Source organism: Salvelinus fontinalis, chromosome 38 (assembly GCF_029448725.1).
Source record: "Salvelinus fontinalis isolate EN_2023a chromosome 38, ASM2944872v1, whole genome shotgun sequence".
Taxonomy (NCBI): Eukaryota; Metazoa; Chordata; class Actinopteri; order Salmoniformes; family Salmonidae; genus Salvelinus; species Salvelinus fontinalis.
The window spans coordinates 10858877-10924496 of record NC_074702.1 but is presented as its reverse complement, the minus strand read 5'-3'; the positions used below and the strand labels follow the sequence as shown (position 1 = coordinate 10924496).

General features: G+C 43.8%; 2 protein-coding genes across 5 annotated transcripts; both read right to left on the bottom strand.

Moving 5' to 3' along the window:
* Positions 1-4984: 4984 nt before the first annotated feature.
* On the bottom strand, positions 4985-42951 carry LOC129837913 (multiple epidermal growth factor-like domains protein 8). Of its 2 annotated transcripts, none has more exons than XM_055904436.1 (43): positions 42406-42951; positions 41065-41307; positions 40707-40870; positions 40216-40425; positions 39665-39845; positions 39160-39248; positions 37987-38200; positions 32374-32557; positions 31944-32089; positions 31558-31668; positions 31298-31461; positions 30742-30843; positions 30450-30597; positions 29612-29775; positions 28424-28627; positions 28095-28298; positions 27701-27946; positions 27468-27586; positions 27219-27350; positions 26836-27033; positions 26358-26597; positions 26011-26195; positions 24135-24348; positions 23654-23897; positions 23404-23536; positions 23023-23273; positions 22749-22859; positions 22551-22669; positions 22145-22382; positions 21788-21959; positions 21350-21513; positions 20148-20283; positions 19823-20054; positions 19518-19644; positions 19229-19445; positions 18890-19104; positions 18550-18745; positions 18142-18310; positions 16856-17048; positions 16473-16643; positions 15993-16123; positions 8260-8392; positions 4985-8067 (listed from the first exon to the last, which is right to left on the bottom strand). In XM_055904436.1, exons 2-43 carry the CDS (start codon positions 41237-41239, stop codon positions 6571-6573), a joined length of 8643 nt encoding a protein of 2880 aa, XP_055760411.1. In that variant the 5' UTR covers positions 41240-41307; positions 42406-42951; the 3' UTR covers positions 4985-6570. The 2 variants fall into 2 exon arrangements, with proteins under 2 accessions (XP_055760411.1, XP_055760412.1); XM_055904437.1 differs by having other exon boundaries at positions 31310-31461; positions 42406-42950.
* Positions 42952-44836: 1885 nt separating this feature from the next.
* On the bottom strand, positions 44837-52570 carry LOC129837914 (zinc-binding protein A33-like). Of its 3 annotated transcripts, none has more exons than XM_055904439.1 (7): positions 51873-52570; positions 49135-49230; positions 48220-48450; positions 48049-48071; positions 47840-47958; positions 47149-47666; positions 44837-46008 (listed from the first exon to the last, which is right to left on the bottom strand). In XM_055904439.1, exons 1-7 carry the CDS (start codon positions 52299-52301, stop codon positions 45850-45852), a joined length of 1575 nt encoding a protein of 524 aa, XP_055760414.1. In that variant the 5' UTR covers positions 52302-52570; the 3' UTR covers positions 44837-45849. The 3 variants fall into 3 exon arrangements, with proteins under 3 accessions (XP_055760414.1, XP_055760413.1, XP_055760416.1); XM_055904438.1 differs by having other exon boundaries at positions 44837-45971; XM_055904441.1 differs by lacking the exon at positions 44837-46008 and having other exon boundaries at positions 46630-47666; positions 51873-52569.
* Positions 52571-65620: the final 13050 nt, after the last annotated feature.

Here is a 65620-nt window from a genome sequence, read left to right as displayed (position 1 = left end):
GGATTGTCTGAGACAAGCTACCGGACAGCTAATGAAACTATGTGTTTGCGCAACCAAAGAAATTCTACACAAATTGTCAGAAACTGTCTCAGGGAAGTGCAACTGCTTGCTTGTTGTCCTCATCAGGGTCTTGACCTGACTGCAGTTGGGCATCGTAACCGACTTCTGTGGGCAACTGCTCACCTTCGATGGCTACTGGCACGCAGGAGAAGTGTGCTCTTTACAGATGAATTCCAGTTTCAACTGGACCAGGTAGATGGCAGACAGCGTTTATCCTTGTCAACATGCCCCATGGTGGAGGTGGGGTTATGGTATGGACAGGCATAAACTACAGACAACGAACAGAATTACATTTTATCGATGGCAATTTGAATGCACAGCGATACCGTGAGGAAATCCTGAGGCCCCTTGTCGTGCCATTCATCCGCCACCTTCACCTCATGTTTCCGCACAGCCCCACGACGTAAGGATCGGTACACAATTCCTAGAAGCTGAAAATGTCCCAGTTCTTCCATGGCCTGCATACGCACTAGATATGTCACCAATTGAGCATGTTTGGAATGCTCTGGATTGTTGTGCACGACAGGGTGTTTCTGTTCCCACCAGGATCCAGCAACTTCGCACAGACATTGAAGAGGAGTGAGAAAACATTCCACAGGCCACAATCAACAGCCTATATGAAGATGTGTCACACTGCATGAGGCAAATGGTGGTCACACCAAATACAGACTGGTTTTTTGATCCACACCCTTACCTTTGGTATGTATATTATAAGGGATTTGGATCAATTCAAATCTGGTATCATACCAAAATGTGGTTCAGAGTCACCGAATATACTTTAAGTATTTTTATTAAACTCAAGCGATAAATGGTAAATGCAATTTTCATATATACGGGTTCTCTGTATCACCTCACAGGGCAGAACAGAGAACTCGCAGGATGTAAGTAAACAGCTGTTCTTATACGGTGACAGACGTAGTTCCAACCCGTCTGTTGGCCTATCACCGTAGAGGCTGAGCATGGTTTAAACTTTGCTCAGCCTATCGCCGGCGCTCAGGCTAGTCCCAGCCTCTTTGCGCTCTTTGGTGTCCCGGCGCTGTTGCTGTGTAGATTACGCTCCCTCACCCCAGAGGCTGAGGTCAGACAGCTCTGCAACATTGTCTGAGCTATTTGCACCTGCATACAAAGCACACTGTTCTCGCTCAAGGCTAACCACAGCTTCCCAGCACACTTATCTGGGGCTAACTGTTACTTCCAGCACAGACACCCAGATTACCAGGCCAACAGTTGCTAATATTCAATCACGTGATGTAGTATTGGGTTATAGTGCAATAAACACAAATCCTAACAATTCCCCATTTTTACACGTGTAAATTTAAACAGAAACCATCAAGTTCAATGATCGATACAGACATACCAGGTTGTTGATAAACCCAGGAACTTTAGACCTTTAATGACCATTCAGAACACGTTCTCAGTACCCTAGTAACGTATTAGATAACTTTGGGATTTTTAGGAGTCCCCCTTTTAACACCCCTAGGGTGTCACTCATTATCCTTTACTTCAGCAGTCACAGTGTAGTAATATGTTAATAGTATTTCATGAAAATAGTAAAAAGTTTATTATTAATTAATTCATTTTATTATTATAATATTTTTAATCAACAAAGAAAAAAATCAACATTTCGACTCCTCCTTTTGACACCCTTTTAGGGTGTCACACTCAAGAATAAAAAGATTAAAAGAAACAGGTGGAGTGCTCAACGATGAGCGTAAACATTTGTTTTTTAAGCAAAGCGTTTACGGACAGAAGTCAAAATAACTTAATTTACCTTCGATTCAAACCAAACACAGTGACCGGAAGAACTCTGTTTGCACATCTTTGGCATGGGTGTAACTTGCCCAATTAGGTATTCATGTAGAAATATTTAGTCTGCTGATTGATTATGATTTTAAAAGGAATACTCGCGGAAAAGTGTGGGTACCTACTGACCTTAAACTTCTTATGGCTGCAAGCCCGGTGTCGGTACACATATGACAACAGCCAGTCCAAGTGCAGGGCGCCAAATTCAAAATATATTTTTTTAGAAATATTATTCTTTCACACATTAACAAGTCCAAAACAGCAAATGAAAGATAAACATCTTGTGAATCCAGCCAACATGTCCGATTTTTTTAAATGTTTTACAGCGAAAACACCACGTATATTTATGTTAGCTCACCACCAAATACAAAAAAACACAGACATTTCTTTCACAGCACAGGTAGCTTGCACAAAACCGACCAAATAGAGATAGAATTAGTCACTAACCAAGAAACAACTTCATCAGATGACAGTCTTATAACATGTTATACAATAAATCTATGTTTTGTTCGAAAAATGTGCATATTTCAGGTATAAATCATAGTTTTACATTGCAGCTGCAATCACAAATAGCACCGAAGCAGCTAGAACAATTACAGAGACCAAATTGAAATACCTAAATACTCATAAAACATTTATGAAAAATACATGGTGTACAGCAAATGAAAGACAAACATCTTGTGAATCCAGCCAATATTTCCGATTCTTTAAGTGTTTTACAGCGAAAACACAATATAGCATTATATTAGCTTACTACAATAGCCAACCGCACAACAGCATTGATTCAAGGCAACAGTAGCGATAGCGACAAAACCAGCAAAATATATTAATTATTTCATTAACCTTCATAAACTTCATCAGATGACAGTCCTATAACATCATATTACACAATACATATATGGTTTGTTCGAAAATGTGCATATTTAGAGCTGAAATCCGTGGTTATACATTGTGAAAACGTAGCAACTATTTTCCAGAATCTCCGGATATATTTCTGACACTCACCTATTCTGACCAAATAACTAATCATAAACGTTACTAAAAAATACTAGTTGTACAGCAAATGATAGATACACTAGTTCTTAATGCAATCGCTGTGTTAGAATTCTAAAAATAACTTTAGTACGACATGCAGCTTACGTTATAGCGAGAGAGCGCCCAAAATCTGGGCGGAAACTAATAGTAAACATTTGACAGAAATATGAAATAACATCATAAATGGGTCCTACTTTTGTTGAGCTTCCATCAGAATCTTGCACAAGGGGTCCTTTGTCCAGAACAATCGTTGTTTGGTTTTAGAATGTCCTTTTTCCTTCTCGAATTAGCAAGCAAAACTTGCCAAGTGGCGCGAAGCTGTCCATCGTGAACAAACGCAGAGAACGGAACACGGCAAAACTCCCGAAAAAATTTCAAGAATCTGATTAAACTATATTGAAAAAACATACTTTACGATGATATTGCCACATTTATCAAATAAAATCAAAGCAGGAGATATTAGCCGTCTATAACAAAAGCTTTTCAGAAGCCAATGCTGATGTACTTCCTGCGCCTTCCTGAACAAAGGAAATTGGGGTCCTGTCATTCCAAGACCTCTCTTTTGACCATAGAAATAGCTATACACTCCATTTCACATCTCACAGCCTATTGACATCTAGTGGAAGGCGTATGAAGTGCATGTATACTAATAGATTTCAAGCAAATGATTTGGGAGGCCCTGGAACAGAGCCTCGATTTCAGATGTTTCACTTTCTGACAGGAAGTTTGCTGCAAAATGAGTTCTGTTTTACTCAGATATAATTCAAACGGTTTTAGAAACTTGAGTGTTTTCTATCAAATAGTAATAATAATATGCATATTGTACGAGCAAGATTTGAGTACGAGGCCGTTTGAAATGGGCACCTTTCATCCAAGCTACTCAATACTGCCCCTGCAGCCATAAAAAGTTAACCTAACCCCATTTTGAAATGAAATAGCCTATCGGTTTGCGGGCCAGGACTGTCCATTGTAGCGTGCGTTCGTAAATTCACCCTGGAGTGCCAATGAGTGTGCTCTGTGCGTTAATAAATTCGGAGCGTTTAGAGCGCACCCTGGACGCTCTGGCCGAGGAGTAGGGTTGATCCGAGCCTTCTGACCTCACAACCGCAGTCAAACACCCAAGCTAACTGGCTAAAGTTAGCTAGCTTGCTAGTTACTTCCAGACATAAATGAGAGAACACCGCACTCTGACCATTTTACTTGACCTAGCAGAGCTGGTTATGCAGTTTTCATGTTATCCAGAGCGTTGGCGACTGTAACTGTGCTGCTGGAAACAACCTAATTAAATGTTTTTGCCGATGTTTACTGATGTAACAGTATAACTTTAAACCGTCCCCTCGCCCCGACCCGGGCGCGAACCAGGGACCCTCTGCACACATCGACAACAGTCACCCACGAAGCAGCGTTACCCATCGCTCCACAAAAGCCACGGCCCTTGCAAAGCAAGGGGCAACACTACTTAAGTCTCAGAGCAAGTGACGTAACTGATTGAAATGCTACTAGCGCGCACCCGCTAACTAGCTAGCCATTTCACATCCGTTACACTGACACCGGCCATTTTCAACAGGTGTTGAGCGTTCGTAAATGCATCAGTTATTCTGGGCTCTGGCACACACACCGCTCGCGTCCCAAAATACATGTATACATACATGTTATTCAATCATTGCATCCGATCGCCAGAGCGAATTTACGAACGCCTATAGTCTTCCCCTACTGATGACGTAACAGGATAAAATGTTCTTCAACCAAGGAGTTTGCCACCATTTAAATGTTGTGTTGGACTGACATGAATAGGGGTGGCAGGGAGCCTAGTGGTTAGGGCCAGTAACCAAAATGTTGATAGATCGAATTCCCGATCTGAAGAAGGCACTGTTCCTAGGCCGTCATTGTAAATAAGAATTTGTTCTTAACTGACTTGCCTAGTTAAATTTAAAAAAGAGAATATAACTAGTCGATCTCAACTGTCGCCTTCCTTCCACTAAAAAATAAAACATGCACAAGAAGAGGTGTGTCATCTTTCTTGAACTTTTAATATTGGCACCTACTCATCACCAGGGCAGTTTTCCCTTAAAAAAACAAGAGCAAATGAATTTTATTTTTATTTTTTAAAGTGTTAAACACGTAAACAAACTAATACAAGACAAGCACAATGTAACCAGTCTAATAATGCTTGTGACCGGACTCAAGCGTAGCTGAAGATAGTGTTGCAATGCTACTAAACAAGAAAGCTGTTATTTTTTATATATTCGATTAAATACATGTAAATGTGAACGACTAATCATTTTATAGCCTAATGGTTGTTTTTTGTAGTGTATCCATTAGCACCACTTAGATTAACTTGGGGAGATGCATCTTGTATTGATTCATAAGAGAATAATGCAAAAACAGTAACAAAAAAATGGAACACACCCTCCTTGAAAATAACACTTTTTTTCCATTCATGTTATCTTTCACTAGGAAGATGCAGCTTTGCACATATTTTGTCCCTTTCCTTGTCTCCATGACATATAATTTCCATAAAAAATGTTGTTCCACATACTAATTGTTTTCTTGTTCCATTTGTCACAAGACAAATCCAAAAAGTTAATTAAGATCTAATCATAGCTCTCATTGGCTGATACCATCATCCAATCGAGAGAGCCAAAAACAAAACCATATAATTTAACATACAGTTCATATCAAAGAACTGAAATAAAATCCTTAGAAACTAAACAATACATAGTGTGTTACATTATCCACTCATAAAATGGCTACAGGGACAGAAGTTTGATAACAACCAAGTTAAATTCTTCATTTGTAACAAAATCAATTGAAACAGATATTAAATGTGTCAAAAGTGTTGCTTTGCTTAAAATGTTCTCCATAAGCCTCACAATAGGAAACAATACACAACAGGATTGTTAGTTGTAGGCCTGGGAGTTCAAAGGCAGAAAAAACGGAGGCAGATGAGCAGAGAAACAAATACAACAGCAACCGATAAAGAACCAAGTAACAGGTCCTGTGAATGGACATGCACAAATATATACTTAGGGTTTTGAGTTAATAAACAGACACGTAGTTTAATATATTAAGTTACAATTAATATTACTCATCATTACTACCATGATATAAAAAACATCTGACAACAAGCATCACTTTAGAATTTTTCCTATCATGTCAATTCAATGTTGCACATCCTGGCGGACTGCGCCTTCTGTCTCTTGTTTTTAATGGCAATGTTTGATTGTCACCTTTTGGGGTATAAAGCACATGTTGGTTCCAACACCAGTAGTTATCATCCCTACTTTTATTGGTCATTCCAAAAAACGACAGTGCAGCAAAAGTCTCTGGTTGTCGACTGCACTCATACCTCGATAGCGGACGCAGACAGGATGCAATTGAATGGTTGAGCTGATATAACGTGTAGTTGTAGTGCATTTTAGAGATAGCTGGCTTGGTCATGTGAAGCGTTTGAAATATAGCGATACATAACGGAATAAAAGACAATCAATATTGAAACAGTGTAAATACAGGTATGATCCTATCAACTTCAACAGGCTCTTACATAACTTTCTCCTGTATGGCCTTTTTCACTTAACTCCCCATCTCTCTTCTAACCTCTTAACATGTTACTACCACCCCACCACATACCCCTCTCTCTCTTATCCACTTTCTATTCTCCCCTTCTCTTCTCTACATAGCCATGGTGGTGAGGTGCTGATGCCCTAACAGGCCTTTGCGCCCCCCTCCCACCCCGGGATGTCCCCCTCCATTGCCGTGACCACAGTACTCCTGGAGATTCTGCCGTAGTGTGACCAGGGCGGACCCTAGGCAGGCGCGGTTAGGGGCCAGGATGCCCCCCGGCAGCTGGATGAGGACGGTTGCCACCCCGGCCATGCCGTCGTCCGTGGGCTCCAGAGTGATGGGCCCCACCTTGAAGGTGGAGTAGGAGAAGCCCATGAGCTGGGACAAAAAGGGGTCGGAGCGGCAGAAGTGTTGGTAGCCGCTGTGGGAGGACGGGTGGTGGTGGTGCGAGGCCGTGGTGTTGGCGGTGGTGGGGACATAGTGGTGGGTGTTGAGGTAATGCAGGGGCAGGTGCTGCCCACTGTTGCCGCCTCCGCCCAGGGTAAGGTGGTGGTGGACGGTGGGGCCGGAGCCTGGCTCGTGTTTGTAGGAGATGGCTCCAGCTCGCCCCCTTTGGCCAACTACAATGCCCCCCAGCTTGCCTGTGCGTGCATGGGCCAGGGACACGGCACTGCCCCCCACCCCTCCGCCCCCTGTGGAGGGCAGGTAGATGAGCTGGGTCTCCTCTGGCTCCAAATAGACAGTGAGCTTGGCGAAGGGCCTGGACGCCATCTTGGTCATTTCCTGGATATGACGCCTCTGCTCTCGGCGGAAGTCCATGAACTGCTTGATCTTCCAGAGGAGGACGCAGACGGAGAGGAAGAGGAAGAAGCAGGAGAAGAAAACAGAGAAGAAGACGAACAGGTCGATGTGGGCCTGGTCCTGGCGGAGGAAGAGCAGGCCCTGGGACTCGCCCTGTCTCTCCTCGGTGCCTACACCGCGCAGGGCGATATAGAAGCGGCTGGACTTCAGGGAGTGGACCTCATGGGGGAAGGTGATGACCACGCGGTCACGGACACCTCGAACAATCAGTACCGTCTGGGGCTTCCACACCGTGATGTAGGAGATGAGCCCCTCCGTCTTGGCCTCCCGTACCTCCCTGTCCGCCCCCTGGGGCTTGGCGTGGAGCTGCAGGGGGGTGTTGGGGGACATGGGCCCAGCCAGGCTGGATGAGGAGTTGGCATACACCTTCATAGGTGATGGAGGCGTCTCCTTATCCCCCCCGCCCGTCCCACCGCGGGCCGCCGACTCGTCCTCGATCTTGATGGCGTGGATGCCTGTGTGGCGGTCCACTTCTACGATGAAGGTGTCGTGGGAGTTGGAAACGTACACCTCCACCTCCCCGAAGGTCACGTCGATGGTGACCCGGATGTCCACGTTGGTGAACTTTGGCTGGGCAGCGAAGAAGACGGTGCGTCCCTTGGGCAGATTGCGGATGGTGGGGTCGTGGAAGCAATTTGTCTGAGAGGTGGGGTCGAAGCAGCACTCATTGTCCACGTTGAACTGCCGGTAGCACTGGCGCCCGTTTACCGGTGTGCCGTTGAAGGAGTCTTTGCACTTGGCGCACTGCATGGAGGATTCCAGATAGGGAGAAGAAACAAGAAATACAAGTGCATGTAAGTACTGTGCTTATTGTCTGTATATGGATGTGATCTCTACAACCAGGAATATCAAGGTATCCTTATTCATTACTCCCCCTGCTGTATCAGTATACCTGCTTGTAAACTGTGTCTAGTGCCTGCACCATCCTATCCATACCTGTGTTCTGTAGCAGTCCTTCCTGTCGCTCTGCGGGCTGCTGAGGCAGGAAGAGGTCTCTGTGTTGTTCTGACATGGGCAACCTGTGCCGTCATGTTCATTACACGTGTCTGCATGGCCGTTACACTGACACCTGCAGGTGGGAAGAACAAAGAGTATTTCAGCTTTCTGTGGGATTCAGCCCTTCAAAGTGATTTTTACAGAATCACACCTTCATCAAGAACACTCTTCTGAAGTGCACAGTCTGGAAAAGTGAAGATGGCGCCGGAAGAAAAATGGCGGCGGAAGAAATGGCAGCAGTTTTACGGGTGCCCAACCAATTGTGCAATTAAGTGATTTTGTGTGTTATTTATAACTTAATTTGTACATAATGTTTCTGCCACCGTATCTTACGGTAAAAAAGAGCTTCTGGATATCAGGACAGCGATCACTCACCTTGGATTAGACAAAGACAGGACATACTCCGAACACCTGACAAGGCCAACATCCCAGTTATTGGCAAGAGGAAGAGACGCAGGTACAGAGGGCACAGAGCGGGGTGCCTCGTAAGGATCCGCAGAAAGTGAGTGGGAAAGCTGCCGTTACCATCAATATTACTCACCAACGTGCAATCATTGGACAAAAATTAGACGAGGTACGATCACGAATATCCTACCAACGGGACATCAAAAACTGTAATATCTTATGTTTCACGGAATCGTGGCTGAATGATAACATGGACATTCAGCTAGCGGGATATATGCTGCACCGGCAAGATAGGGGCGGTCTGTGCATATTTGTAAACAACAGCTGGTGCACGAAATCTAAGGAAGTCTCTAGATTTTGCTCGCTTGAAGTAGAGTATCTTATGATAAATTGCAGACCACACCATTTGCCAAGAGAGTTTTCAGCTCTACTTTTCGTGGCTGTTTATTTACCACCACAGACGGATGCTGGCACTAAGACCGCACTCAATGAGCTGTATAAGGAAATAAGCAAACAGGAAACCACTCACCCAGAAGCGGCGCTCCTAGTGGCCGGCGACTTTAATGCAGGGAAACTTAAATTAGTTCCACCTAATTTCTATCAACATGTTAAATGTGCAACCAGAGGAAAAAAAAATCTAGATCACCTGTACTCCACACACAGAGAAGCGTAAAAAGCTCTCCCTTGCCCTCCAATTGGTAAATCTGACAACAATTCTATCCTCCTGATTCCTGCTTACAAGCAGAAATTAAAGCAGGAAGCACCAGTGACTCGGTCTATAAAAAAGTGGTCAGATGAAGCAGATGCTAAACTACAGGACTGTTTTGCTATCACAGACTGGAACATGTTCCGGAATTCTTCCGATGGCATTGAGGAGTACACCACATCAGTCACTGGCTTTATCAATAACTGCATCGAGGACGTCGTCCCCACAGTGACTGTACGTACATACTAGAGGTCGACCGATTATGATTTTTCAACGCCGATACCGATTATTGGAGGACCAAAAAAAGCCGATACCGATTAATCGGACGATTTGTTTTATATTTTATTTGTTATAATGACAATTACAACAATACTGAATGAACACTTATTTTAACTTAATATAATACACCAAAAAAATCTATTTAGCCTCAAATAAATAATGAAACATGTTCAATTTGGTTTAAATAATGCAAAAACAAAGTGTTGGAGAAGAAAGTAAAAGTGCAATATTTGCCATGTAAAAAAGCCAACGTTTAAGTTCCTTGCTCAGAACATGAGAACATATGAAAGCTGGTGGTTCCTTTTAACATGAGTCTTCAATATTCTCAGGTAAAAAGTTTTAGGTTGTAGTTATTATAGGAATTATAGGACTATTTCTCTCTATACGATTTGTATTTCATATACCTTTGACTATTGGATGTTCTTATAGGCACTTTAGTATTGCCAGTGTAACAGTATAGCTTCCGTCCTCCTCCTCGCCCCTACCTGGGCTCGAACCAGGAACACATCGACAACAGCCACCCTCGAAGCAGCGTTACCCATGCAGAGCAAGGGGAACAACTACTCCAAGTCTCAGAGCGAGTGATGTTTGAAACGCTATTACCGCGCACCCCGCTAACTAGCTAGCCATTTCACATCGTTTACACCAGCCTAATCTCGAGAGTTGATAGGCTTGAAGTCATAAACAGCTCAATGCTTGAAGCATTGCGAAAAGCTGCTGGCAAAACGCACGAAAGTGCTGTTTGAATGAATGCTTACGAGCCTGCTGGTGCCTACCATCGCTCAGTCAGACTGCTCTATCAAATCATAGATTTAATGATAACATAATAACACACAGAAATACAAGCCTTTGGTCATTAAAATGGTCAAATCCGGAAACTATCATTTCGAAAACAAAACGTTTATTCTTTCAGTGAAATACGGAACCGTTCCGTATTTTATCTAACGGGTGGCAACCCTAAGTCTAAATATTGCTGTTACATTGTACAACCTTCAATGTTATGTCATAATTATGTACAATTCTGGCAAATTAATTACGGCCTTTGTTAGGAATAAATGGACTTCACACAGTTCGCAATGAGCCAGGCGGCCCAAACTGCTGCATATACTCTGACTGCTTGCACGGAACGCAAGAGAAATTACACAATTTCCCTAGTTAAAAGAAATTCATGTTAGCAGGCAATATTAACTAAATATGCAGGTTTAAAAATCTATACTTGTGTATTGTAATAAATACCATTTTAAATAACACAAGCATATTGCTATTACATTGTTATAACTAACTTCTTTCTTAAACAAGGTTCTCTCACATACTCATAAGCAGAAACTGAGACCCCCACACACACCCAGAGACAGATGGCTGACACAGAACATTCATAAACACTGATAAGGCAGGAAAGGCCTTGAGCAAGAGTGCTTGGGTCTGCATCTCACGAGATAATGAGACACACACATAACCAAGGGCAAAAGGCTGACATAAACCTTTCATAAACATCGATTAAATAAGAACATCTGCGCACACACCTAATCTCCTGTTTTAGCTGAACATTTGGTAACAAAGAACTTTTGATACAAGACTCAGAAGGATGACGCACAGCTCATCCGGACCAATCTGAGAAGACAACAACCTGATCAGGACCAACCAGAAAACCAGATCTACCAGACTCAACCTACTTTCTGTCCTGTATAAAATGACTATGTATTTCTGTTATCTGGGCTCTGTCTGCAGGTTCCTTACGAGCTGAATGAACGAGTCCATGCATGTTTGTATCAGATATCTTTACCTCTGAATAAAACTGCTTTTTATTATACGAATATCCACCCTGTCCAGAGTCTCTACTTCGTCTCAGTTCTCCAGTAAACTTGTGTCATCAACAGTATTGATTTTAAAGAAACGCATTGATGTTTATGGTTAGGTACATTGGTGCAACGACAGTGCTTTTTTCTGCAAATGCGCTTGTTAAATCATCCCCCGTTTGTCGAAGTAGGCTGTGATTCAATGAGAAATTAACAGGCACCGCATCGATTATACGCAACGCAGGACACGCTAGATAAACTAGTAATATCATCAACCATGTGTAGTTAACTAGTGATTATGTTAAGATTTATTGTTTTTTATAAGATAAGTTTAATGCTAGCTAGCAACTTACCTTGGCTTCTTGCTGCCCTCGCGTAACACGTAGTCAGCCTGCCACACAGGCTCCTCGTGGAGTGCAATGTAAGGCAGGTGGTTAGAGCGTTGGACTAGTAACCGGAAGGTTGCAAAAACGAATCCCCGAGCTGACAAGGTAAAAATCTGTTGTTCTGCCCCTGAACAAGGCAGTTAACCCACCGTTCCTAGGCCGTCATTGAAAATAAGAATGTGTTCTTAACTGACTTGCCTAGTTAAATAAAGGTGTAAAAAAAATATATACACTGCTCAAAAAAATAAAGGGAACACTTAAACAACACAATGTAACTCCAAGTCAATCACACTTCTGTGAAATCAAACTGTCCACTTAGGAAGCAACACTGATTGACAATACATTTCACATGCTGTTGTGCAAATGGAATAGACAACAGGTGGAAATTATAGGCAATTAGCAAGACACCCCCAATAAAGGAGTGGTTCTGCAGGTGGTGACCACAGACCACTTCTCAGTTCCTATGCCTCCTGGCTGATGTTTTGATCACTTTTGAATGCTGGCGGTGCTTTCACTCTAGTGGTAGCATGAGATGGAGTCTACAACCCACACAAGTGGCTCAGGTAGTGCAGCTCATCCAGGATGGCACATCAATGCGAGCTGTGGCAAGAAGGTTTGCTGTGTCTGTCAGCGTAGTGTCCAGAGCATGGAGGCGCTACCAGGAGACAGACCAGTACATCAGGAGACGTGGAGGAGGCCGTGGGAGGGCAACAACCCAGCAGCAGAACCGCTACCTCTGCCTTTGTGCAAGGAAGAGCAGCAGGAGCACTGCCAGAGCCCTGCAAAATGGCCTCCAGCAGGCCACAAATGTGCATGTGTCTGCTCAAACGGTCAGAAACAGACTCCATGAGGGTGGTATGAGGGCCTGACGTCCACAGGTGGGGGTTGTGCTTACAGCCCAACACCGTGCAGGACGTTTGGCATTTGCCAGAGAACACCAAGAGTGGCAAATTCGCCACTGGCGCCCTGTGCTCTTCACAGATGAAAGCAGGTTCACACTGAGCACATGAGCACGTGACAGACATGACAGAGTCTGGAGACGCCGTGGAGAACGTTCTACTGCCTGCAACATCCTCCAGCATGACCGGTTTGGCGGTGAGTCAGTCATGGTGTGGGGTGGCATTTCTTTGGGGGGCCGCACAGCCCTCTATGTGCTCGCCAGAGGTAGCCTGACTGCCATTAGGTACCGAGATGAGATCCTCAGACCCCTTGTGAGACCATATGCTGGTGCAGTTGGTCCTGGGTTCCTCCTAATGCAAGACAATGCTAGACCTCATGTGGCTGGAGTGTGTCAGCAGTTCCTGCAAGAGGAAGGCATTGATGCTATGGACTGGCTCGCCCGTTCCCCAGACCTGAATCCAATTGAGCACATCTGGGACATCATGTCTCGCTCCATCCACCAACGCCACGTTGCACCACAGACTGTCCAGGAGTTGGCGGATGCTTTAGTCCAGGTCTGGGAGGAGATCCCTCAGGAGACCATCCGCCACCTCATCAGGAGCATGCCCAGGCGTTGTAGGGAGGTCATACAGGCCCGTGGAGGCCACACACACTACTGAGCCTCATTTTGACTTGTTTTAAGGACATTAAATCAAAGTTGGATCAGCCTGGAGTGTGGTTTTCCACTTTAATTTTGAGTGTGACTCCAAATCCAGACCCCCATGGGTTGATAAATTTGATTTCCATTGATAATTTGTGTGATTTTGTTGTCAGCACATTCAACTATGTAAAGAAAAAAGCATTTAATAAGAATATTTAATTCATTCAGATCTAGGATGTGTTATTTTAGTGTTCCCTTTATTTTTTTGAGCAGTGTATTATAATTAAGTCTATGATTTGATATTTGATAGAGCAGTCTGACTGAGCGGTGGTAGGCAGGAGCAGGCTCGTAAGCATTCATTCAAACAGCACATTCCTGCATTTGCAACCAGCTCTTCGCTGTTCTTCAAGCATTGCGCTGTTTATGACTTCAAGCCTATCAACTCCCGAGATTAGGCTGGCAATACTATAGTGCCTATAAGAACATCCAATAGTCAAAGGTATATGAAATACAAATGGTATAGAGAGAAATAGTCCTATAATTCCTATAATAACTACAACCTCAAACTTCTTACCTGGGAATATTGAAGACTCATGTTAAAAGGAACCACCAGCTTTCATATGTTCTCATGTTCTGAGCAAGGAACTTAAACGTTAGCTTTTTTACATGGCAAATATTGCACTTTTACTTTCTTCTCCAACACTTTGTTTTTGCCTGTTTTAAACCAAATTGAACATGTTTCATTATTTATTTGAGACTAAATTGATTTTTATTGATGTATTATATTAAATTAAAATAAAAGTGTTCATTCAGTATTGTTGTAATTGTCATTATTACATTATATATATATATATATAAAATTAAAATAAATAAAAAAAATCTGCAGATTAATCATATTTTTTGGTTCTCCAATAATCGGTATCGGCGTTGAAAAATCATAATCGGTCGACCTCTAGCCCAAACACACCAAGACAATCGTGAAGAGGGCACGACAAAGCCTATTCCCCCCCAGGAAACTAAAAAGATTTGTCATGGGTCCTCAGATCCTCAAAAGGTTCTACAGCTTCAACATCGAGAGCATCCTGATTGGTTGCATCACTGCCTGGTACTGCAACTGCTCGGCCTCCGACCGCAAGGTACTACAGGGTAGTGCGTACGGCCCAGTACATCACTGGAGCTAAGCTGCCTGCCATCCAGGACCTCTACACCAGGCGGTGTCAGAGGAAGGCCCTAGAAATTGTCAAAGACACCAGCCACCCCCCAGTCATAGACAGACTGTTCTCTCTACTACCGCATGGCAAGCGGTACCGGAGTGCCAAGTCTAGGACCAAAAGACTTCTCAACAGTTTTTTACCCCCAATCCATAAGACTCCTGAACAGGTAATCAAATGGCTACCCGGACTATTTGCATATTGTGCCACTCCCCAACCCCTCTTTTACGCTGCTGCTACTCTCTGTTTATCATATATGCATAGTCACTTTAACTATACATTAATGTACATACTACCTCAATCAGCCCAACTAACCGGTGCCCCCGCACATTGGCTACCCGGACTATCTGATTTGTGTCCCACCACCCACTCTTTTACGCTACTGCTACTCTCTGTTTATCATATATGCATAGTCACTTTAACCATACCTACATGTACATACTACCTCAATCAGCCCAACTAACCGGTGCCTGTATGTAGCCTCGCAACTGTTATTTTTCACTGTTGTTTTTACTGTTGTTTTTATTTCTTCACTTATCTATTGTTCACCTAATACCTTTTTTAACTTAGAAATTGCACTGTTGGTTAGAGCCTGTAAGTAAGCATTTCACTGTAAGGTCTACACCTGTTCTATTCGGTGCACGTGACAAATAAACTGATTTGATTCGGATGGGTGTGAACACCAAAATATGGCTCCATGTCTCTTTCATCCATTAAGCAGTGGTGTAAAGTACTGAAGTTAAAGTACTATTTAAGTATTTTTTTGTGGTATCTGTATTTTACTACTTATATTTTTGACAACTTTTACATTCCTAAAGAAAATTGACTTTTACACCTTACATTTTCCCCGACACTCAAAAGTACTCGTTACATTTTGAATGCTTAGCAGGACAAAAAAAGTATCAAATTTCGCACACTAAACAGAGAACATCTCTGGTCATCCTACTGCCTCTGATCGGACAGACTCACTAAACACAAATGCTTTTTTAAATGATGTCTGAGTGTTGGAGTGTGACCCTGGCTATCCGTAAATAAAATAAAAAAATAAAATTGTGCCATCTGGCTTGCTTAATCTAAGTAATGTTAACTTATTCATACTTTTACTTTAGATAATTAAGTATATTTTAGCAACTACATTTACTGTTGATACTTAAGTATATTTAAAACCAAATACTTTTAGACTTTTACTCAAGTAGTATTTTACTGGGCGACTTTCACTTTTACTTGAGTCATTTTCTATTAAGATATCTTTACTTTTACTCAAGTATGAGATTTTAGTACTTTTTCCACCACTGATTACAAGTGAATTAGATGTGGCTAGAGGTAAATTTGAAAAGAATCACTACTCACTTGTCACAGTTCCCCTGCAATAGGAAGTAGCCGCTGAGGCAGCTCTCACACTTGTCCCCCACACTGTTGTTCTGGCAGCTCACACAAACCGCTGAGTCCTCTGTAGGACCCTCCGACACCCACTGAACAATCTGATAAAGGAGAGGGAGTTCAACAAGAGAATTGCAGTTAAATGACATCCAAGGTGGTATACCCATTCCTACACTGAGTTTCTAGCTTGCACATAAATTTCTTTAATTACTTGTTACTTTTATTTCTTATTCTTATCCGTATTTTTTTAAACTGCATTGTTGGTTAGGGGCTTGTAAGTAAGCATTTCACTGTAAGGTCCACACCTGTTGTATTCGGCGCATGTGACTAATAAAATTTGATATGACCACAAAAGATATTGTTGATCAGATCCAAAGTAATCCATTAATAAACTCAAAGCAAGTTGGAAAGAACATATAAATGAAGTAAAACAGACAGTGAGTCCCTTACGCTGTCTGGGTCCAGAGGGTGGTCTTGGGGGTGGTCTAGCGCCCTCTTGAGTTCGTCCCGGGACAGACACACTGCGCTGTTCCCCCTGCAGAACTCCCGACAGGGGCGGCACGTCCCCCCGCCCACCGCCAACCCCACATACAGGGGCTTACACTTCTCACAGTGATCACCCTGGAACAGGAGAGAGAGAGAGCCACAAACATCAGTATATGATACACTGAATGAACTGAGCATCTGACCTGGGACCTGGGATCAGCACCAGTGTGTCACTAGTGTTTTGGCACTCAAGACACACATTGGGCTGTGACATGCATAATCTTACAGTTGATGTGCTGAAATACTGTGTGTGTGTGTATATATGTGTGTGTGTCTGCCCCACTCACCATAGTGTTGTTTTTACACTCCAGACACTTGTCAGGCTCAGACACTCCTTTACAGTTGCTGTGTTTGTTACAGCGACACTGAGACGAGCAGTTGTCCCCCACAAAGCCAAAGTGACACTGACACACTCCCGGGGACACACAGGTCCCGTTGACACAGCCCTGAGCACAAACCGGCTCACACTGGCCTGACACACTGCAGGGAGGGAGTAGAGAGAAAGAGGAGAAACTTAAACGGATACTATGTATGTATGCATATATGTAATGTATGTATGTATACCTACTGAATTTGTAGCTCTGTTTATTTCCAAGTTTTAATGTCACATGCACAAGTACAGTGAAATGCCTTTCTTGCAAACTCAAAACCCAACAATGGAATAATCAATGTATTACTAGAAAAAAACACGAGAAATAAGAAATATGAAATACAGAGTAAGCAATAAGGATACTATATACAATAAATATTTTTAAAAGTCTGTTCCAATACTATATTTACATGTGCAGGGATACTGGAGTGATGGAGGTAGATATGTATAGGGGTAAAGTGACTGACTAGGCAACAGGATATAACATAAACAGATTAGCAGCAGCTTGTATGTGAGTGAGTGGGAGGGTGTGTAGAGTCAGTTTAAATGTATGTGCATATAATGTGTGAGTGAGCAGATGATGGAGTGAGTGTTTGTGTGTGAGTGTGTTGGAGTGACAGTGTGTGAGTGTGTAGGGCCCTGTGAGAGTGCAAATATTGAAATAAAAGATCAATAAAGATACAAAACAAACTCAGTCTGTGTAGTTATTCTGTTAGCTAATTATCAGGCTTATTGTTTGGGGATAGAAGCTGTTTAAGAGCCTGTTGGTTTCAGACTTGATGCATAGGTACCGCTTGCTGTGCGGAAGCAGAGAGAATAGTCTATGGTTGGAGACTTTAACAATTTTTTGGGCCTTCCTTCCACACCTCCTGATAAAGATGTCCTGGATGGCAGGGAACTCGGCCCCAGTGATGTACTGGGCTGCCCGCACAACCCTTCATGCGATCGAGGTCGGTGCTGTTGCCATACCAAGCAGTGATGCAGCCAGTCAAGATGCTCTCAATGATACAGCTGTAGAACCTTTTCAGGATACTATGTATGTATACCAACTGAATATGTAGCCATGTTTGCAGGACAGGTGGAGTGGTAGTACTGATGATTGTGATGATGTAATGATGATGAGGTTGTGTGTGTATAGCTGCTGAGGTATCCAAGTTCTGCTACTTCTGCCGTTAATGATGATTGTGACGTGTGGCTTCCTACCGGCTGAGAACGTAGCCCTGCTTGCAGGTGCAGTGGTATCCCTGGGTCAGATCATGGCAGTCCTGGGTGATGTTACAGTGGTGGTGGCCGTTGGCACACTCATCCTCCTCTGGGCAGTGGAGGAAGGACCAGCTGCTGTTCCTCTGGGGACACACTCCCTCACTCACACCTGACACACACATGGGGGAAAGTGAGAAGAAGAGGTAACTTGAAATAGTTATCGGGAGTAGAGAATATAACACTAAATGTCAGACAATAAAGTTGTATTCTATAAAGCTCATATTTTATTCTCTCTCATATATATATACACATATATATATACATACACACACACACACACGATGAGGATCTATTATTCTATCCTATAAAAGGATATTCTCAAGATCTACTCAATTCTGTTCCCCTCACCGTCGAGGCCTCCCTGCTGGCAGCGTCCAGCCCCGTTGCCGCCCCGGGCAGCACACCAGCCACACTGGGGCCAAGCGATGCATTGAGAGCACTGGGTGAGCTGAGCGCACTGGGGGGAGCAGGAGTCCCCACCAGACAGCAGACGACCACACTGACCCGCCTCACAGCGCAGAGGCACGAAGGACGGACTCACACACTGGAGGAGAGGAGAGGGGCAAGGGAGGGCAGAAATATAAAATATATATTTTTTAAGCTACAATGCAGAAATATATTTTTTGCAAAAAATAGACACAGATATGCCCCTACCCCACCACCCACACACAGTCTGTCTCCGTCTTACCTGCTGCAGTGCCATGCTCCACACACAGTGCTGCCAGCCCCCGTCTGAGCCCCGGGAGCCCAGGCAGAGGCTGCAGGTGCTGAGGTGGTGGCAGGGGGGTGGGCAGGGCAGAGGGGGGGAGGACTCCACCTGCATGGGGGACACGTTGAGCAGGGCGTAGCTGAAGCACGTCCAGTCGTAGGTGGGGTTCACACTCAGGATGCGCCTGGTCTCGCCTGGGGGAACCGCAACACAAGATGTAAGAGAGTGGTTCTCAGTTATTCCAGCCACAACTTAGTCTAGTGGTCAACCCAAGACTCCTATCCCTAGTAATAGAAGGTGAATGGAGGTGTCTCTCACCGGTGCGTTTGAACTGGCGTGTCCACATGCACTTCCCTGAGGCGGTGCACTTGGGGCAGTCGGAGGCCTCACAGCTGGTCTCAGTACAGTTGCTGGACAGGAAGATCTCTCTCTGGTTGATCCTGCAGTCGTGTTCTGAGGTGCAGCTGACTGTACTGCTGATGCATGCTCCCTCTGGACAGTTGGTGCACCACTTACACTGCAGAGCAGACTGGGACTGACAGAGAGGGGAGATTAGTGTGTGTACTGTCTGAGCTGATGTTTGTGTGCATTTGCGTGTGTGTATTACCTGTGAGGGGCTAGAGAAGGTCCTGGGGTGGCGTGCCAGACACTCGCTGCAGGTCTTCAGTCTGCGACACTGGTCTGGTAGACGAGGGGTGGGGGAGCAGGGAGACTGACCAATGGAACAGCCCAGTCTGAGAGAGAGGGACAACACACCATAAAGAGGGAGAGAAGGGATATTTTGTCACTAAATCTGAGATAGGGAAAGAATAAACATGATTACACAAAGTGACAACGCCAAGACACACCTCCAAAATAAAAGACACAGTCAACAACTTGGAAACATCATTCCCATGATAACCATAGCTGTACCTCTCAGCAGTATCAGAGGCGGCGCAGGTGCTCCTGCACCAGACACAGCTGCCTGTGGTGGTGTTGCAGGCCTCGGGCGTGGACAGCAAGGCACAGGGGTCAGAGGGAAGGGTCAGGGTGAGAAGACGCCCCAGGGTGACCCCGTTGAACCCCCCAGAGAGGAACAGCCGCCCACCCCAGCCCACCATGGCCAGAGACACTGAACGGTTAACCGGCTCGCCCACCGCCGAGTCTGAGCGAGAGGAAGGATAATCTCCACATCATCATCAAACTGAGCATATATGCAGTGTTTTGGCTAGCCACATGTAGTGTCAGTCACAGTTACCTGGCTGTATCCAGGTGTTACAGTTGATCTGGTACAGAGACACTGTATTGCTGTAGTCCTCCACTCCTGTCCTCCCTCCCACAATCACCATGGTGTCTTTTATCAGGGCTGCAGCGTGGAAAAAACGGGACAGGGGCTGGGGAGAGAGAGGGAGAAAGTGAGAGGGAGAAAGAAAAAAGAACGTGTTAACTTCTTTGGGACAGGGGGGCAGTATTGAGTAGCTTGGATAAAAAGGTGCCCAGAGTACACTGCCTGCTACTCAGTCCCAGTTGCTAATAAATGCATATTATTAGTATATTTGGATAGAAAACACTCTGAAGTTCCTAAAACTGTTTGAATGATGTCTGTGAGTATAACAGAACTCATTTGGCAGGCAAAAACCTGAGAAAAAAAATCCAACCAGGAAGTGGGAAATCTGAGGTTTGTAGTTTTTCAACTCATTGCCTATCGAATACACAGTGTCTATGGGGTCATTTTGCACTTCCTACGGCTCACACTAGATGTCAACAGTCTTTAGAACCTGGTTTGATGCTTCTACTGTGAAGTGGGGCCAAATGAGAGGGGATTGAGTAAGGTCTGCCATGAGCTGAACATGCGCTGACCATGCGCGTTCACGTGAGAGTGTGCTCTGTTCCATCACATTTCTGAAGACAAAGTAATTTTCCAGTTGGAACATTATTGAAGATTTATATTAAAAACATCCTAAAGATTGATTGTATACTTCGTTTGACATGTTTCTACGGACTGTAATATGACTTTTCGTCTGAACTTTTGCCTGGACCTGCCCGCGCATCATGAGTTTAGATTGTGTAATGAACGCGCAAACAAAACATAAATGATGGACATTATCGAACAAAACAAACATTTATTGTGGAACTGGGATTCCTGGGAGTGCATTCTGATGAAGATCATCAAAGGTAAGTGAATGTTTATAAAGTTATTCTGACTTCTGTTGACTGCACAATATGGCGGATATCTTTTTGTCTTGTTTGGGCTCTGAGCGCCGTACTCAAATTATTGCATGGTTTGCTTTTTCGAAATATGACACAGCGGTTGCATTAATATGAGAAAAATTGTTACGATATAATGATGATGTCATCAATTAAGACCAGCCTGGGAACATGTAAAAGCTGTTTAAATACCGGTTAGCCAGTTGTGAAAGAAGCATGTTCTCGTGGTAAAGCTGCCGTGGTAGTACCTACCTTATTCCCCTGTGAGGGGACCAGTAGGGACCAGGCGAGGTTGGCATAGTAGAGACTGTAGAGCTCTCCCGAGGGCTCCACTGTCTCCACGTGGAAGCGGTAGCCTCCGAACACGTACACGGCGTCCGTCTGCTCGTGGTACACAGCCGAGTGGCCATACAGACCTGAAGAGAGGACAGGACACACAGGAGTCAGTCAAGAGGCAACACGGGAGGGTTAAGGATTAATCAACAGACTGGTGCAACATCATAAGGGACAGCAGTTTACAGTTCATGGTGTCAGAAATGACTCTTCGCTCCAACCATAATGGATGCACCTCAATCTTTATATTCTATGCCTACTTAGTGGGAGAGGTTCCACAAAAGCTGAGTAGGGACTTTCCAGATTGCCAGGCACTAAGTGAGTTAATGAGTGCAGGTGGAGATAGGTCCTTCTGACCTGTAGGAGGTGTGCCGGTGTGGGGGGCGACGGTCCAGTTGCCAGAGTGGATGTTGAACTCCAGCAGGTGATGGTTGAAGCCGCTCTCTGGAGAGTAACCTCCGATGAGCAGCATAGAGGAGTCCCGACGCACCGTTAGAGTATGACCTGCCACCGGTGGCAGCACTGAGCTCTGTGGGGGAAGAGGACACAGACTAATTGGTTACGGTACATAGAACAAGTCTATAGTAAATTGAATCGTGGGGTGTAGGCTGACAGTTAACTACCAATATTTTATGTTTAGTGTTTTTTTGTTCATATATTTTCCCAAGTAAGGCAAGATGGTGGATTACTAAAACTAAACAAACCAACTCTGACCTTGTGCTGTCTCCACACCAGACTGCTGAGGTTGAGGCTCCACGTGTCCATGGCGACGCCCTTCTGCGTGACACCGCCCACCACCAGCATGAGGTTGTGAGTGGCTCCCTGGGCGTCAGAGAGAGGCTCGTGACTGGCCAGAAGGGCAGAGGCGTGGTGGTAGCGGGGGCTGGGGGTGGAGCCTTCCTCCACTGAGCTGGTCAGCATCTGAGTCCAGCGCCGTTCCAACACAGAGTACCTGAACCCACCAATCAACACAGAGAGGGAAGAGAGACATACAGAGAAACTAACTAATATGATTTACTGGTAATTTCGAAAAATTACAACAAAAAATTGCTGTCTCATAAAAGGCATCTTTAAATGAACGCTAATAAAAACACAGCCATTAAAAAGTCATCCCCCCCACCTGTAGACGTTTCCCAGGATGCCCTCTGAGAGAGAGAGGCCTCCATACATCCAGAGGTTCCCCTGGGGCCCAGACACTAGAGAATGGCCCATCCGGTGGAGGAACCTGTGGGCCTGGTTCTGTGGAGGGAGGGGGAAGTTTAACACTGTGACACTCTGTGGTGGGAGTGTTTTTATATATGTGTGTCCTGGTTCTTACCGCTGTGAGCTGTGTGTCCAGTAGGGTTTCCCAAACTAGGCTGCTGGAGTCCAGAGGGGTGGAGCAGTCAGAGCCGCCCCAACCGTCTGCACACACACACACTCCCAGAGACTAAAACGTACACATAGAGAGAGAGAGGGTTAACATTAGAGACACACAAGAGACTGCAATATATAAGAACAGGATAAACAAAGAGGAAAACATCAAAACACCAACAAAACAACAATGAGCAGTCACACTGTCTTGCAGTAACAGTGCTACTGTTCCCTCTCACCAAGTTGCAGGAGCCTCGGCCCTCTGCTAGCCCACAGCCCTCGGGACAGAGGGGCCTGTCGCAGTACGGTCCCCCATACCCCTGAGTACACTGGCACAGCCCCCCGCTGCACTGCGCCCCTCCCTGGCATACGGGTGACCCATCCTCCCCCGCCTCAGAACCCTGGCGACAGCGCCGCACCCAGAAGGAGGCGTTGAAACCCTGAGGGCGGTCGGACGAGACGTTGGCCTCAAAGTACACAGAGATCACACCTGGGAGAGAGAGAAAAACAGAGGGATCAGAGAGGGAATCTTCCAATACTACTCATGATATTTACAGTCAGAAAATAAGTTGGAGAAAAACTTTATTTTAAAACTTTTTAAAAAATGACGAAGTTTTAACCTGAAGTGGCCTCCACTGTGATTGGCTGAGTCCGGGTCGTCCCACAGAACGCGCCAATCAGGTTGTGGTCCGAGTGCACCACCCCGTTGCTCAAGAAACGAGGCAGGCCGTCAAACACGTAAACGTAGGAGCTCTGTGTGTGAGAGACAGCAAATACATCTCAGGCCATGGGAATGCTGGTGGGTCTGTTCACTACAGCACAATAAACACCAGTCTGTGTTGTAGGAGTTAGTGTGTAGTTAGTACTCACAGTGCACTGTGTGTAGGAGTCTGGGTGCAGGGTGAGAGCCACAGGAGGGCACAGCTCGCCCGGCACACAGGGGGCCAGGTTCTCAGAGACAGACAGGACCCACAGACAGTGGGAGAGTCCCCCCTTCCCCCCGACGCCCCCTCGCCACCCCAGGGAGGACGAGATGGGGAGCTCAGAGAGGGGTGACTGGTGGGACAGGATCACAGAGCGCCCCTGACACTGGCGGAAACAGGTGCCATTATTCCTGAGGAAGAGAGAGTTGTATAAGTGATATGCATTAAGTGAGAGAAATTCAAACGTATAGTGAAGCAGGTTCTTAATTACAGAGCACATAGCAACTAGTTGCTGAAGCACAGTACACATACTGTTCTATAAAACAGATCATTTACAGAATGCCTATTATTTGTAATGCTGCAAAACTAAATTCCTCACTGGGGGTAATAAATCCATCCATCTAGAGTCCATTGTCTGTCCCCCTCACCTGGGGTCTCCGTAGTATCCAGGCAAGCAGGATTCACAGTGTGGTCCCTGGGTGTGGTGTGTGCAGTAGCATTGGCCTGTCTGATTGTGGCAGAAGCCAAGGAGGGGGCCTCCATGGCCGTTACACTGGCAGGGCACACAGCCCCCGCCCCCGGCCAGCGCAGAACCAAAACTCCCTGGTCGACAGTGCTCACACTGGAGACCCATTGTCCAATCTGAGAAGGGAGAACAGAGAGCACATTCACTAATTAGAGAAAATTATAACTTTTGAAATTAATAAACTACAGTCGTGGCCAAAAGTTGAGAAGGACACTAATTTTAATTTTCACAAAGTCTGCTGCCTCAGTTTGTACGATGACAATTTGCATATACTCCAGAATGTTATGAAGAGTGATTAGATGAATTGCAATTAACTGCAAAGTCCCTCTTTGCCATGCAAATTAACTGAATCCCCAAAAAACATTTCCACTGCATTTCAGCCCTACCACAAAAGGACCAGCTGACATCATGTCAGTCATTCTCTTGTTAACACAGGTGTAAGTGTTACGGAGGGCAAGGCTGGAGATCACTCTGTCATCCTGATTGAGTTCAAATAACAGACTGGAAGCTTCAAAAGGAGGGTGGTGCTTGGAATCATTGTTCTTCCTCTGTCAATCATGGTTACCTGCAAGTAAACACCTGCCGTCATCATTGCTTTGCACAAAAAGGGCTTCACAGGCAAGGATATTGCTGCCAGTAAGATTGCACCTAAATCAACCATTTATCGGATCATCAAGAACTTCAAGGAGAGCGGTTCAATTGTTGTGAAGAAGGCTTCAGGTCGCGCAAGAAAGTCCAGCAAGCGCCAGGACCGTCTCCTAACGTTGATTCAGCTGCGGGATCGGGGCACCACCAGTACAGAGCTTGCTCAGGAATGGCAGCAGGCAGAAGACTTTTGGAGCCACTTCTCTCCAGGAAAAACATCAGGGACAGACTGATATTCTGCAAAGGTACAGAGATTGGACTGCTGAGGACTGAGGTAAAGTAATTTTCTCTGATGAATCCCCTTTCCGATTGTTTGGGGCATCCGGAAAAAAGCTTGTCTGGAGAAGACAAGGTGAGCGCTACCATCAGTCCTGTGTCATGTCAACAGTAAAGCATCCTGAGACTATTCATGTGTGGGGTTGCTTCTCAGCCAAGGGAGTGTGCTCACTCACAATTTTGCCTAAGAACACAGCCATGAATAAAGCATGGTACCAACACATCCTCCGAGAGCAACTTCTCCCAACCATCCAGGAACAATTTGGTGACGAACAATGCCTTTTCCAGCATGATGGAGCACCTTGCCATAAGGCAAAAGTGATAACTAAGTGGCTCAGGGAACAAAACATCGATATTTTGTGTCCATAGCCAGGAAACTCTCCAGACTTTAATCCCATTGAGAACTTGTGGTCAATCCTCAAGAGGCGGGTGGACAAACAAAAACCCACAAATTCTGACAAACTCCAAGCATTGTTTATGCAAGAATGGGCAGCCATCAGTCAGGATGTGGCCCAGAAGTTAATTGACAGCATGCCACGAAGGATTGCAGAGGTCTTGAAAAAGAAGGGTCAACACTGCAAATATTGACTCTTTGCATCAACTTCATGTAATTGTCAATAAAAGCCTTTGACACTTATGAAATGCTTGTAATTATACTTCAGTATTCCATAGTAACATCTGATAAAAATATCTAAAAGACACTAAAGCAGCAAACTTTGTGGAAATTAATATTTGTGTCATTCTCAAAACGTTTGGCCACGAATGTATATGTTGTTTTTCTGGTCATCTTGGGGTGTTGCTGCAATTTTTCCTTTTTTGGAAGGCGTAGAATGGGTTGATATTTATGTCTGTCTCACCCTGGCAGTGGTCACAGATGCCTGGGGCGGTGATACAGGTGCTGTGGAAGTTACAGCCACAGTCCACGTCACACTCCACCCCGCTCAGCACCAGGGTTGCTGGGTCAGATGTCCAGCCCAGGGAACACTCACACTCGAACCGCGGGCTGCCGCTGCACTGGCCCTGACGACACTCATTATAACAACTGGAGCAGAAAGAGAGAGAGAGGTCGGCTTTTGGAGAATGGAGTTATTCAGAGAACGAGACATTACAAAAGCTAGTGGAAGTGAAAAGGGCTTGTCATGATAGGGAGGATGAGAGGGAGAGAAAAAGAAAGAGCGACAGGGAGTGAGAGAGAGAGGCTCACGTCTGGTTGCAGTGCAGGGTGCCGTCCCCGGTGTAGCCCCTCTCACAGTGGCACTCAAAGGAGGTGGGGGTGTTGACACAGGTGGCGAAGGGGTGGCAGCTGTGGAGGCCCAGTCTGCACTCCTCCACATCGGGACAGCTGGGGTAGGACCAGACTGGGTCCCTCTCCCCCTCCTCCAGGTGCTCCAGCTCCATCTCCATCTCCATGGGCCGCGGGGGAGCCAAGGTCTGTGACTCAGGACTCGAGGGGGAGGAGGAATAACAAGGTTCAGTATTACCTCCTAATGCAGAGAGGTGGTCTGGTATTGACAAGGTAACTTCACAGGCAGGTCCAGTGTACATAGGCATTAGTTACATTGGACCTGCTCAGATAATTATTTTTTCCATCACCACAGCCGGTTTTGGGGGCTAGTCCTCAGTTGAAGTCAAACCTGGGTAAGTAAGCATTTTGAAGTGTGGTAGTTTGCTGGTCATCATACCTGGTAGCCCGTACTTCATCCACAGCCACACTGCAGTTATACACAGAGGGGTCGTCCATCCCTCCCCAGTCTCCTCGTAGACACCTGCCGATGGTGGGGTTGTTGTAGTCTCCACACCAGCCACACTGAAACGTCTGCAGACAGTCTGTACAGGTGACCAGAGCTGAGCACTGCTTACACTGGGGCACTGAGTGAACACTGGAGTGGGGGAGAGAGGGATGGAGGAAGGGATGGAGAGAGGATTAGGGGAAGGAGGGAGAGAGAAAAGGTTATTGAATGTTGTTGGTACATAATAGATTCCAAATAGGAAAGGGAAATAAGATTAAACCTCCATTTTAAACTGCTGACTACAGGAGTTCAGCTCATTGGTTCTAATGGTTTACCTGTCATACCAGTCCCTGCACTCTCCGTAGGGATACTTGGTGAGGTAGGCAGCGAAGTAGAAGCAGGCCTGGGCCGACTCACACCACGCACACTGACTGGAGTTAGAAAGACACTCCCCACACGTCCTCCTCCTGTTTACAGAGGTGGGGAAGGGGGAGTGAGAGAGAGAGGTGGAGAGAGTTGCATACCCTAGAAGTAATTGCACCAAGCAACATTATAGTACAATGAGCCTGACAGTGGGTACTCACTGGTTGCAGACTTTAGGGCACCCCTCTGGGTCGCGAATGGATCCATCCAGTCTTCCCCGTCGGCTGCATTGGTAGTCACCCTTCTTGCTGGAGTTGATCTGCCACTCACAGTAGTGATCCTGTAGGCCAAAGATCATAAAGGTCAAAGGTCTACAAGATCTATAAGGAGAGTATTAAAAATATAAAATGTTTTATGAAGCTAATGGCAGTGAGGTGCTCTGTTTGTTAAATACCTGAGTGCAGGCGGAGCAGTCCCTGTACTCCTCACAGAGGGTGCATTGTGGCGGGGCCAGCAGCAGGTGGCGCTCCCCTCCCCCCTGGTCCTCTGGGCAGGGCTCCAGGTCAGGCAGTGCACGGAACAGACAGCGGCCCAGAGATGGGCACCAGCCACAGGACTGGTCTGACAGACATGCCAAGCAAGACTGGTACCCCGAGCAAGAGCCAGAACGGTACGGCTCCAAGAACAGGAAGGAAATCTCCTACAGAGAGAAAGGAGAACAAAAAAAAAAAAGAAATAGACAGTGGGAGAAACAAACATCTTCAATATTGATGTTAAGGGTATTGAGCCTCAGTATTACTGTGAAAACCTTTTGTTTATAAAATGTGTAATTGTCAGCTGGTACTCACACTTCCGCCGGGCAGGGCGGTTCTGTTCCAGGTCAGAGCCATCTCACTGGTCTGTCCAGAGCCTGAGTTGTTGAGGTATCCCTCGGCCTGGACCAGGTAGCGGTTCCCTCGGGTCAGGTTGGGAAATAGACGACCCATGTCAGGACGGGACAGCAGCTTCGTCTCCTTCTCCTGGTGAGCTGCCCAGCGACCTACCCTCTCATTCTGAGGGGAGGAGGAAGAGGGAGTGAGAGAGTTCAGTAAAACAAATTACAGGCTGGATCTACTCGTAATCTCTCAAAAAATGTGCAATGTAAGCGCCCATCTCCCGCTCTTTCGCCCTCGCTCACCAGTTGCAGGGAGTTGGGTCCAGCAGCCATGCGGGCCTCAAAGTGTAGCCTTTGTATCCGGGCCCACATGGAAACTGTCTCGGTGGGAGGGGGCGCAGGTGGAGGGGCACCCCACAGGGGATGGATGAAGCCCCGGAACTGCAGGGTGACATCCATCTCTGTGGTGGGGCTGAGGATGATGGAGGTGCTGCGCAGGATGGACACCTGAAGGGGTGGAGGTTCAAGAGGGATTGGATGGAGGTGTTACAACTGACATTAAGAGTGGCATGTCTTACAGCAAGGTACAACCTGTCAGAAGTCAGCAGCATTACATTCAGTCAGTTTGGGAAGCCCACAGTATCTTAAGCAGGGTGGGAGGAGGGTAAGTATTTAGAGGGGCTTTAGAGACGCAGTATAGCTAGAAGTAGAGGTAACACCAGGGGTGAAAGTAAGGTGGTACGGTGTCCTTGCAAAAGAAAGTGGGGGTACGCCGTACCGGTAAAACACAGGCCTATCATAATAATTAAAACAAAATGTCAAGAAAACTGTACCATTATACCACACTCCAAAATGTGATGTGGTTCGACGGGAACACTAACATTTTGACAAGCCAGAATTGAGTGGCCGTCACCAGGACGCGAGGACAGCAGTGGACACATAAATTATTGCCTAATGATAATCGCCAAATGTCATTACACTTTTTGGTGTTTTGTGTAAAAGATGTCGCTTTCCATTCACCACTGTTTGGAGGCTGGAACTATGTTGAGAGTGGATGAATGTGCCTGGATAGCCTAGTAAAAGGAGCCCTTTGAAGTGATTGTTTGACAAATCAGATAAAAACATCATGACTGGTTGTGTTTGTGAGGGAATCGAACCCACGAACCACACAGGACCACAATACTTGGCGGTAGGGTTGTCACGAGTAGTACCAGTATACTGATACTCAGAGGTATTGTGGCATGAAACAAAACATGGAGCGGAGTAAATGTTCTGAGGAAACAGTCCTAATGTTGGAAACAAGCAGTCTGATGTCACCCAGAATTCAGTTTATTTTCCAAGCTATAACACACAATCATCTACATACAGTAGGTTTTTAAAAAGACCAAAGAGTTATGTCTGGTTGTGTTTTCCTTTTTGCCATGGAAAATCAGTTATAGTAGTATTGCAATGTTGGCAACGTGACAACCTTACATGGCGGGGCCTCTGTACCTTGTCAGGCTGGGAGTCATTGCGGGGGTGCTGGAAGGTGAGCAGGTGCAGTCCCGGGACATAGTTCTCAGTGCGACAGGAAAGTATTGTGGCGAGGAAACGGGTACGCTCCCCCCACCAGCCGTACGCCCCTGAGATCTGGTCCACACGGCAAGCACTTTGATCTGCAATACCGAGAGGGAGGGGGAGCTCATTAAACAACACACACAGTACCAGACCTCAATCTTACAAAACTTTTCATTTTTATTTAACTAGGCAAGTCAGTTAAGAACAAATTCTTATTTACAATCACGGCCTACCAGAAGGCAAATTGCCTCCTGCGGGGACAGGGGCTGGGATAAATGACAAATATAGGACAAAACTCACATGACAAGAGACACCACAAGACTACATAAAGAGAGACCTAAAACGACAACACAGCATGGTAGCAACACAACATGACAACATGGTAGCAACACAACATGGCAGCAGCACAAAACATGTTACAAACATGATTGGGCACAGACAACAGCACAAAGGGCAAGAAGGTAGAGAGTAGAGACAGCAATACATCACACGAAGCAGCCACAACTGTAAGTAAGAACGTCCATGACTGATTCTTTGAATGAAGAGCTGGAGATTAAACGCAGCGAACTGAAAAGAGGAGCGACCCAGGGATGTGTGTGCTTTGGGGACCTTTAACAGAATGTGACTGTCAGATGGGTGTTGTATGTGGAGGATGAGGGTTGCAGTAGGTATCTAGGGGGGAGCCCCAATTCATGGTCCCTCATGTCTTTTTTCTCCTATGGATTTTAGCTTTTGATATTTGTATTTCCCCTTCTCCCTCTGTGCATCTCACCTGACACAGGTAAGCAAGACTCGTTCTGGACACACCAGCCGAAGTCACCGGGGGCGCGGGGCAGGGAACCTGGAGCCCCACTGAACACCAGGCAGGACTGGCAGTCAGACAGGAAGCGGGCCAGGCCCAGGCACCCTGTGCTGCCACACTGGAGAGAGACAGTTAAACATTGTTTTTATCCATGGTCAAGTTAGATTCTTAGAAGGTGGATGGGGAGGACAGATGGATGAGGTTTGGGTTGAAGATGGAGAAAAAGGGATGGAAAAAGCAGGGTGTTGGAAAGGTGTGTTACCGGGTTGGTGGGTTGGTACTCCCGACAGCGACCCTCACACCAGCTGCATTCTGGGTTCTTCAGACACATGCTCTCGTCTGGTGCCTCGGCACACACAGCGTCCTGACACACACAGAAACGCACAGTCAAACAAAGATACACACACCACAGCAGAGCTCTCCAACCATGTTCCTGGAGAGCTACCGTCCTGTAGGTTTTCGCTCTAACCCTAATACTAATAATCTGATACTAATCATTTAACGGTTGATAAAAATGAATCAGGTTAGTTACAACTGGGGTTGGTGCGAAAACCTACAGGAGGGTAGCTCTCCAGGAACAGGGTTGGAGAGCCCTGCACCACACTATACTGTGAACTACCCCAAAATTGTGCACAAGAAATTAAATGTTTACAAGTCCTGCTTTCAACCCCCAAAAAACATTATCACTGAAAAATATTATGCTTCAGGAGATGAGACCATTGCAGTTTCAACCATCCACCTCTCCCCCTTTCAATATGCCCCTGTTCACCATGCAATAATATTCCTTAATAAACTCTCCATCCCTCCCCCCTCCTTACTTCTTGACTCACCCGGTCTCCTGGGTCGCTGCTCACGAACAGTGGAACTTTGTACGCCACCAGGTCTTCACGGGCAATACCACTGTAACCCCCGGCAACCAGCAGCACCCTGCCCTCCATCACAGCAGCTACATGGGAGTACCGCCCTCTCACAGCCTCTCCTCCTGTACGAAGAGAGAGAGAGAGATGATTCAACATAAAGCAACATGAATATGTCTGTGTATTAGCGAGTGAGAATGTGTGTGTGTGTAGGGACTCACTGTGTTGAAGGCTCTCCCCAGCTGACACCCACTGGTGACACCCCAGGTGGTAGAAGAAGATTTCCTCATCATAACACTTCTCCTCCTGGTAGTGGATGTGCACATTCCCCCCTGAGAGAGAGAGAGAGAGGCAAGGAGAAAGAGAGAGAGAGGCAAGGAGAAAGAGAGAGAGAGGCAAGGAGAAAGAGAGAGGCAAAGAGAAAGAGAGAGAGAGAGGCAAAGAGAAAGAGAGAGGCAAAGAGAAAGAGAAGGGGAATAGGGAGAATAAGAGCAATATTAGAGGGAAAAGGGGCTGGACAGCAAACAATTGTATGAATCCATTCAAGAGGTCTCCATCCCTATCCTATATTCTCTGTGATCTCCATCTCTACCATACGTCCCCTCACCATAGACCACCATGTAGTTGCCGATGATGGTGGCTGAGTGGAAGGCTCTCTCCCTGGGGCCTGTGGCTGGGAAACGGGAACGGAACGAGGTCCAGAACCTCCGGTCCACATGGAATACATCCGTGGAGTTCACACGTACACTGAACCTGAGGGGGGAGAGAGAGGCAGGAAGGAGGCAGATTATTTGAGACAATAGACACAGTCCAACGTTAACACAGACACCTGCTGAGACACAAATAGATACCAAACACTACTGGGAATCACACGGACACTGACACATGGAGAAGCCAAGAACCTAGCGAGAACCTGTTCTTGCATTACCAAATAGCATCAAACACACACGACACAGTGTTTACTCTGTGTGTACTTTACCTTTGATAATAAACACACATCACCATCACAGTCCCACAATCCCCTCCTCCAACTGTACCTGGCAGTGGTAGGCCTGTGGCCCCCGTAGACCAGCAGGACCCGGGACGGGGGGTGGAACACCATGGAGTGGCCTGCTGTGGCGGGGGGCTTCCCCCCAGTGGGCTGCACCGCTTCCCACACCCCAGACCCCCGCAGACCAAACCGATACAGAGATGACGAGAACATGTCCTCTTCCGTACGACCTGCATAGGGGAGAGGAGGAGAGAAAGATTACAAGAGTACTTATTCACAACGGATAGGCACAATCTTAGGATAGAGTGAAGTATTGAGACAGTGACACATTTGTTGTTGTTTGGGTGCTGTACTCCAGCACTTTGGATTTCAAATGATACAATGGGCTATAAGGTTAAAGTACAGACTGTCAGCTTTAATTTGAGGGTATTATAATCCATATTGGGTGAACTGTTTAGATAGAACAGCACTTTTTGTAAAAATTAGTTCCCTTATGTATGTATTAAAGACGTCAAAAGTTTAGTATATGGTCCAATATTCCTCGTACACAATGATTACATCAAGCTTGTGACTCTACAAACTTGTTGGATGCATTTGCTGTTTGTTTTGATTGCGTTTCAGATTGTGCGCCCAAATTAAATGAATGGTAAATAATGTAGTGTCATTTTGGAGTTACCTTTATTGTAAATAAGAATATAATGTTTCTTAAAAAAACTTCTACATGAACGTGGATGCTACCATAATTACTCATAGTCCTGAATGAATCGCAAATAATGTGGTATTTTATTTGGATCCCCATTAGCTGTTGCAAAAGCAGGATCTACTCTTCCGGGCGGCCACACAAAACATGACATGCAGTGCATTCGGAAAGTATTCAGACCCCTTGACTTTTTCCGCATTTTGTTACGTTACAGCCTTATTCTAAAATGGATTAAATAGTCCCCCCCCCCCCCCCCCATCAATCTACACACAATGCCCCATAATGACAAAGCAAAAACAGGTTTTTAGAAAGGTTTGCAAATGTTTTAAAAATAAAAATCTGAAATAATACATTTACATAAGTATTCAGACCCTTTCCTCAGTACTTTGTTGAAGCTCCTTTGGCAGCGATTACAGTCTTGAGTCTTCTTGGGTATGATGCTACAAGCTTGCCACACCTGTATTTGGGGAGTTTCTCCCATTCTTCTCCGCAGATCCTCTCAAGCTCTGTCAAGTTGAATGGGGAGCGTCGCTGCACAGCTATTTCCAGGTCTGTCCAGAGATGTTCGATTGGGTTCAACTCCAGGCTCTGGCTGGGCCACTCAAGGACATTCAGAGACTTGTTCCGAAGCCACTCCTGCGTTATCTTGGCTGTGTGCTTAGGGTCGTTGTCCTGCTGGAAGGTGAACCTTTGCCCCAGTCTGAGCGCTCTGGAGCAGGTTTTCATCAGGATCTCTTTGTACTTTGTGTTAAAGTTCATGTTTTAAGTATCCCTATATTTCTGTTATTACGGGGCTATCACTCAGTCAAGAGTGCGCCTGCGCAGGGAGTCTTGTCGTCGATAGACCTAGCCTTGAGTGTAATGGCTACCTTTGAGTGTGTTCATACGGTATAGTAAACTTTGTTAAACTGGAACCTTGTCATTTCGAGTTAACATTGGTAGCAGAGGATGGCTAATAACTACAATGTGCCCCCTCGCATCGACGAGAAGAAGTCGTACGAAAGTTGGAAAAATGAACTTGGAATCTGGACACGGGTTACTAATCTGGACGTGAAAAAGCAAGCACTTGCGGTGGTATTATCGCTCGAGGGAAGAGCGAGAGATACAGCACTGGAGATATCCGTTGAGGATTTGAACGATGATGATGGTAAGGGAACTTTGATCACAGCACTGGATTCTGTATTTCTTAAAGAAGAGAAAGACCGTGCCTACGAGGCATATTCAAACTTTGACAGTGTTACGAGAGATATTTCGGTTGCAATGACGGACTACATCATTGATTTCGAACAGAGGTACAATAGGATGCGCAAGTACGACATGGTTCTCCCGGATGCAGTGTTAGCTTTCAAGTTGCTAGATACTGCCCGTCTAGATGGTAGGGAGAAACAGTTGGCTTTGACTGCCTGTACTGTGCTGACTTTTGCATCAATGAAATCGGCACAAAAAAATAATTTTGGGTGAAAAGACGTCTGTCGCGCCAATAAGATGAAATGCAAGTGAGTGACGCAGCAGAGAAAAGGCGCCAACAAGTCGCGTTCTCAAGACACCCAGAAGAGGGCGCCATTTCCCGGCACAAATCCACTGGACAAAAATGGAAGGAGATCAAAATGTGCTATTTGTCAAAGCACTTACCATTGGGTTAAAGACTGTCCTCATAAAAATGAACAAGTTAAACTAACATAGGAAAATGTAAACACAGAGAGAGCAGTGTAACATTACACTGTTTTCAAATTAATCTGCTTCTGATACTGAGATTTTTATAGTTGAATCCTTAGGATCTGCTGTGATTGATACTGCATACACACGGACAGTGTGTGGTGCAAAATGGCTTGATAGCTATGTCAGTGAACTAAATATGAAAGAAGTACAAAATATGATTGACACACCAAGCAACAGAGCTTTCAAATTTGGAGATGGGAATTGTCCATTCTACCAAGAGAGTTAAGATACCAGCAAAAATTGGTCAGACTAAGTGTCACATTGAAACAGAGGTGGTCCCTACAGATATCCCCTTACTATTAAGCAAAGCTTCCCTCAAGAAGGCAGAGGCTGTACTAGACATAAAAAATGACAAGGCAGTGATGTTTAAACAACCAGTGACTCTTGAACTTACTACCTCAGGCCACTATTGTGTAAACATTTTAGACAAAGACATCACACAGTCCATGCAAAAATGAGATTCTGACTGACACAGAGCACATGGAGATTCTGACAGTCACAGAGAACATGAACACTAAAGAAAAACACAAAGTATTGTTAAAGCTTTACAAACAGTTTGGACATGCTACAGTTGACAGACTTCAGAAGTTACTCAGCAGTTCAGGGAATAATGATGATAAGTACGAGACTGGAAACAAAGTGTACTACAAACGAGTTGACTGTCAAGATTGGAAAGGACCAGAAGTAGTCATTGGTCAAGATGGTGTGGTGATATTTGTGAGGCACGGAGGCATCATTGTCAGGGTGCATCACTCAAGATTGTGGAAAGTAAATGATCAACAAGATAGAGGGGCAGTTGCTGAGAATCAGTCTCCTAATGAAAATGACAAAAAGGACACAGTAACAGACACAAACCTACCAGATGTCGCATCCAATGATATGGACACTGAAACTGACACAGGAAATGGAGCAGAGACCTTCAACCATGCCACAGGTAATACTCTTGAGCGTTCAAATGAGGAAAACATTCAACAACAGCCACATGTGTTAAGAGAACATGGTTGTTCCAATCTGAAAACTGGACAAACTGTTAAATACACGGACAGAGAAAGTGGTATTCCACATACAGCAACCGTCATTGGACGAGCAGGAAAAGCAAAACACAAGAACTGGTACAACTTGCAGTAGTCTGAACCAGCTACATTTTCTGGTACAACAGGGTCAGCTGACCTGTCACTTGTAGATAATATCAGAATTGAACCAATGGAAAATCGAGAAAAACAGAATGACATTCAAAATGATGATGTACTTGAAACAAAGGACGTGTCATTTGACTCAGCTAAGCTAGATGAGCTCAGTAATTGGAGAAAAAATGGAGTGTTTGAGGAAGTCAAAGACATTGGCCAAAAACGCGTCTCAACAAGGTGGGTTTGTACCCTTAAAGAGTCCTTAACTGGAATAGTGCCTAAAGCACGTCTAGTGGCTAGAGGTTTTGAGGAGCTGGCTGCTAAAGAACTCCCAAAAGACTCACCGACATGCGTCTCAGAGTCACTCAGATTGCTGATGTCAGTGATCTGCCAGAAAAAATGGAAACCTAATTCCATAGACATCAAATCTGCATTTTTGCAGGGGACAGAGCTGTCAAGGGAAATTCACATCCGACCTCCACCTGAAGCTAAAAGCGAAGGAACACTGGAAACTAAAAAAGTGTTTGTATGGACTGGCAGATGCATCACTCTACTGGTACAACAAAGTCAAGGCAACAATGCTGAGTACAGGTAGAAAAATGTCACAAGTGGATCCTGCAGTCTTCTATTGGCTTGATCAAGACTGCAATGTGACTGCAACTTGCCTGTCATGTTGATGACTTTATCTGGGTTGGCTCACAAACCTTTGCTTCAACTGTGATTCCACACCTCAAAGCTGTTTTCTAGGTTGGCCGTGAAGAGCATGATCATTTTTGTTATGTTGGCATAGAGTTTATTACAGTTGATGGAACAATACTGATGCAACGGGAGAGCTATATCAAGAATCTTCAACCCATCCAGGATTCTTCAAGAGCCGACAAAGGAATTCCCCTCTATGTGGAATTGAAGCTGGTCAATTGAGGTCAAAGATAGGACAAATTCTATGGGCTGCGAGACAGAGTAGACCTGATGTATTGTTTGATGGTTGCAACTTGGCATCTAACACAAAACACGCCACTGTACAAACCATTCATGAGGCAAACAAAGTTGTTCGTAAACTGAAATCACAACAAGTGACTTTAAAGTTTCAGCATGTTGGAAAAAATGACTCTTTGAAACTAGCTGTCTTCAGTGATGCTTCGCTAGGGAACCTTACAGATGGAGGCACACAAGGTGGACATCTAATCGTGTTAATGGGTGAAGGAGGAAGATTCTCACCTATCTGTTGGCAGTCAAAAAGGATCAGAAGGATCGTCCGAAGCACACTTGCTGGAGAAACCCTTGCTCTTGCAGATGGAATTGACAATGCTATCTTTCTTGCAACTCTGTTCTCAGAACTTAACACTGGTGGGACAAAACGGCACTTTCTACCTGTAGTTTGTTTCACTGACAACTACTCATTAGTTGATGCTGTGAAGTCAACCAAGTCTGTCACAGAGAAAAGACTTCGAGATTAGCAGCATCAAGGAACTTATTCAAGCACAGAGAATCCAGCGGATTCTGTGGTCGACCACAAAGGAACAGCTTGCTGACTGTCTTGACTAAAAAGCAGCATCCGGTCTTGTGCTCCGACAGGGTCTCAGTAATGGAAAGTGGCAGCTTGAGTAATACAAATAAAAACTGTCACACAACCCATTTGTAATGGGGATCTTGAATAATACTTGGACATTTAATTGTGTTGTTGATGTTTTATTTGTCTTTAAAGAAAAGGGGGAGATCGTTAAGTTCATGTTTTAAGTATCCCTATATTTCTGTTATTACGGGGCTATGACTCAGTCAAGAGTGCGCCTGCGCAGGGAGTCTTGTCATCGATGGACCTAGCCTTGAGTGTAATGGCTACCTTTGAGTGTGTTCATACGGTATAGTAAACTTTGTTAAGCTGGAACCTTGTCGTTGTGTCATTTCGAGTTAACACTTTGCTTTGTTCATCTTTCCCTCGATCCTGACTATTCTCCCAGTCACTGCCGCTGAAAAACATCCCCACAGAATGATGCTGCCACCACCATGCTTCACCGTTGGGATAGTGCCAGGTTTCTTCCAGATGTGACACTTGGCATTCAGGCCAGAGAATACAAATTCAGTTAACAACATTGTATTTCAATAAGTTATTTACCTCCAAATATGTAGAGATAGTTATCCACTACAGCTGCTGCATGGTTGGCCACTCTCGGTGCCCCTGGCGAATGGGATTGGCCGAGCTGCTGCCAGTCATCCTGGATTGGGCGGTACATCCAGACGTCGCTGGCTAAAGCGCCGCTTGCGAGCTCTCCTCCGAAGATCACCATGTTCCCCTTCCACTCTACTGCCGTGTGGGAGTGACGAGCCGCCTGACAGAGGGAGGGGGGAAAGAAAGAAGGGCGAGAGGAAGAGGGTGGTGATGAGAAGAGAGATGGCAGTTGGGATAGGGTGGGCAGGAGGAAGGGAAGGATGAGCGGAAGTGGGAACAAGAAGAAAGAGAAAAGGGAGGGGTGAAAGTGAGGCAGTAAGATAGGGAGTGTTGTAGAAATGGGTTAACAGGAGAGGGAGGGAAAGAGAGATTTTTATGAGCATTGGTTTAGTCCAATGAGTCCAATCGCATCGCCGGTGCATTTTGAACTAACCCCTTTTAGTCTGTGTGTTTAACGGGGGTGAAGCAAGAGTGGTGTTTGTGAGACAAGGTGTAACCCGAAGGGGCCTGGGGCCGGGTCTTTTATACAAAAACGTCTGCGGAGTCCGAATGGTTTGGGCTACAAATTATTAAAAGCTGAGTCACATGAACACGCACATGTAACATATTTTGCTCTATGACACTCACAAGCTACAAAAGAGTCGTTAAACCATAAGGGGTTCTTCAACATAGAAGATCATAGTGTCTATAATACAGTAATAAGCTCACATACTGTAGTTGCTGTCGTCACAAACTCCAAACAGTTGTCACTGACAATTTCTGTACTTACAGCATTCATATAAATTAATTTATCAGGTTTTTGCTTTGGCGGACGTTATTTGTTTATGGACATTTGTCAATAACACTCATGAATGTAACTGTTTATGTCAAATTGTTTTGTGTTATACTTGTAGCCCTGGTTGTCTTGAAAGGAAAATGGTAAAACACTTTATTGTGAGGCTAAATAGAAGGGCTGGACATGTAGTTTAATGAAAGTCAGATAAATGAAAAGCCAATTTTTGCTGGGATCTTGAATAAAATATCAAAGCATAAGGTAAACACAGGAAAGAATAACTAAAGAGAACAGTCTTTGACATATTTTATTAAGATGACATTTCTAGCATGCGGGCAGGCACTTACTGGGGAGTGTCCATAAGATCTGTTCTCCCATTGGTTCAAGCTGAAGTTGTATTTAACCAGGTCCCCCAAAGCTCGGTTCAAGTCAAACCCTGAAATATCAAACAGCCCCAACCATACAGAACCAGTTAACCAATTACATCATGACATACATTGAAAGCCACAATGATTACTATGCAGAGCCAGTTGTCCAACAGCAATAATGTCAAGGTCTTCTGTGAAGCCATGTGCTCGCCTCATCTAAACTGGGTTAATGTTAACCAAGCCCACCAATACTCCCGACAGGGTCGATACCGGGTCTAGTTAGACAATGAATCAGCACATAAAGTGAAAACAAAACAATACTAACATCCTGACTGGCAACACCCTGCTAACTAATAACCCTAACTAACAACACCTGAATTAGAATGGTATACCATGGGCATGTATAATACTTGTTTTATGTACAATGGGATCCACCACTATATAAAAAAAAATAAACAAACAGTTGTTCAGTGTTCCATCTCACCTCCAAAAAGGTACATGGCTCCAGTGGAGGACAGGTAGACCCCAGCAGAACCGGTCCGGGGGGGCGTGTAGGGGTCGCCCCCACTCACCTGCCACCACTGCCCCGCCCCACTGTCATCACGGAGACCCAGCTGACAGCTCTGGCCCAGGAAATCTGAACTGCAGAGACAACGCTCTCCTCTCTGAGAGGAAGAGAAAGGAGAAAGAGAGAGAAGGATAAAGTTTGAGAGAAATCAGCAATCAACGATATTACAACATGTAAAGGAAATGAGGGTCATTCAACCCTTATTTATGTTGCTGCACTGGTTTCCCCTTATGTGTTTGAACTCAAATGTATACCCTGCTTAATAATTCACTTCTTAGGCAGCCTTGTACATAGGTTCCCTCAGCTAGCTGTCTCCAGCATCTCAGTTGGCTGTCCACTTTCAATCCATGCCTAACTTATCCCAACCTTTGTTTTATTGCACTGTAATAAACCAATACGTTGTTTGTATGTTGTCTAAAGACTGCAGTTTCCAATGTGGACAATAAAGTCTCCCTTCCCCTTCTTACCTTGTCACAGGTGCCGTGCAGGATGCAGGCCTGGGGACATAGAGGGGTGCTGCAGTCGGCTCCTCCCCAGCCCAGATGGCACTGGCACAGGGAGGAGGCCGTGTCACAGCGCCCGTGACCTCCACAGGCCCCAGGGCACACAGAGAACGAGTAGGTGGCATTGAAGCCCAGGAGGTTGTAGTTGGCATCACTGAAGAGGTGGAGAAGCATCTGAAGGGAGGAGAGAAAGGATGTGAAGTGGGCAATGAACAACTGGATTACATTTTTTCCATGATATTGTAATCCATCCAGCCCATCGAGTCAGAAAAGTCCAGCTGTCACTCTGAATTGTGTGCTGAAATCAAATTGAGGTCATGGAAACCCGTCAATAAATCCATCCATTTAATGTTGGTATGAAGTTTCCCCACCCAAATCCCCAGCAGTCTGAGGTTGATATCCGACATCTCAGAACATGTCTAGTTCCACCATTCCATAGATAATGATGCGGTTACCTTGCCAGACTTGGCTTCTATGGGCTGCGGCAGGGTGGTGCCACTCAGACTGGCCAGTAGAGGGTTCTGGTAGGAGTCTCCATCGTAGACGAACAGGTAATCATACGTGCATTCTGTCTCCATGAAGGTAAAGTTCAGGACGATACGGTAATTGCTGCTGGGGGCTTGAAGAGAATACAGGTAAGAAACATCAGTCTGATATAATTTAGAGTTCACTTAATTTGCTCTACTCAGGATATTCCTTGGCATATCTTGAGTCCCATGTATTCACATCAAACTGACAATCAACTAAGACAACTAACCTATCAACACACACTGTCCTCACAGCACTCAGTTTTCCTACCACTGTCTCACTCACCTTTGATGAGCCACTCGCAGTTCCCGTTTACAGAGTAGTTCCCTGGCCCGTCTGTGATGTACCCTGGGGGGCCCCTGAGCACCTGTCTGTGGCCTTTACAGTCTCCTGCCCAACACCCAGGGGCTACAGCCACCAGAAGCAACCCCAGCAGGGGGACATGGAGCAGGGAGGCCATCCTCTCCCCCACCTGGAATAGGTGAAGAAGATGGGGTTGTCCGATTACCTCGCTCACAAGCCGGGAACCTAGAAATGGTTCAAACAAGCAATGCAACTTCAGTGAGATGGACTACATATGCAAAAAATATTTTACAAAGAAGTTACATTTCAACATAGGCAAAACTAGAGTATCTTTCATCCTATATGTCACATCAGTATTGCACTCTGGTTACAGCACCGTATTTACAGAGTAAAAAATCTAAAACTCCTCAAGATGGGCATTAGGCAATAACTTCCAATCAAACTAAATACATACATATTGCAGTAACATTCAGAAGTAAACAAACAGGGTAAAAAAATCTGTGCTGGCAGGCAGAGAACATATTCTTTCATTTATGTCGATGGCACAGTGACAACTTAAGGAATGTGCTTTTCATATGAGACTAGTGTTATTACTGTTCCAATTATTTCTGTCTCTAAGAAAGGTAAACTAATGATTCACATTTTGTAAAGTGGCAACAGTCAGAGTCAGAGGTGATGTTGTAAACTGACAACGTGTCCCCTCACATATTGTAGAAGATTCAGCTTCTGTCAATATGACAGAATCTCATTCATTTGAATTCAGACATGTACAAATATTTCTAGTTACACTTGTCAAAACATTAAGACGTTTTCAATATAGATATTCATAACTAATCATCATCGCAGTTATTCTGTATATGGGTGCTGCTCTGTTTCTAACTTACTGATTAGCAAACATCTCAATTGAACCACGATAAGCAAATCATTTTAAAGAAAAATAAACGCATAGAACTTATAGCTAAATGCCAGGAAACCGTGAGCGAGCAGTTAGCTAACGTTACTAGTAGCTAGCCACTATCAAAACAATGCTAACTATCCGCAGACGAACCATAAATAGCTAGCTAACGTTAACGGTTATTGCTAAGGCTAACTAACGTAATGTCATTAGTTGGCTAACGTAAACAGAATAGCTAAATACAAACGTTGTACGTTGCTAGTATCTAGTTAGTTTTTACCAGCTAGCAAGCGAGTATTGAACGTTAACAGAAAATTCCGCTACGCTTGCCATCTTGAAAGAGATAACGTTAACGTTACCTAGTTAAATAAATACCACACTAGCAGAGGACCGCTAGCTTAGCCTTCCCATGCATTCGTAATACTCACCAGATCCCGTGTCTCCGTCCCTATGATATTCTACATTGTCAGTGAGTTTTGAGCGACACAACGCAAAACTGCTTGTGAGATAGCTAACGTTAGCCAGCAGTGGCTACCAAAGAGGGTCGTCGGACTCCAGCACTGGACTCCAGTCCCCGGCGTCCTGAATCAAAGGACACAGACCACCCTCCGCAGGGGCTCGCGTTTACTGGATTACTGCTAGCCAGTTAGCGAGCAAGCTATTTCCAGATGCAAACGCGCAGCCATCTATTCAATGATGGTTAGCTAAATCATAATACTAATGAAATATATCTGTCGCAGCTTCAGACACATCTTCATAAATGTGTCTAAATTATGCTGTTACGCCTTAGCACAATAGCCAGCGTGAAATGTTACTTAATGTTTGTTGTTTTTGTACATGGCAGCCTCCCACACAAAATGTTCCTCTTCTTTCTCTAAAGTTTTATGGCAGACTACACCTATTCTGCCACCTACTGTACAGAGTATTGAAACAAAAACAAAAAATATTCCATTCTATTCGCTGCTTCTTCTTCTTTTTTAAGGTTTTATTGCAGACTACACCTATTGGTATATTGCCGCCACCTACTGCACGGGGTGTTGAAACAAAACACATTCCATTGCGGGAAAGGGGGGAGTGGGGACCGATATCATGCAAAATACAAAAAAAAACATCCCAGTCACAGATTGCTTCTCTGTTTGCGCTGTGCAGTTGATAACCAATGCAATAACCGCTACAAAGCCCACCTTCTTAAACCTCTACGGGATCAGTGTCCCCCCAGCGGGACGGTTGAGCTAACATAGGCTAATGTGATTGGCATGAGGTTGGTTGTAAGTAACAAAAACAATTCCCAGGACATAGACATATCTGATATGGAAAGAACGTTTAAATTCTTCTTAATCTAACTGCACTGTCCAATTTACAGTAGCTATTACAGTGAAAGAATACCATGCTATTGTTTGAGGAGAGTGCACAATTATGAACTTTAAAACGTATTAATAAACCAATTAGGCACATTTGGGCAGTCTTGACACAACATTTTGAACAGATATTCAATGGATCATTGGATCAGTCTAAAACTTTGCACTGCTGCCATCTAGTGGCCACAATCTAAATTGTGCCTGGGCTGGAATAAACATTATGGCCTTTCTCTTACGTTTCAAAGATGATGGCACAAAAAGAAAATACATGCTTTTTCTTTGTATTATCTTTTACCAGATCTAATGTGTAATATTCTCCTACATTAATTTCTCATTTCCACAAACTTCAAAGTGTTTCCTTTCAAATGGTATCAAGAATATGCATATGCTTACCTCAGGGCCTGAGCTACAGGCAGTTAGATTTGGGTAAGTCATTTTAGGAGAAAATTGGAAAAAAGGGTCAGATCCTTAAGAGATTTTGAACATGCAACATGTCAGGATTGTTAACAAGGAATATTATCTGGTGTTTCTACTCCTACTACCATTACTTCTTCAACTTCACTCCTTTCTTCCACTCTTCTCACCGTCTCCAGATAGGAGACATGCTGGACAGCCCTTATTCTTGCCACCTCCGTCTCCTTCACCCTAACAGGACACTTTAGAAAATCAGGTGCATGTTCACAATTGCCACATTTAGGCTCAGCTGGCATATGATACCCCTCCAATCTCCATACACTTGACACATGACCAAATAGTTTGCATTTATTACACTGCATGGGTTTGGGCACGAAGGCTCTCACAGGGAATCTCATAAAACCAAAATACACGTGAGAAGGGAGAGACTCTTCATCAGAAAACAGAATGGATGGTGTGGGCTTCCTCACTCCATCCACCATGCTGGTCAGTCAGTGCACACCAACCACTTGATCCAATTCTTCCCATATACTCTTGGCTTTTACTTCTAGCGCCACCTCACAGATAACACTCTTGATTGGCGACATGATTCGAAAATCCACATGCCAATCAATCCGCTATGTTCTTGAGTCGCACAGCATGCTCCTTCTGTTCCATAGGTATCAGTGGAGGCTGCTGAGGGGAGGATGGCTCAAGATAATGGCTGGAATGTAGTCAATAGAATGGCTTCTACCACATGGAAACCACGTGTTTGATGTGCTTGATACCATTCCATTGACTCCATTCCAGCCATTATTATGAGCTGTTCTTCACTGCCTCCACATACAACACCTTCTGCACTATTCTGACACTGGTCACCGCAACCTCAAAAGGCTCCTCGTCATCACTAAAATTGTAAACCCCAGCATTGCCCTCCAGTGGCAATGTTTGGTAATTGCATCCTCAGAGAAACTCACCTGAGAAAGTATGAATATTGACAACTAGAAACGGTGTAAGGCAAAGTGTGGTAGTTCTGATTTCTAATCAGATGTAGTGTTAAACCTTTATTACCATGACTATAGCTGCTGTGCATCACCTGACAAGTGCATTGGTGGTGAATCTCAATCAATTTATTCATCATTATTTTACAAAATCAGTATCAGCACAAAACAACTTATTCCAACATAGTTACTGGTTAAACAAACATTGAATAGTGTCTGAACATCTCCCAGAGAAAAAAACTTGACTGATTCAACAGCTTTATAGTTTAAAAAAAAACAATGAAACATAAAGACTCTACTTTCCCACAGTTTTTGAAAAATATATATAATAAATGAATAACATAAATACAGTCAATTTGATTGAGAGCAAAACACTTCGGCATTCACTCAAACCTAAGAAAATTAAAAGTAAGAAATTATCAATGCATTATTTCATGTCATATGATCTCATTGTCACAGATTTTTCATTCAAACATTACATCAAGTCATTAAAATATCATACAACACTGTCAAGAAAATATGCAATCATATGCCTTATTAGATATATATTTTTTTACATTAGATGAGCAAATAAAGCATCATATAGAATAGTCTTTATACAAAGACTAAGACAGTATGGCATAGACTAATTAGAAAAATAATGGTACCCGAACTACCTGCACTGACTCCATCTTGCACTGACCCTACACACACACACACACACACACACACACACAGTGTGTATATATATATATATATATACACTGCTCAAAAAAATAAAGGGAACACTTAAACAACACAATGTAACTCCAAGTCAATCACACTTCTGTGAAATCAAACTGTCCACTTACGAAGCAACACTGATTGACGATAAATCTCACATGCTGTTGTGCAAATGGAATAGACAAAAGGTGGAAATTATAGCAGCATCATTCTGTGGGGATGTTTTTCAGCGGAAGGGACTGGGCGACTACTCAGGTACGAGGGAAAGATGAACAGAGCAAAGTACAGCAAGATCCTTCATGAAAACCTGCTCCAGAGCGCTCAGGACATCAGACAGGGGTTGAAGGTTCACTTTCCAACAGGACAACGACCCTAAGCACACAGCCAAGACAACGCGGGAGTGGCTTCGGGACAAGTCTCAATGTCCTTGAGTGGACCAGCCAGAGCCTGGAGTTGAACCCAATCGAACATCTCTGGAGAGACCTGAACATAGCTGTGCAGCGACGGCTCCCCATCCAACCTGCCAGAGCTTGAGAGGATCTGCGGAGAAGAATGGGAGGAACTCCCCAAACACAAGCTAATAGCGTCATACAAAAGGAGACTCGAGGCTGAAATCACTGCCAAAGGTGCTTCAACAATACTGACTAAAGGGTCTGAATACTTATGTAAATGTGATAGTTTTTTATTTTTAATACATTTTTCTACAGACCTGTTTTTTCTTTGTCATTATGGGGTATTGTGTGTAGATTGAGGGGGGGGGGAAATGATTCAATCAATTTTGGAATAAGGCTGTAACGTAACTAATTGTGGAAGAAGGGTCTGAATACTTTCCGAATGCACTGTATATTTATATATATTTTTCACACAAACACACTACATTGACACGCACACACAGACCGACAACACACACACTTGTTGCTGCTCTGTTCTTTATTTTACTCTTATTATCTATCCTGATGCCCAGTCACTTTACCTTGCCTTCATGTACATATCGACCTCAAATACCTCGTACCCGTGCACATTGATCTGGTACTCTCTGTATATAGCTTCATTCTTGTGTATTTTATTCCTCGTTTTACCATTTTATTTTTATTTTTTAACTCTGCATTGTTGGGTAGGGCTGGTAAGTAAGCATTTCACGGTAAAGTCTACACCATTTGTATTCGGCGCATGTGACATAATTTTTTTAGTTTTGTCACATAATTCCATACCGATACATAATTAAATCAGCAAACATATCAATAAATCTCAGAACGCAGCAAAATTTGACAGAAAATACGTTCTTACCACTGGAACCCCTCTAGTCCTAGAAAATCTCTATGTATAATAGCTCAGCAATCTAAACATACCAGTTAAAGAAAATCAGTGTCAAAAAAATCCCTCATGTAATAAATGCCTGCATACTGTACATCCTATGGAAAGCATAGGAATACTGCTATGGCACATTTTCAAAGATGATTGTGATCATACAAAAGGCCTTGATGCAGACCTCAACGCAATAGCCACAGTAAAACCACTAGAATACAACCACACCAGCCTGACAGCTGAAACAGTGGAATGCCGCATCTATTCAAGTGCACATATTAGGCTACCTTCTGACCATAACATGTGACGTCTATCCAAGCGAGTACTACGACTGCCCATCGGCTATTGAACCAGACACTTAGCAAGCTGTAGCGATTGTCACACTGCCCTGTCACACAGTATGAATGGTTACCTTGGCCGGGTTAACCTCCATCGGGGTGGTGTGGAGCCCAGGACCGAATATTGGGAACACTCTCTCTGTAAACTTGTGTGTGAAGGTGCACAGGTGCTTCCCACCGTTGCCTGCGTCCCAAAATGACACCTCCCCCTTATCCATGTTTAGCTTGACCCGGACCCTCTCTGGCCGACTCTCCACGACCAGCACTGTGCGTTTGCCAGTCAGGGCGTTGTACACCCCTTTGCTCAGCCCGATGGTCCACACGCCCCTGTCTGTGGACACGGTGAACTTCCTCTTGCGAGCCACAGACTCCTTACAGATTCCCAGGATCCACTTTGGGTTGTCTCCCACATGGACCTCCCAGCGGTGCTTGCCGGAGCAGAAGCCCTCAGCTCCAAGGACAAAGACACAGGGGTCGAAGCGCTCAGGGTTGTCCGGGAGGGACTGGCGCTCTGGGCTGTCCCGTACGCTGGCCAGGTCTGGGGACATGGAAAGCCAGGGAGAGGCTGTGTTAGGGTCCATCACCACTGGGACTGGAGAAAGAGAGGGAGACGTGTTACAAAACATTATGATTGAAGCGTAACTGTTCCTCCTTCATTAAAAACATTGATCCCTTACATGTTATATAGCCATCCACACCCATTTTATTGTGTGCCATAACTTATGTAGCAAGTTAGAACCCTAACCCTTCAGTACATGTACTCACTGCATGTGACGTGAGCCTGCATGCTCTTCCAAATGCTGTAGCCCAGAGAGCCCACGTGTTTGGCCATATTCAGGAGAGCATCTGAGGGATTCTGGGGGTCTTCACAAGGCCACTGGGCTCTGAAAACATGACATCATAGAAGATGACCATGATATTAGAGGGAGGGTACCCGAACTGTTGGGCAACTGATAGGATGTTACTGTACTTACTTTTTCTTTAAGGCTGGGAAGTTCTGAAAAACAACAACACAATTTAATCCATTAGTTCATTGTGAATAAGATCGACAAATGCATGCATTCAAAAATGTCTCACTGTCATGCACTAGCCCCCCCCCCCCCCCCCCCCCCCCCCCCCATATGAGGGAGACCCCTCCTGCTTACCTGCAAGAAGGTTAAATCCTCCGCCCCCATCTCCCGCTTTACTGTTTGGACCAGCTTAGTGAGGGCAGCAATGTCACTGGTCAAGGAGCTGATCCTTTCCTCCATTCTGGATCTCTTGTCCTCCTCCTCATCTGCCAGGGCCTTCAGCCTGGCAGCCTCCTCTACACACAGCACCTGACGGAGCCTCTCAAACTCTGCCTTAATCTGCTTCTCTGCCTGCTCGGCCTGGCTCTGGGTACGAGAGGTTGGAGGAAGAGTGACATTTTGTCATGACACTGACATACCTCTCGTTATTCATATCTCACACAACATTACTCATCTATAGGCTGTAATTATAGTTTCCTCTAGAGCACAGGTGTCAAACTCATTCCACGGGGGGCCGAGTGTCTGCGGGTTTTCGCTCCTCCCTTGTACTTGATTGATGAATTAACATCACTAATTAGTTAGGAACTCCCCACACCTGGTTGTCTAGGGCTTTATTGAAAGGAAAAACCAAAAACCTGCAGACACTAGGCCCTCCGTGGAATGAGTTTGACACCCCTGCTCTAGAGGCTTTCCTTGTCAGGACTCCAGGCCCTAGGTTTGATCTAAAGTCAACTATTTTGTTATTTCCAATTCTTTCTGGTGGCTCAAGGAATCTCAGTCTGTCCCTACTCATAACCAGTCAAACAGGTTGGTTCACATACCTCATTACAGAACAATGATGAACATCAAACTGTTGGGCTATGGATAGGCTACACACATCTAGATAGAACTAGTGAGGGCATCAAAGAGCTCTAACAAATCCCATTATCTTACACAAAACCGTCACCAAGATCTGTCCACATGACATTGATACGCAGGCATTAGTCATGGTCATAGATATTCCCTACAGTGTAGACGTCAGCAAGTCAAGCAGATACAGTATTATAGTACCTTCATGAAATCAACTGTGTTAGAGTATTTCTTTTTCATTCTCTTGAAGGTCTCCACTTTCTCCTCCAATATTTTGACTTTAATGGTCAGTTCTTCCTGCAATAGAACACATAAAACACAATATGCATAATAGTTTGTGATCTAGTGACTACCAGATAATAAAAAATATACAGCAACTTATTTGCAGTATTGTTTCAGGTCCTAAGCTATTGGGTGTTGACTAAGGGACTCAGGGCAGTAAAGCCTTGTTCACACTGCAGGCCTAAATGCTCAAATCTGTTTCAGGAATACTGACCGTCCAAACAGCAAGTTACAAGTGACCAAATTAGATGCGTGTTCAGACAGCAGTCATGAGCTGACATGGTTACGCTAGTTGTCGTAGTAATGATGGATGTGTCCACAATGGTGTTGGCTGATTGGTGGTGGTGCTTGTGGTTCCTATCACTCAGAAGTTATGTAGCAAGCAAAGGTGACAACAATGCCTGCCGGGAAAGTTTTATTGTTGTAAACACTAACTTGGGGAGGGAGAGCAATGGCGGAACCAGAAGCAATGCTTGATTCTGTTGGTGCGAGTGAAGATAGATATTTCAGTATTCCAATCATTTCATCTAAGAACGTAGCTAAAAAGGGAAAAAGTTTTAAAAGCAAGATAAGCCTCGGTATGATAATGCCTCACTTGTTGTTGGACTGCGATTCGTGAGCAAGGATGTTTTTTTGGGAAACCTGTTTGTGGTCACAAAGATGGTGAAAGATGCATTGGGAGAAGTGGAGTCAGAGTGACCAGGAGTGGTATGATGTTGATTTCATGTGTGTCAAAAGAACAAAAGGATAATGCACAAATGATGGACGCATTTAGTAGAAAGCTATGATTATCAGAGTAAGTCACCAATAAAAGGTGTCATATCTGGCGTCTCTATGGATATTGAGGCTTCATGGTTTAAGATTAACATGCCAGGAATAGTTGATACACGTCGCTTAACCCGCACGGTGAATGGAAAGGAGGAAAGCATTTGGGTTATTGATGTTCGATGAAGAATTTCTCCCAACCCATGTAAAGCTGGGATAGTGGGGAGAACAAGTATTTGACACACTGACGATTTTGCAGGTTTTCCTACTTACAAAGCATGTAGAGGTCTGTAATTTTTTATCATAGGTACACTTCAACTGTGAGAGATGGAATCTAAAACAAAAATCCAGAAAATCACATTGTATGATTTAAGTAATTAATTTGCATTTTATTGCATGACATAAGTATTTGATCACCTACCAACCAGTAAGAATTCCGGCTCTCACAGACCTGTTAGTTTTTCTTTAAGAAGCCCTCGGTTCTCCACTCATTACCTGTATTAACTGCACCTGTTTGAACTCATTACCTGTATAAAAGACACCTGTCCACATGTAACGGATGTGAAATGGCTAGCTAGTTAGCGAGTACGCGCTAGTAGCATTTCAATCAGTTACGTCACTTGCTCTGAAACCTATTAGTAGTGTTGCCCCTTGCTCTGCAAGGGCCGCGGCTTTTGTGGAGCGATGGGTAACGACGCTTCGTGGGTGACTGTTGTTGATGTGTGCAGAGGGTCCCTGGTTCGCGCCTGTGTCGGGGCGAGGGGACGGTTTAAAGTTATACTGTTACACACACACACTCAAACAGCCCCTGCCCTGTTAGGATGGAGGAGGTTGAAGTAGGAAGGATCAGGGCTGTTGAGAAGGTCTATAATGCAGTCAGTGAAAATTGTTGACGCAGCGAGTAGAGATGGTGAAGCTATGGCAGTGTAAGCCCAACAGTCTGGATGTCAGTCAGTTGAAAGATCCTGAATCACTAAACATGAAGAATGTTGATTTTGTTGCGTTCATTGCGCAGGTGATTAATTGTACAGGACAAACAAAACAATAAAAAAATGAATAAAATAAACTGGAAATCATTGTGAAAGCAGCCAAGGTTCTTAGATCTCCAGGATTTCACATCTGAAACATTGCAGGCAATGTCTGAAATTCTTCCCCCTCTCAGGCCCCAGAACCTGTGTAAGGATCTGACTACATTTGACTAAGTGAAGGAGTACATTGACTTTTGTTTGTTTTTTTGAGACTAATATGATATGTTTTGTATTATTAACGTTCTTTTATCTCAGTTCTACCCCACCCAGTAGGTGGTGACAATACACTTTTTGGATGTAGTCCACCAAAAGAATCTTGACGAAAAAGGCCTGCCATGGACGTTCTCTAGTTGCTTTGAATGTTCAAAATCAGTGCAAGAACACTTAAAGCCTCAAAGTATAACATGATCCAACTGTTTGGCTAGCCACAGCAGTTCAGACACAAGTCGCAAGGCCAGGAATCAGATTTGTATATCTGACTTCAAACCACCTATAAAGTGCAAAAGCGGTGAGGGAGGAGTGGCCTTCTCAACTGAACAGTAATCTGCAGCGCTTGGTCATGTCAACAAGGCAGCATGGTCCATCGTTCAGAAACATACAGTTTTCATTGGGAAGGCAGATAAATGTTGTTTTTTGAATCAAAAGCAATCACTTTGCATGTCAAAACACTGCAGTATATTAATACTCCACGTGCTTAACCTGTCACTTTTGTTTTGAGCCGACTTACCCATCGGCCAAAGCGGGGCATCTGGCTCAAGCCAGGGAGGCAAACCGGTTCCAAAACGAATGCAACCACTTTTCACCCGAACAAACTCCTCTAACCTGGGAAACCCGACCCAGATAATCGAATCTCCTCACTCTCACCTGACACAACCGCGTCCCCTCGTTGAGTGGCAGCAGCTCGTGAGTCCGATGTAGAGGGACACAGTCGACGCACACGGGCTCCTCGTCCTTTACGCAGTAAAGTTGAAACGCCAACCGATGCAGGTTACAAAGAGGCACGTTACTGAATGCGTTCGGTCCCTGCCAGCGCTTCTCCTTCTGAAACGACTCCGTCGCATCCATCAGCGCCCGGTTGGATATTGGTTGCTCGCCGTCACAGCTCTTCCTGCACACGGGACACTTCTGCCCAGGCCCCTCCCAGCATTTCTCCAAACACTCCTTGCAGAAGCTGTGGCTGCAAGAAAGAAGAACGGGCCCCCGGTAGAGCTCTTTACAGACCGGACAGGTCAGGTCCTCCTGAAGGAGGGATGGACCCTCTGACATCTCCTCATCCCAACCACATTCAGCCATGGTGTCGCTGTCGAAACTGCAGGCCCCTTCAGAAAACGCGTAAAGTTTTTACTTTCGCTTTCATCAAAATGCTCCTTTTTAAACGCTGACAGTTGCCCAGAGATACTCTTCCTTTCTGATTGACGGTTTACCTTTATGATTTGTTGAACCCAACACAAAACTTTAGTTTATAAACAGGTAAAATGTGCCTTTTTGTAGAGCCGTTGACTGCAGTTAACTGTAACCTCCCTTCTGCCTTCCTTCCGCAATTGAGTGGGTGTGTGTATGACGCGCAACCTTCTTCTGAAGTTTTAACAGCAGTTGGCATCCAATTTGTTGCATTATCGCCACCTACCAGACTGGAGTACAATTCCCTTATACTTTGCTTGAAAAATGTAATAAATAAATACCCTACCACACTACACTCACTAATATGGTACACAACCAATTATGTTTTACTAAGATAGACCACATCCTGCCGTTTCCAATGGGAGGCAAGTGAGCCGAGTAGGTGGGATCAAGTCTCGAGATGGGTTTTTCAAAGTCGCGTTTCTCGGTCTGTCAGATGGCTTAGTAACATCAATAAAATTGATCGTCATCATTTTCAAATTAGGTTCAAAATGAGTTGCAGACGTTGGACTGGAGGTGATTTGGAGAAGGACTTCAACGCTTGTTTTAATGTAGCGAACGTTAAGTAAAGATTCGTTGTTGAGACTTATAACGCCACCGAGATTGAAAAGTAAGTTATAAATATATAGTTGAATGTTATACATATAAATTAGATATTACAACGTTTTGTAGTGGGCATTAACTGTTTGGCTAGCTTTTTTCCGTTAAAACATGCCGAGGAACAGTAACGGTAAGTTAGCTAAATCAATAACGTTAAATTAGCTGGGCTCCGCATGTGCAAGAATCTGACGACTATTAACAGTTGTCATTTTGCAAATCAATACTGGAGACTATTGGTAAAATATAATTGAGTGTGGTTATTAATAGCTAACCGGTTACTATTCTTTTTTAACGTGTTATAATTTCACATGGGCAAGAAGAGAGAAATAACGTTAGTAGCTAGCGCGATATATACATTATATATTTCTCCGCTAACACTGTAGCGCCATAAATCCGATTCTGCACGTGTCAGAAATAGAGTAACTAGCTAGTTTAGCTAGCTAATCATTTCTGGACCGCACATCAGAGAGAACAGGACGTAAGTTATTTGTTTACTTGAGGTAGGCTGGACACATGACATTTTTAAAGCATTTTTCCCCTGATAAGTAGTTAATTGCATCCGCCGTAGAGCCCAGTTTCATAATATTACAACCTGTCCCAACTACTTGCGGTAGTTTGTAGTAATCGCGAAAAAAACAGGTTTTATTTTAGGGCATTTTTTCACGCTGCCAACTCCTATTAGTTCTATTGAGCACCAACTCGCCTTCCGAACGTTCTATTCACAGTCCATTGTTACACGTCACAATGCCTGCTTCGCTATTGTTGGCAATCAGACATGCCCACGTTAAACACGTAGGCTTACGTCAAGTAATTTATTATTAACAAGGTTAACAATAAGCTCACTGTTCGCCTGGGTACACGTTGTTGTGACCCACAGTGCTAGCGATGGCTGGGCGCATAGCCATCAAACGTTAAACATTTTCTGGTCATGGTTAATGTTGATAAAACGTTTACTGGAGATCAAGTGGAGACATAGGACAAGGTGGATATTTGTATAATAAGGCCGTTTAATCACATGTAAAAATATCTTTAGTAAATCGTGCAGCACGGCTCCTTCTGTCTGATTCGTATGGAATCGTCAGGAAAGAGACTCTCTAAACAGTTGTACAGCTTTATATATGCATTGAATGAAGTAGGTTGATCTGGTAGTCTGGCCTTCTGATTGGTCGATCTGGGTCGTGGGTAGTCCTGATCAGGCCTGGTGTCAACGTTCCATTGGGTCTTGAGATAGTTCTTTGTCTTGTGCTCCAACCTTGAATATAGTGTGTGTGTGTGTGGAGTTGTTTTAACAGAGACTTGTCCATGGGGGAGGGGAGTTGTGTGTGTCTGTGGTTGGTGTCTAATGAGACCAGCATATGTCCAAGGGAAAAGGGGAGTGTGTGTATTTTGTATAAAAGATGGCTTATGTTGAGAAGTTGTTATTACAAGTTTCCAGTATCTATTACAATTTCTTACATTAACCATATTTTTCTTTCAGAAAAAGGTGTACACCTAAACAAAACGCATGTCCTTGTCTTATTTTCAAGATGTGGCCGATCTAAACAGCCGTAAGACATTTTTTAATTAAGAAATAACTTAATTTTTAAACTTTTTTTTGTTTCTAAATAGCTGCTGAGTATTTTGATATGCGTAATTCTGTTAGTAGGCATCGAATGGAGCGAATTCGCAGGTTCAGAGTTGCAAAATCGAATGGATAGGTCTAGCTCATTGATTTGTAGATCTGACGCAGTTGCTACCTCAGATTATGAGCCTAGCAAGTGTCACTAATGAGTTATGTAGTACCCACAGAAGGCCACAGGGAGGAGCAAGAGGGCTATAAACCTATACTGTTTTTTTGCCTTAAGTTATACCTAGGGTTAGGGTTTTTATCTTAGCCCTACCCCTAACCCTAATTCTTAGGTAGGGTAGCCTAGAACACTTTTAAACAATTTTGTAATAATATGTTAGTGAATACCATTAGTACTAAATAGCGTTTTGATATTTTTTTTTATCAAAACCTATGCAAGCATTTTGATATTTTTTTTTATCAAAACCTATGCAAGCATTTTGATATTTTTTGTTATTTGTTATTTTATGATATATATTTTTGCAAGGCAGAACACTTGATAAACAAGCCATTTTTTATTTTTCAAATTTGGTTTGAACTGGGTGTGACCTAGTAACCTGTATGTGAAAGTCAAGCAATTGGCTGATCTCAGGAATTAATGAGAAAAATACAATTTATTTCTCAGCTGCTTCACCAATGCCTTTATGTGAAATTGTGTGCTAAAATTGCAACCCCAGCTGAATGATTAGTCCCGTGGGCCAAAAAAATGACATTGCCCCACTGATTTTTCCAATAATTATAGACCTCTTTGCATGAATGTGTTTCTTGAACGATACGTTGCAGTCCTTACAAAAAAAAAGAGACTCTTTTCTCTTCAACAGGTTTCGTATCCCCCTGGCATTGATTGACATAAACTTCAAGTCCATATCTACAGAATAGAAAGAAAATTCCTAGGCTATCTCAACTCTACCCTCTCTATAAAAAGTTGCTTCATATATGTATTAACAAAAGTCTTCACTTGTAAACAGTAACACCATAATTCAAAACTAGAATGCTCAGTTTGCAGTGGGGGAGGAGCTACCTGGTAAACCTACCGGTTGTATTTCTTTTCCGTCTGCGAAAAAGGCTCTGATTCCCCTGTAGTATCCACCCTTTCCTTGATTTTGGGCCTGTTGTACAAGAGGCCACAATTTTGCCTTTGCTGCCTTGTCTGCTGCATTCAAGTCCTAACCGAATCAAAATTTTCTCTCTCTCAGAAAGGCGCTTTCCTTTGCCTTCTTCCAAAATGCATCTCTCGCTGTGCGAAAAGCAAACTGGATGATGATGATCGAGCGGCTGACGATGGCATCTTGCTTCTTCCCAAAACAATGAGCGACATCCACAGCCATATCCATATATCCATCGGGGAAGTCCAGTGCCACACGGTTACAGATGTCTCTTACTAAGTGCTTCATATTCTCATCCTGGTCCTCGGGACACCGTAAAGCCGTAGCCCCCACCTTCGGTATCGCTCTGCTTCCGATAAGCGCTCTTGCATGTCTGCAATGGTCTTCTCCTGTGCAGTGCATTTCTCAGAATTAGCAGTGTTTGCAAGTTTAAGCTCTTCGATACTCTTGTATGATTCAGAAATCTCGAGGTCAACTACTTTTGATGTGTTTTCGCGTATCATCGGCTCTTTCGTTTATCTTTGCAGAGACAGCATCGACTATGTTGACCAGTAGTTCGCGCAAAGACAATTCTTTCTGTTTCTTTTTGGGTGCGGGACTATTGACTGGATTTTCAGAATCAACCGAATGTCCAGATTCCTCCATTTCTTCTCCTGAGCAGTCAGATGGTGGTTTTTCTCCAATGTATGAGTGCTCAGCTAGCAACTGCCTTCTCCTCCCTTTGTTGTTTCGCACATTTTTTTTCTTCCATTTCTCAAAGTTTCAGATCGAATTAGTGGTCAACTAAGCTTTGTTCTCTATTGTGTTTACTATAAGCCAAGTTCTGTTAACTTTTATCCCTCTCAAACTTACTTAAAATGTAAGGTTACTTGGAGCAAGCTAAAATCTCGTCTGCACTCACCGCCATCTTCCAACCTCCCCGGGAGTGGTGTATCCAGGGAGAGAACTAATCTTCTGAAATTTCATTCGTGATCTTATGCTCCCATCTACTGGAATTATTTAGCAACTGTTGTAGTACTGAATAAATTGTATATCCTGTCATGACGTTGCCTGTTTAGGTACATAAAGCCCATTCCCCTCTCCCTGCCTCCCCCTTTCCTCCTTCAACCCATGCTGTGATCACAGAGAGACGTCGTAAATTCCTGAGAATCTCCTCATGGCCAAACAGTATTAGAGAGAGGGTAGTGGTGGTTTCTTCCACCTCACAGAACTTGAGGTACGAACAGATTTCATGTTCCGGGAAAAAGTATAAAAAATTTGTGAAGAGTCCAGCTATTAACATGTCCGTTTGTCCCAATGTGGGAAACTCATGGGAGACTGGGTGGCTACATTACCATACCGCTGTTTATATAATAACCTCATATGAGGTTTACATCTGTTGTATAAAATGAATGAGTGAGTATGATACTGTTTGTATAATTGTGTAATATGATTTTGGACTGTTTAATGAAGAAAAATACAAATCCCTTTTGATTTGAACTAAATCCGAGGACCAGCCCCTGAGCCAGTTGGGTCAGACATCCTGGGACAGCCCCTCTCTGCTATCCGAATAAAAGCCAACTCTGAGAAATTATCAGGAGACCATGTTTTTCTCCATAGGAGGAGAACGAAGGTTAAGTACCATTGCTGAATCTTTAACCACACCACGTGGTTAAACTCTTAGACGAATAAGAACAAGTCTTTGATATTGACTACTAGTCTACAGCTAGGAATTCGGTATCATTGAACGCGAAGAAAGACAACCGCCGAAACATCCATTCTATAACGAATGTCACTCTGAACTATCCACAATAGCCAAGACAGAGACCGACGAATCTCCAACAGAAACTAACATTCCTCCAGCGATCAAGACGACACAATGAGCGTAAATATATATATATTGATTGCAATTGTTCCCGAATGAGTGAGCGTTCATGTGTAAAGGAATAGCATGTCAATTGTTATAATTATGAACTCTGTAGTGACTTCTTGGTCGAACGCCAATTTTCCCTTTGTCTAACAAGCCGCCATGCCGGTACAGCCCACTAGGGCATATTTCTCCCATCATTTCATGTAACCATTTTTAAGTTTGTTTGTTTTATGCATTTCTGTGAATTAATTAGTTAGTAATAAATAAATGATTTAAGACAATTGATGTATGGATGACTCATAGTGAAGACTGGGTTCGTGCAGATAACCAACAATTTACGACGTTTGGAATGAGACTAACGTGAGGTAAAAATAAATAAATCATTAATCAGAAGACTATTGATCAGATATGAACATATCTGAAAGGTTATATTGGGAAATTATAACTTTGTAATCTGACTACTTTCCCTGGTGCTCCCAAATTCATAGTTAATTAGTTACGTTATTACTCAGTTGATCGCGTAATCCCTAATTACAGGAATCTTTGATAAAAACTTTACTACTTTCCTTACTAAAGTAGTAAATACTCAGGATTGCAAAATGTAAAATTCTTGTTCATTTTATCACTTACAACCACAAATAACCATTAAAACCATAACAAACAAACGGACAAACACCATACATCTGGTTAATTATTTAAAAAAACAATTTATTTAGATGGGTGACATTGTCTGCGAAAGTAACACCCCCTTAACATATAAACACAGACACAGGAGACACAGTAAAAATTTGCTTTTTTAAAATAATAAATCTGGTAACTCTCAAGAGTCTTTGCTTTGCTGAGCAATTCGTTTTCTTGAGTGTGCTGCCTGCCTGCCATCAGAGGAGTAGATCTGTGAATAATGAAAAGTTAATAAATTATTGCCACGCTTTCACATAGAGGCCAGGTTTACATTTTAGTCATTTAGCAGACGCTATTATCCAGAGCGACTAAGGTTAAGTGCCTTGCTCAAGGGTACATCGACAGATTTTTAACCTAGTCTGTTCGGGGATTCAATAGAACTAAGTCTGATGACTCTAATGTGAAGGGGGGTCGAAGGAGACAGAAATTAGTAATCACTGCCATGAGGTGACCATGCATTCAACACGCGCGTTCACGTGAGAGGCAGCTCCGTTCCATCTCTCAATTGAAGTCGATGTAATTCTCCGGTTGGAACGTTATTCAATATGTATGTTAACAACATTATAAAGATTGATTCAGTACATCATTTGACATGTTTCTACTGACTGTAACAGAACGTTTGGACATTTCGTCACGTTATAGTGGTCGCGCTTTGAGACTTTGGTTAGGGTGTTTGGTAAACAATTCGAAAGTAGCTAATTTGACATAAATAACGGACATTAACGAACAAATCAAGCATTTATTGTGGACCTGGGATTCCTAGGACTGCATTCTGATGAATTCATCAAAGGTAAGGAAACATTTATCATGTATTTTCTGGAGTCCAACATGGCGGCTAATTTGGCTATTCATCTGAGCTCCGTCTCAGATTATTGCATGGTTTATTTTTCCGTGAAGTTTTTTTGAAATCTGACACAGCGGTTGCATTAAGGAGAGGTATATCTATAATTCCATGTGTATAACTTGTATTATCATCTATATTTGTGATGAGTATTTCTGTTGAAACGATGTGGCTATGCAAAGTCACTTGATGTTTTTGCAACTACTGAATCTAATGCCTCAATGTAAACTCAGATTTTTTTATATAAATATGAACTTAATCAAACAAAACATGCATGTATTGTGTAACATAAAGTCCTGTAAGTGACATCTGATGAAAATAATCGAATGTTAGTGATTAATTTTATCTCTATTCTGGTTTTTGTGAAAGCTATCTTTAGCTGGAAAAAATGGCTGTGGTTTTGTGTTGACCTAACACAATCGTTTGTAGTGCTTTCGCTGAAAAGCCTATTTGAAATCGGACACTTTGGTGGGATTAACAACAAGATTACCTTTAAAATTATATAAGACACATGAATTTCTGAGGAATTTTAATCATGAGATTTCTGGTTTTTGAATTTGGCGCCCTGCACTTCGACTGGCTGTTGTCATATCGATCCCATTAACGGGACTGCAGCCAAAAGGTTAAGAAGTCTTTTGGACCTAGACATGGCGCTCCGGTACCGCTTGTCGTGCGGTAGCAGAGAAAACAGTTGACAATTTTTAGGGCCTTTCTCTGACACTGCCTGGTATAGAGGTCCTGGATGGCAGGAAGCTTGGCTCCAGTGATGTACTGGGCCGTTCGCACTACCCTCTGTAGTGCCTTGCAGCCGGAGGCTGAGCAATTAGCAATACCCTCTGTAGTGCCTTGCAGCCGGAGGCTGAGCAATTACCAAACCAGACAGTGGTGCAACCAGTCAGGATGCTTTCGATGGTGCAGCTGTAGAACTTTTTGAGGATCTGGGAACCCATGCCAAAAATTTTCAATCTCCTGAGGGGTAATAGGCTTTGTCGTGCCCTCTTCACGACTGTCTTGGTGTGTTTGGGCCATGATAGTTTGTTGGTGATGTGGATACCAAGGAACTTGAAGCTCTCAACCTGCTCCGCTACCGCCCCGTCGATGAGAATGGGGGCGTACTCAGCCCTCCTTTTCCTGTAGTCCACAACCATCTCATTTGTCTTGATCATGTTGAGGGAGAGGCTGTTGTCCTGGCACCACAAGGCCAGGGCTCTGACCTCCTCCCTATAGGCTGTCTCATCGTTGTCGGTGATCAGGCCTAACTGTTGTGTCATCGGGAAATTTAATGATGGTGTTGGAGTCGTGGCACAGTTGATATGTCAGATGCTTCACATAGTTCAAGTAACAATCTAACTTATTTTCTGCAGAAGAGTAACAAAGGTAAAGGTAACTCTGGGCCTTCCTTTCCTGTTGCGGTCCTCATGAGAGACAGTTTCATCATAGCGATTGATGGTTTTTGCGACTGCACTTGAAGAAACTTTCAAAATTCTTGAAATGTGTTGGATTGACTGACCTTCATGTCTTAAAGTAATGATGGAATGTTGTTTCTCTTTGCTTATTTGAGCTATTCTTGCCATAATATAGACTTGGTCTTTTACCAAAATAGGGCTATCTTCTGTATACCACTCCTACCTAGTTGCAACACAACTGATTGTCTCAAACGCATTAAGAAGGAAAGAAATTCCACAAATTAACTTAACAAGACACACCTGTTAATTGAAATGCATTCCAAGTGACTACCTCATGAAGCTGGTTGAGAGAATGCCAAGAGTGTGCAAAGCTGTCAAGGCAAAGTGTGGCTACTTTGAAGAATCTCAAATATGAAATAAATTTTGATTTGCCTAACTTTTTTTGGTTTACTAAATGATTCCATATGTGTTGTTTCATAGTTTTGATGTCTTCACTATTATTTTACAATGTAGAAAATAGTAAAAAATAATAATAAAGAAAAACCCTTGAATGAGTAGGTGTGTCCAAACATTTGACTGGTACTGTATATCACTTGTTGCCCTATCGTTCTGTCCCGGTACAGATCTACTACTCACACCACTCCTCTCAGGATCCATCCCCCTTAACCCATCTTCCTCTACTTCACTGCCTCAGCATATGACAACTTCTGCACACCTCTAACCCTGGAAACCTCAACCTGCCTCTCTCGCACGGGCCATTTCTGATCCCCAGCCCCATGAGCACCCCTACAATTAACACATACCACTACTTTCCCCAATGCTTCACATTCCTTTGTTTCCTGCCCTTCTTCGTACTTCTAACACCTAGGAACCTCCCTCCTACACACTACTACCACATGCCCATAAGCTTGACACCTGTAACAACGTAATGTTTTCAGCACAAAAGCTCGTACAGGATAACTTATATATCCTAACATCACTTTGTCAACATCAAAACTCAAAAGAACAGATAATGACTCTTCTGCTTCACCACTCACACCACCCTGTCTGCCAAACGAAAAGCATCAAAAACCTCAGGAATCTTCCTTTTCAGTTGGTCAACTTTTACATTTACTGCCATCCCAGTAATCACTTCTTTCAATGGCACCCTTTTCTTGAGAGCAAAACAATTCACATTTGTTGCCCCCATTCGTTTAACACGGAGTGCCTTCTCCATCTGACCAGCAGAAACACAAACAATTATCACAAGACCACTTCTGGTTACCCTCACTGATTTCGCAGCACCCAAATCTGTTTTCATCCACCCTGAAACCACAAATGGATCAGCCAAAAGGCAAGGGTCCACTTTTTCTACTGTCAGACTCTTCTTTATCCTGACCCTCGGTGCAAGCATCGGGGTCCGAGAACTTCACCACACCTAACATCTCCGATACTTCGACCTCATCTTCCACCAAACAGAAAAATTGAGAGGTGAGAGAGGAAAGGGTGGTTTTACGAGAGACATATTCAAAGTCATATCTTCAGTGCAAATGGTAAAACTTTGGTATTAAAATAGATTCAGTATTATTTTTCTCCCCCAAAAATAAGTTGGCGTGTATACCAATTTGAAAACACAAAAGATATTAAACAACCTTTCAACTCGGTCAAATTCACTCCTAATATTTGTGTTGTCGTTGATACGGTTTGTTTGTTGCTCAAGCACCATAGTGAAGTATAATTTTTAATTTCACCTCTATTTAACCAGGTAGGCTAGTTGAGAACAACTTCTCATTTGCAACTGCGACCAGGCCAAGATAAAGCATAGCAATTCGACACATACAACAACACTGAGTTACACATGGAATAAACAAAACATACAGTCAATAATACAGTAGAAAAATAAGTCTATATACAATGTGAGCAAATTAGGTGAGATGGGAGGTAAAGGCAAAAAAAAGGCCATGGTGGTGAGGTAAATACATTATAGCAAGTAAAACACTGGAATGGTATTATTTGCAGTGGAAGAATGTGCAAAGTAGAGATAGAAATAATGGGGAGCTAAATAAATAGAGTAGGGGAAGAGGTAGTTGTTTGGGATAAATTATAGATAGGCTATGTACAGGTGCAGTAATCTGTGAGCTGCTCTGATCACAGCTCGTGTTTTGTGGTACCATTACCTGGAACAACAACATCTATAAAAGAGTTTCCTTTTCACTATTAGTACATTTCAGTTCCGGTATCATGTGGATTAGTGCACTCAGTCAAACTTGTTACATCTGTAACAATTGCCTTTTAGATATGTTTTGAGAACCTAATATCACGGTTTTCGTTGAAACGGGAAAGATAGACGACAGGCAAGCAGGCGGCAGTGGAAAGAAAGGAGGAGGAAGAGGGGCAAGTTTAGGGTTTTAAGCGGCACAGTGGTTCCGAGTGAACTAAGGGGGGAGAGAGAGAGAGGTTCCCTTATGACTCATCTTTGACATGAAGAATAATGATAATGCATTTTATTTTAATCGTTTTTCACAACACTCAGTCACTTTACATACACAAGAAAATCAATAGGATAAAAAGCAATACAATCACACAAAATAAGTCATTATATAAAAGTAGACTAACCATAGAGAACACTAAACATGACAGACTAACCATGGAGAACACTAACCATGATGACAGACTAACCATGATGACAGAATAACCATGGAGAACACTGAACATGATGACAGACTAACCATGGAGAACACAACACGATGACAGACTAACCATGGAGAACACTGAACATGATGACACACTAACCATGGAGAACACTGAACATGATGACAGACTAACCATGGAGAACACTGAACATGATGACAGACTAACCATGGAGAACACTGAACATGATGACAGACTAACCATGGAGAACACTGAACATGATGACAGACTAACCATGGAGAACACTGAACATGATGACACACTAACCATGGAGAACACTAAACATGATGACACACTAACCATGGAGAACACTAAACATGATGACAGACTAACCAGGGAGAACACTAAACATGATGACAGACTAACCATGGAGAACACTGAACATGATGACACACTAACCATGGAGAACACTAAACATGATGACAGACTAACCATGGAGAACACTGAACATGATGACAGACTAACCATGGAGAACACTGAACATGATGACACACTAACCATGGAGAACACTAAACATGATGACAGACTAACCAGGGAGAACACTAAACATGATGACAGACTAACCATGGAGAACACTAAACATGATGACAGACTAACCAGGGAGAACACTGAACATGATGACAGACTAACCATGGAGAACACTGAACATGATGACACACTAACCATGGAGAACACTAAACATGATGACAGACTAACCAGGGAGAACACTAAACATGATGACAGACTAACCATGGAGAACACTAAACATGATGACAGACTAACCATGGAGAACACTGAACATGATGACAGACTAACCATGGAGAACACTGAACATGATGACAGACTAACCATGGAGAACACTGAACATGATGACAGACTAACCAGGGAGAACACTAAACAACAGAGAATCCGGGTAAGCCTGTGTGAAGAGGTGTGTCTTTACACTCTTATGAAAAAATGGTGCCATCTAGAACCTAAAAGGGTTCTTCGGCTGTCCCCATAGGATAACCCTTTTTGATTCCAGGTAGAACCCTTTTGGCTCCATGTAGAACCCTTTTCCTAGGGGGTTCTACATGGAAACCAAAAGTTCTACCTGGAATCAAAAAATGATTCTCCTATGGGGACAGCCGAAGAACACTTTTTTTCTAAGAGTGTAGGACTTGAATATGTGTATGGAATGTGAGGCTCTCACATGGAGAGGGAGTTCCAGAGTTGGCTAAAAGCCCAGTCTCCAACGGAGCGGAGCCTGGTTTGAGGGATTTTGCCAGTGTCAGAGAAGCTCAGTGAACAGGTGGGAGTGTAGGCATAGCATAGGCACAGGAAAACATGTTTTGCACGCACTATATCCGGTCAGCTAATACAGGACTAGTAAAGGCCCAGTGCACCACCTTTGTAAAAAAAATAATTATATCATTATGTAACCAGGCCCTACAGCAACAATTTGTGTTCTAGAAGATAATAGAGGTTTGAGTCCTCAAAAGGGGTTATATATATATATATATATATATATATATATATATATATATATATATATATATATATATATATATATACACATATATAGATATATACAGTTTAAGTCGGAAGTTTACATACACTTAGGTTGGAGTCATTAAAACTTGTTTTTCAACCACTCCACAAATTGCTTATTAACAAACTATAGTTTTGGCAAGTCAGTTAGGACATCTACTTTGTGCATGACACAAGTAATTTTTCCAACAATTGTTTACAGACAGATTATTTCACTTATAATTCACTGTATCACAATTCCAGTGGGTCAGAAGTTTACATACACTAAGTTGACTGTGCTTTTAAACAGCTTGGAAAATTCCAGAAAATTATGTCATAGCTTTAGAAGCTTCTGATAGGCTAATTGACATAATTTGAGTCAATTGGAGGTGTACCTGTGGATGTATTTCAAGGCCTACCTTCAAACTCAGTACCTCTTTGCTTGACATCATGGGAAAATCAAAAGAAATCAGCCAAGACCTCAGAAAAAACATTGTAGACCTCCACAAGTCTGGTTCATCCTTGGGAGAAATTTCCAAACGCCTGAAGGCACCATGTTCATCTGTACAAACAATAGTACGCAAGTATAAACACCATGGGAACACGCAGCCGTCATACCGCTCAGGAAGGAGATGCATTCTGTCTCCTAGAAAATAACGTACTTTGGTGGGAAAAGTGCAAATCAATCCCAGAACAACAGCAAAGGACCTTGTGAAAATGCTGGAGGAAACAGGTACAAAGTATCTATATCCACGGTAAAATGAGTCCTATATCGACATAACCTGAAAGGCCGCTCAGCAAGGCCAATGCTCCAAAACCGGCATAAAAAAGCCAGACTACAGTTTGCAACTGCACATACTTATTTTCCACCATAATTTGCAAATAAATTCATAGAAAATCCTACAATGTGATATTCTGGATTTTCTTTTCTCATTTTGTCTGTCATAGTTGAAGTGTACCTATG

Coding starts and splice junctions, on each gene's coding strand:
- LOC129837913 (XM_055904436.1), bottom strand. CDS start 41,239: ATGGCCTCCCTGCTCCATGTCCCCCTGCTGGGGTTGCTTCTGGTGGCT. Junction 39,249..39,664: donor AGCCATGTACCTTTTTGGAG/GTGAGATGGAAC, acceptor TTGATATTTCAG/GGTTTGACTTGAACCGAGCT. Junction 16,644..16,855: donor AGTGTAAAAACAACACTATG/GTGAGTGGGGCA, acceptor CTCCTGTTCCAG/GGTGATCACTGTGAGAAGTG.
- LOC129837914 (XM_055904438.1), bottom strand. CDS start 52,301: ATGGCTGAATGTGGTTGGGATGAGGAGATGTCAGAGGGTCCATCCCTC. Junction 49,231..51,872: donor AGGGGACGCGGTTGTGTCAG/GTGAGAGTGAGG, acceptor GTTCTATTGCAG/GAAGAACTGACCATTAAAGT. Junction 47,959..48,048: donor TTCCCAGCCTTAAAGAAAAA/GTAAGTACAGTA, acceptor TCATGTTTTCAG/AGCCCAGTGGCCTTGTGAAG.